The sequence below is a fragment of the Pseudophryne corroboree genome, chromosome 1, assembly GCF_028390025.1.
Source record: "Pseudophryne corroboree isolate aPseCor3 chromosome 1, aPseCor3.hap2, whole genome shotgun sequence".
Classification (NCBI taxonomy): domain Eukaryota; kingdom Metazoa; phylum Chordata; class Amphibia; order Anura; family Myobatrachidae; genus Pseudophryne; species Pseudophryne corroboree.
This window is the reverse complement of record NC_086444.1, coordinates 52662155-52734243: the sequence shown is the minus strand read 5'-3', so window position 1 is coordinate 52734243 and position 72089 is coordinate 52662155. Positions and strand designations below refer to the sequence as shown.

Here is a 72089-nt window from a genome sequence, read left to right as displayed (position 1 = left end):
TACTTTATTTTTATAAATGTCCTTGCAACTTAAGTGTGGCTCCTTCCCTTCTCCTTCTATAGTAAATACTGAGCAAAAATAATTAATTAGGTGATCTGCTATTGCCGAGTCTCCCTCCACCAAATTCTCACTCTCTGTCTTAAGTCTTATTATTCCCCCATTTGATTTTTTCCTTTCATTTATATACTTGAAAAAAGTTTTGCCCCCTTTATCTACTGACTGGGCCATTTTCTCCTCAGCTTCTGCCTTTGCATGTCTGATCACTTTCTTAGCATCCTTCCGTCTGTCAAGATACAGCTCTTTGTCGTTATAATTTTGAGTCTGTTTGTATTTCCTAAAAGCCATATTTTTTGCTTTCACACTAGTTGATACTTCTTTTGGGAACCAGTGGACCTGCAGGGGGTATATACTACTGTGCCAAGCGCAGCGAGCCAGGCTAGGAGACACGGTACACTTATACGGTGTCCATGTCGACCTATGTCGACATAAACACAAAGACCCAATAAAAAACATGTGTCGACTTTTTGACCAGTTGACATTTTAAATGATGGTATTTTGACCTTGGCTGCATTCTAAATGTCGGTATTTTGACCTTGCCAGGATTTTGACCGTCGGCCACTTGTCGGTATTTTGATTGTAGGTATTTCATACTAAACCCGTGCCATGCACCTATAGTCTAGGACACATACAACAAATAAATGGTGCATGACAAAGTGTTTTGCTAATGGGATGACCAAAGTAACATCTTAGTTCTGTTCTAATAAATAATCAATGAAGTGCTTGATATTACACATACAAATTAATATGTTTAGCCGTGATTAATAGATAACCAAGTTAATTAAAAGCCGTAGTTTGGATATAAAAGTCAGGCTGTCGACCAGTGTTTTATCCGGAACATTTCGTAGCCTCGGCGTCCTTCCGCCGAGATGTACGCGCATCCCCTAGACCATTGTTATTTATTTTCTGGAGTAGATAATCTTTTGTAATTCATAATTGATCACCTGGAAAACAACTTCATAGATCTGTCAATACTCAGCACAATTCTCCAATGCGTATAATTGTTTAGCACAATGGATAATCCATGCAATTCATAACTTAGCTAATTAAATACAGCTGTGTATTCAATGAGCGCTGCTTAGCAATTCAGACGGTAAGTCAGTCTACTTCAGGCCTCTAATTCTTCTAATGCACTGCTACCGGCTAGACAGACTAATTCATTGCTGGACTAGGGAACCCACAGCCGTGTGGTCGGCGGCAGCAGCCCTCAGGGAATGCCAGCAGTACTGCGGCAAGTCATGATGCCTTTCTGTAGGCTCTGAAGAAGAGAGTCCTCGGAATACAGAATAAAGCTGTGTAAGGGTTACGATTTCAAACGGGTGGTATTCATGTGACCGCCGGTCAGCTGACCGACAGTCACATGACCTCCTCGACCATCCCGACGGCTCGCTATACCGATGGTCGGCATCCCGACCAACAGAGACTATTTCCACTCGTGGGTGTCCACGACACCCATAGAGTGGGAATAGAACCCGTGGCGACCGCAGGGGCTTGCTGCACTCGCCCCTCCCCGCCGGGATCCCGGCGTCGGTATGCTGCCGGGATCCCGGCGTCGGTAAGCTGACTGGCGGTCTCCTTTCAAACATGTTCATGGCATTTATGTAAAGGTGTTTGTTGTATTGCCTTTGCAACTTCCGCTCGTATCAAGCAAGAAAAGCAACATAACAAGATGTAGGGAAGCCTCAGCGTCTGCAGAACTCATAGCCGTATCCTGCAACAGTCCCAACTTTTCACAGGTCCATCCTGCTGCCTCAGGGGGTGGAGTACAAAACTGAACGATGGTGTCTGCAGGGAGCAACGTTTCAGATCTATGGTGGGATGTAGTAACAGCAAAATCAAGTTCAATCACATTACTCATATGTATCAAGATCTGGAAAGCAAAACTTTCAGAAGCTTGTGCCGGGATTATGGCCTTCTTTCTGTATAAATCCCCGGATCCCTCCAAGTGTCCCCCGTGGCTATGGGCTTCTTACTGCATAGATCCCCAGTCCTCCAAGTGTCCCCCGTGGCTATGGGCTTCTTACTGCATCGATCCCCAGATCCTCCAAGTGCCCCCCGTGGCTGTGGGCTTCTTACTGCATTGATCCCCAGATCCTCCAAGTGTCCCACGTGGCTATGGGCTTCTTACTGCATAGATCCCCAGTCCTCCAAGTGTCCTCTGTGGCTATGGGCTTCATACTGCATAGATCCCCAGATACTCCAAGTGTCCCCCGTGGCTATGGGCTTCTTACTGCATAGATCCCCAGATCCTCCAAGTGTCCCCCGTGGCTATGAGCTTCTTACTGCATTGATCCCCAGATCCTCCAAGTGTCCCCCGTGGCTATGGGCTTCATACTGCATCGATCCTCAGATCCTCCAAGTGCCCCCCGTGGCTATGGGCTTCTTACTGCATAGATCCCCAGTCCTCCAAGTGTCCTCCGTGGCTATGGGCTTCATACTGCATAGATCCCCAGATACTCCAAGTGTCCCCCGTGGCTATGGGCTTCTTACTGCATCGATCCCCAGATCCTCCAAGTGTCCCCCGTGGCTATGAGCTTCTTACTGCATTGATCCCCAGATCCTCCAAGTGTCCCCCGTGGCTATGGGCTTCATACTGCATCGATCCCCAGATCCTCCATGTACCCCCCGTGGCTCTGGGCTTCTTACAGCATAGATCCCCAGATACTCCAAGTGCCCCCCGTGGCTATGGGCTTCTTTCCGCATAAATCCCCGGAACCCCCTAGTGCCCCCGTGGCTATGGGCTTCTTACAGCATAGATCCCCAGATCCTCCAAGTGTCTCCCGTGGCTATGGGCTTCTTACAGCATAGATCCCCAGATCCTCCAAGTGTCCCCCTAGAGGGGGAATATAATAGTGCGCCGAGCGCAGCGAGCCATGCGAGGGGATGCGGTACACTTATACGGTGTCCATGTCAACCTATGTCGACATACACACCCACAAAATTTGAAAAACTTGTGTCGACTGTTAGACTTGTTCACATTTTAAATGTCGGTATTTTGACCTTGTCGGTATTTTAAATGTCTGTATTTTGACCTTGTCGGGATTTTGACTGTAGGAATTTCATACTGATCCCATATAATAGGATTTTAATACCTACCGGTAAATCCTTTTCTCCTTGGCCGTAGAGGATGCTGGGGTCCACTTCAGTACCATGGGGTATAGACGATTCCGCAGGAGCCATGGGCACTTTAAGACTTTTCAAGGGTGTGAACTGGCTCCTCCCTCTATGCCCCTCCTCCAGACCTCAGTTATAGGAACTGTGCCCAGGGAGACGGACATTTCGAGGAAAGGATTTACTTTTATATTAATGGTGAGATTCATACCAGCTCACACCTCAACCATGCCGCACAACATGGCATTCAACATGACACACGCCAACAGGCATGAACCAATTACAGCAACATGCTGAAAACAAATGAAACACAACTTGTGTAACTATAAAGAACAAACTGCAGGTAAAGTACGCACTGGGTCGGGTGCCCAGCATCCTCTACGGACTAGGAGAAAAGGATTTACCGGTAGGTGTTAAAATCCTATTTTTTCATACATCCTAGAGGATGCTGGGGTCCACTTCAGTACCATGGGGTTATACCAAATCTCCAGTACGGGCGGGAGAGTGCGGATGACCCTGCAGTACCGATTGACCGAAGTTGAGGTCCTCATCGGCCAAGGTGTCAAACTTTTAAATTTAGCAAATGTGTTTGACCCTGACCAAGTAGCTGCTCTGCAAAGTTGTAAAGCCGAGACGCCCCAGGCAGCCACCCTGGATGAGCCCACTTTCCTAGTAGAATGGGCCTTCACCGACTTCGGTACCGGCAAGCCTGCCATAGAATGAGCATGTTGAATTGTCCCTCTGATCTAGCGCGCAATAGTCTGCTTAGAAGCAGGACACCCAACCTTGCTGGGAGCATACAGGACAAACAGAGCCTCTGTTTTCCGTAATCGAGCTGTTCTTGCGACATGAATCTTCAAAGCTCTAACCACATCTAGAGACTGCGACTCAGTGAAAGTGTCAGTAGCTACTGGCACCACAATAGGTTGGTTTATGCGGAAGGACGAAACCACCTTTGGAAGAAATTGTTGACAAGTTCTTAACTCTGCCCTATCTTCATGGAAGATCAGGTAAGGGCTCTTGTGAGACAAGGCCCCCAACTCAGACACTCGACTTGCGGATGCCAAGGCCAAAAGCATCACCACTTTCCAAGTGAGAAACTTCAATTCTATCTCCTGCAGAGGTTCAAACCAATCTGATTGAAGGAACTGCAACACCACATTAAGGTCCCATGGTGCCACTGGAGGCACAAATGGAGGCTGGATGTGCAGAACCCCTTTCACGAACGTCTGAACTTCTGGAAAGGAGGCCAATTGTTTTTGAAAGAAAACGGATAAGGCCAAAATCTGGACCTTGATTGACCCCAATCTAAGGACCGCATCCACACCAGCCTGCAGAAAATGGAGAAAACGTCCCAACTCAAACTCTTCCGTAGGAGCCTTCGTGGATTCACACCAAGACACATATTTTCTCCAAATACGGTGGTAATGTTTAGACGTTACTCCTTTCCTGGCCTAAATAATAGTAGGGATGACTTCCTTGGGAATACCCTTTCGGGCTAGTATCCAACGCTCAACAACCATGCCGTCAAACATAGCCGCGGTAAGTCTTGATACACACACGGCCCCTGCTGTAGTAGGTCCTCTCGAGGAGGAAGAGGCCGAGGATCTTCTATGAGCAACTCCTGAAGATCTGGATACCAAGCCCTCCTTGGCCAGTCTGGAGCAATGAAGATTGCTCAAACTCTTGTTCTTATTATTATTTTGAGAACTTTTGGAATCAGTGGAAGTGGAGGGAAAACATATACTGACCGAAACACCCACTGGGTCACCAGTGCATCCACTGCTATTGCTTGAGGTTCTATCGACCTGGAACAATATCTCTGAAGCTTCTTGTTTAGACGAGATGCCATCATGTCTACTTGAGGAACTCCCCAAAGACTTGTCACCTCTGCGAAGACTTCTTGGTGGAGGCCCCACTCTCCTGGATGGAGATTGTGTCTGCTGAGGAAGTCTGCTTCCCAGTTGTCCACTCCCGGAATGAAAATTGCTGACAGAGCTCTAACATGTCTTTCTGCCCAGAGGAGAATCGTTGTCACCTCTGCCATTGCCGCTCTGCTTTTCGTTCCGCCTTGCCTGTTTATGTACGCGACTGCTGTTACATTGTCCGATTGGATCTGCACGGGATCTTGAAGAAGATGTACCGCTTGTAGAAGGCCGTTGTAAATGGCTCTCAATTTTCAGAATGTTTATGTGAAGGCAGGCTTCCTGACTTGACCATTTTCCTTGGAAGCTTTCCACCTGTGTGACAGCTCCCCAGCCTCGGAGACTTGCATCCGTGGTTATTAGGACCCAGTCGTGAATCCCAAACCTGCGTCCCTCTAGTAGGTGAGAACTGTGTAGCCACCACAGGAGCGAAATCCTGGCTTTGGGGGACAGGATTATTTTCCGGTGCATGTGTAGGTGGGATCCAGACCACTTGTCCAACAGGTCCCACTGGAATACTCTGGCATAAAATCGGCCAAACTGTATGGCCTCGTAGGCTGCTACCATTTTCCCCAACAACCGAATGCATTGATGGATCGACACGCTTGTTGGTTTCAATATTTGTTTGACCATTTTCTGGATTTCCAGAGCCTTTTCCACTGGAAGAAATACTCTCCGTACTTCTGTGTCCAGAATCATCCCTAGAAAGGACAATCTTGTCATCGGTTCCAACTGCGACTTTGGAAAATTCATGATCCAACCGTGTTGTTGGAGTATTGACTGGGAGAGTGCGATGTTCTGCACCAACTGTTCCCTGGATCTCGCTTTTATCAGGAGATCGTCCAGATAAGGAATTATATTAATTCCTTTTTAACGAAGGAGGACCGTCATCTCCGCCATCACCTTGGTGAATACCCTCGGTGCCGTGGAGAGTCCGAACGGCAACGTCTGAAACTGGTAATGGCAATCCTGTACTGCGAATCTCAGATAAGCTTTGTGAGGATAAATGGGAACATGCAAGTAAGTATCTTTTATGTCTACTGACACCATGAAGTCCCCCTCTTCCAGACTGGAAATCACTACCCTCAGGGATTCCATCTTGAACTTGAACCTTTTCAGGTAGAGATTCAGATTTTTCAGGTTTAAAATCGGTCTGACTGAGCCGTCCGGCTTCGGAACTACGAAGAGGCTTGAATAAAAAACCTTCTCCTTACTGTGCCAAGGGTACCAGGACAATGACCTGATCCTGACATAATTTTTGAATTGCCGTTGTTGCTGCCTCTCTTTCTGGAAGAGAAGCTGGCAAGGTCGATTTGAAAAATCGGCATGAGGGGGACGTCTTGAAACTCTTGTTTGTACCCATGGGATACTATTTGTAAGACCCATTGGTCCAGGCCAGATTGAATCCAGATTTGGCTGAAAAGTTTCAGACGTGCTCTCACCCGAGCGGACTCCCGCAAGGGAGCCCCAGCGTTATGCTGCAGATTTGGCAGAAACAGGGGTGAACTTCTGCTCCTGCGATCCAGGAGACGCTGCGGATTTCTTTCCTTTTCCTCTTCCCCTACCTGCAAAAATAAGAATTTACTTACCGATAATTCTATTTCTCATAGTCCGTAGTGGATGCTGGGAACTCCGTAAGGACCATGGGGAATAGCGGCTCCGCAGGAGACTGGGCACAAAAGTAAAAGCTTTAGGACTACCTGGTGTGCACTGGCTCCTCCCCCTATGACCCTCCTCCAAGCCTCAGTTAGGATACTGTGCCCGGAAGGATTTTGAATCCCGGGTAAGACTCATACCAGCCACACCAATCACACCGTACAACCTGTGATCTGAACCCAGTTAACAGCATGATAACAGAGGAGCCTCTGAAAAGATGGCTCACAACAATAATAACCCGATTTTTGTAACAATAACTATGTACAAGTAATGCAGACAATCCGCACTTGGGATGGGCGCCCAGCATCCACTACGGACTATGAGAAATAGAATTATCGGTAAGTAAATTCTTATTTTCTCTGACGACCTAGTGGATGCTGGGAACTCCGTAAGGACCATGGGGATTATACCAAAGCTCCCAAACGGGCGGGAGAGTGCGGATGACTCTGCAGCACCGAATGAGAGAACTCCAGGTCCTCCTCAGCCAGGCTATCAAATTTGTAGAATTTAGCAAACGTGTTTGCCCCTGACCAAGTAGCTGCTCGGCAAAGTTGTAAAGCCGAGACCCCTCGGGCAGCCGCCCAAGATGAGCCCACTTTCCTTGTTGAATGGGCTTTTACAGATTTTGGCTGTGGCAGGCCTGCCACAGAATGTGCAAGCTGAATTGTACTACAAATCCAACGAGCAATAGTCTGCTTAGAAGCAGGAGCACCCAGCTTGTTGGGTGCATACAGGATAAACAGCGAGTCAGATTTTCTGACTCCAGCCGTCCTGGAAACCTATATTTTCAGGGCCCTGACTACGTCCAGCAACTTGGAGTCCTCCAAGTCCCTAGTAGCCGCAGGTACCACAATAGGCTGGTTCAAGTGAAACGCTGAAACCACCTTAGGGAGAAATTGAGGACGAGTCCTCAATTCTGCCCTGTCCGTATGAAAAATTAGGTAAGGGCTTTTATAGGATAAAGCAACCAATTCTGAGACACGCCTGGCTGACGCCAGGGCTAACAGCATTACCACTTTCCATGTGAGATATTTTAAGTCCACAGTGGTGAGTGGTTCAAACCAATGTGATTTTAGGAACCCCAAAACTACATTGAGATCCCAAGGTGCCACTGGAGGCACAAAAGGAGGCTGTATATGCAGTACCCCCTTGACAAACGTCTGAACTTCAGGAACTGAAGCCAGTTCTTTCTGGAGGAAAATTGACAGGGCCGAAATTTGAACCTTAATGGACCCTAGACAGTCCTGTTTGCAGGAAATGCAGGAAACGACCCAGTTGAAATTCCTCTGTAGGGGCCTTCCTGGCCTCACACCACGCAACATATTTACGCCAAATACGGTGATAATGTTGCACGGTTACATCCTTCCTGGCTTTGATCAGGGTAGGGATGACTTCATCCGGAATGCCTTGTTCCTTCAGGATCCGGCGTTCAACCGCCATGCCGTCAAACGCAGCCGCGGTAAGTCTTGGAACAGACAGGGTCCCTGCTGGAGCAGGTCCTTTCTTAGAGGTAGAGGCCACGGGTCCTCCGTGAGCATCTCTTGAAGTTCCGGGTACCAAGTCCTTCTTGGCCAATCCGGAGCCACGAGTATAGTCCTTACTCCTCTCCTTCTTATGATTTTCAGTACCTTGGGTATGAGAGGCAGAGGAGGGAACACATACACTGACTGGTACACCCACGGTGTTACCAGAGTGTCCACAGCTATTGCCTGAGGGTCCCTTGACCTGGCACAATATCTGTCTAGTTTTTTGTTGAGGCGGGACGCCATCATGAAATGACGTTTCCATGCTTGACCACAAGCCCTGGAAATTTTTTCCCTGTGTGACTGCTCCCCAGCCTCTCAGGCTGGCATCCGTGGTCACCAGGACCCAGTCCTGAATGCCGAATCTGCGGCCCTCTAGAAGATGAGCACTCTGCAACCACCACAGAAGAGACACCCTTGTCCTTGGAGACAGGGTTATCCGCTGATGCATCTGAAGATGCGATCCGGACCATTTGTCCAGCAGATCCCACTGAAAAGTTCTTGCGTGGAATCTGCCGAATGGAATAGCTTCGTAAGAAGCCACCATTTTTCCCAGGACCCTTGTGCATTGATGCACTGACACTTGGCCTGGTTTTAGGAGGTTCCTGACTAGCTCGGATAACTCCCTGGCTTTCTCCTCCGGGAGAAACAGCTTTTTCTGGACTGTGTCCAGAATCATCCCTAGGAACAGCAGACGTGTCGTCGGAATCAGCTGCGATTTTGGAATATTTAGAATCCACCCGTGCTGTCGTAGTACTACTTGAGATAGTGCTACTCCGACCTCTAACTGTTCCCTGGACCTTGCCCTTATCAGGAGATCGTCCAAGTAAGGGATAATTAAGACGCCTTTTCTTCGAAGAAGAATCATCATTTCGACCATTACCTTGGTAAAGACCCGGGGTGCCGTGGACAATCCAAACGGCAGCGTCTGAAACTGATAGTGACAGTTCTGTACCACAAACCTGAGGTACCCTTGGTGAGAAGGGCAAATTGGGACATGGAGGTAAGCATCCTTGATGTCCAGAGACACCATATAGTCCCCTTCTTCCAGGTTCGCTATCACTGCTCTGAGTGACTCCATCTTGAATTTGAACCTTTGTATGTAAGTGTTCAATGATTTCAGATTTAAAATAGGTCTCACCGAGCCGTCCGGCTTCGGTACCACAAACAGCGTGGAATAATACCCCTTTCCCTGTTGTAGGAGGGGTACCTTGATTATCACCTGCTGGGAATACAGCTTGTGAATGGCTTCCAATACCGCCTCCCTTTCGGAGGGAGACGTTGGTAAAGCAGACTTCAGGAACCGGCGAGGGGGAGACGTCTCGAATTCCAATTTGTACCCCTGAGATACTACCTGCAGGATCCAGGGGTCCACTTGCGAGTGAGCCCACTGCGCGCTGAAATTCTTGAGACGACCCCCCACCGTACCTGAGTCCGCTTGTAAGGCCCCAGCGTCATGCTGAGGACTTGGCAGAAGCGGGGGAGGGCTTCTGTTCCTGGGAAGAGGCTGCCTGCTGCAGTCTTTTTCCCCTTCCTCTGCCCCGGGGCAGATATGAGTGGCCTTTTGCCCGCTTGCCCTTATGGGGACGAAAGGACTGAGCCTGAAAAGACGGTGTCTTTTTCTGCTGAGAGGTGACCTGGGGTAAAAAGGTGGATTTCCCAGCCGTTGCCGTGGCCACCAGGTCCGATAGACCGACCCCAAATAACTCCTCCCCTTTATACGGCAATACTTCCATATGCCGTTTGGAATCCGCATCACCTGACCACTGTCGCGTCCATAACCCTCTTCTGGCAGAAATGGACAGCGCACTTACTCTTGATGCCAGAGTGCAAATATCCCTCTGTGCATCTCGCATATATAGAAATGCATCCTTTAAATGCTCTATAGTCAATAATATACTGTCCCTGTCCAGGGTATCAATATTTTCAGTCAGGGAATCCGACCAAGCCAGCCCCGCACTGCACATCCAGGCTGAGGCGATTGCTGGTCGCAGTATAACACCAGTATGTGTGTATATACTTTTTAGGATATTTTCCAGCTTCCTATCAGCTGGCTCTTTGAGGGCGGCCGTATCAGGAGACGGTAACGCCACTTGTTTTGATAAGCGTGTGAGCGCCTTATCTACCCTAGGGGGTGTTTCCCAACGCGCCCTAACCTCTGGCGGGAAAGGGTATAATGCCAATAATTTTTTAGAAATTAGCAGTTTTTTATCGGGGGAAACCCACGCATCATCACACACCTCATTTAATTCATCTGATTCAGGAAAAACTACGGGTAGTTTTTTCACACTCCACATAATACCCTTTTTTGTGGTACTTGTAGTATCAGAAATGTTCAAAGCCTCCTTCATTGCCGTGATCATGTAACGTGTGGCCCTACTGGAAAATACGTTTGTTTCCTCACCGTCGACACTGGAGTCAGTGTCCGTGTCTGTGTCGACCATCTGAGGTAACGGGCGCTTTAGAGCCCCTGACGGTGTTTGAGACGCCTGGACAGGTATTAACTGTTTTTCCGGCTGTCTCATGTCGTCAACAGTCTTTTGTAAAGTGCTGACGCTATCACGTAATTCCTTCCATAAGACCATCCAGTCAGGTGTCGACTCCCTAGGGGGTGACATCACTATTACAGGCAATTGCTCCGCCTCCATACCATTTTCCTCCTCATACATGTCGACACAACGTACCGACACACAGCACACACACAGGGAATGCTCTGATAGAGGACAGGACCCCACTAGCCCTTTGGGGAGACAGAGGGAGAGTTTGCCAGCACACACCAGAGCGCTATATATATACAGGGATAACCTTATATAAGTGTTTTTCCCTTATATAGCTGCTGTCTTTATTAATCTGCCAAATTAGTGCCCCCCCTCTCTTGTTTTACCCTGTTTCTGTAGTGCAGGACTGCAGGGGAGAGCCAGGGAGCTTCCCTCCAACGGAGCTGTGAGGGAAAATGGCGCTTGTGTGCTGAGGAGATAGGCTCCGCCCCCTTCTCGGCGGCCTTTCTCCCGCTTTTTTAAGGAAAAACTGGCAGGGGTTAAATGCATCCATATAGCCCAGGAGCTATATGTGATGTATTTTTAGCCATCTAAGGTGTTTTTATTGCGTCTCAGGGCGCCCCCCTCCAGCGCCCTGCACCCTCAGTGACCGGAGTGTGAAGTGTGCTGAGAGCAATGGCGCACAGCTGCGGTGCTGTGCGCTACCTTATTGAAGAAAGGACGTCTTCTGCCGCCGATTTCCCGGACCTCCTCTGTCTTCTGGCTCTGTAAGGGGGCCAGCGGCGCGGCTCTGGGACCCATCCATGGCTGGGCCTGTGATCGTCCCTCTGGAGCTAATGTCCAGTAGCCTAAGAAGCCCAATCCACTCTGCACGCAGGTGAGTTCGCTTCTTCTCCCCTTAGTCCCGCGGTGCAGTGAGCCTGTTGCCAGCAGGACTCACTGAAAATAAAAAACCTAATTTAAACTTTTACTCTAAGCAGCTCAGGAGAGCCACCTAGTATGCACCCTTCTCGTTCGGGCACAAAAATCTAACTGAGGCTTGGAGGAGGGTCATAGGGGGAGGAGCCAGTGCACACCAGGTAGTCCTAAAGCTTTTACTTTTGTGCCCAGTCTCCTGCGGAGCCGCTATTCCCCATGGTCCTTACGGAGTTCCCAGCATCCACTAGGACGTCAGAGAAAAAGGGGGAACCTTTGGCCTTTTTGTATTTGTTGGGCCGAAAGGACTGTATGTGAGAGTGATGTGTCTTTTTCGCCGGTGTAGGAGCATAAGGCAAGAATGTCGACTTACCTGCGGTAGCTGCCGAGACTAACGCATCCAGACCATCACCAAACAAGACCTCACCTTTATACGGTAGAGCCTCCATATTTCTTTTGGAATCTGCATCAGCATTCCACTGGCGAATCCACAACGCCCTCTGAGCCGAATCTGCCATGGTAGCGGTTCTTGATCCCAAGAAACCAATATATTTCATGGTTTCTTGTACGTAAGCAGCAGCGTCTTTGATATGACCTAACGTTAGGAGTATCTCATCTCCATCTATTGTGTCAATGTCTAATGACAAGTTGTCTGACCACTTTTCAATAGCACTACTCACCCACTCACAGACAATGGTAGGCCTGAGTAGTATCCCATTGGCCACATCAATAGATCACCTCACTCACTTGCTGTCTGTCATTCCAGGCGCAGGGAGAAACACCTTTTCTCTTTTATGACAGGGCCCTGTCTAAAATGCGGGGTGACTCCCACCTTTTTTGGAAAAAGGTAAGCTGCCTGAATTCCTTTTGGGAATCTGAAATTTATTTTCAGGTTAAATCAGACTCCCTCCAAGAGACTGTTCAACTCCTGAGGTGGAGGGAAAATTACATTACTTCTTTACTAAAGTAAACCCTCTCCTTGTTGTAAAAGAGGGGGTTTCGTAACTTCTAACACCTCCTTTATAGCTAAAACATGTTTTGAATGCTTTTTTGCTAACTTAGGACCTATTCCCCTGGAATCACTAGTGTCGACACAGGAATCACAGTCCGTGTCGGTATCAGTTTGTACTACTTGTGCAAATTTGTATGTGACCCAGAAAGGTCCCTCTGGATGAAAGGCAGAACTATAAAAAATCACATCTTCAACAGATTATTTGCATTTTCTGTATGAGATTCAGTCCAACCTCTTACTGATATGATTCACACTATCATGTAACCTTTCACCCAGTTAGGCTCTTGGTGTCATATTACACCTCTGTGTCCCTAACATGTCTCCACAGAGTTCCCTGCCACAGACATGTCACACACGTGCACAACCACACCACAGACACTCCGGGACTTATAGGGGACAGACCCACAGTAAAATCTGTCAGAGGGACACAGATAGGATTTGCCAGTTCACAACCCAGTGCCAGTAACACAATGTCTGTGAACACAAAATGCCCACTGACATGCAGCGCTTTTATAATGTTAATCACACAATTATATAGCACCAAATTCACTGTGGCCCCCCTGTTTTGCACTCTGATACTTGTTCAGTAGTGGAGGAGGACCAGCGTTGTCTCTGCAGCCTTAGGAGAGAGAGAAAATGGCGCTGAGCAGTGTGCTGGCTGACTGAGGAGGAAGCTCCACTCTTCAATGGTGTGTTTCTCCTCAGCTTTTATGAGGTAATTTTTTATACTGGCGGAGGTAGGACTGTGCCTCAGCAACTTATGCCCCTTATTTATGCCAGTTTCCATAGGTTTCATGCTGCCCAGGGCACCCCCCCCCCCCCCCCCCCCTGCGCCCTGCAGTGCCTGTGTATGTGTGGGCAACATGGCGCGCTGCGCTCCCGCCAGCCCCGCGGTACCTTTAGCCGTCACTTTCTTGATTGAAGATCTGTCTTCTAACACTCACCTGTCTTCTGGCTCTGTGAGGGGGGTGACGGCGTGCTGTGGGAGTGAGCATCTAGGCACGGCTAGCGTTCAGTTCCCTTCAGGAGCTAATGGTGTCCTGTCAGCCAGAAGCAGAGCCATGAAACTCTTTAGGAAGTTGGTTCCTACTTCTGCCCCCTCAGTCCCACAAAGGAGGGAGACTGTTGCCAGCAGTTCTCCCTGAAAATAAAAAACCTAACATAAGTCTTTTCAGAGAAACTCAGTAAAGCTCCTCTGGAGTGCATCCAGTCTGCCTGGGCACATTTCCTATAACTGAGGTCTGGAGGAGGGGCATAGAGGGAGGAGCCAGTTCACACCCTTGAAAAGTCTTAAAGTGCCCATGGCTCCTGCGGAACCGTCTATACCCCATGGTACTGAAGTGGACCCCAGCATCCTCTAGGACATATGAGAAATATATATAAACTGCACACACAGTGTGTATAAAAGATAATTAAATAATGCAGAGGTTGTTTGCACAAAACAGGGCTTTCTATATTAAGAACAATTGATTTATTGAAATGGTCAACACACTGTGCTCCTGCTGACCATTAGATAAATGAATTGTTCTGTATATAGAAAGTTCTGCCTCTGCTAGAAATCTATAAAAACAAAACAAAATAAGTTTCCAGGATTTTCCGTCTTTCCCGGGAGAAGCATTTTTACACTGCGCACCCCTTCCTTGCTGGAGAAAAAAAGGGTCTCTGATACAGAAGCGTGCATGCACTATGCCCATCCTCATCTGATTTGAGCCAAGGCCAATAGCTGCTACGCAGGACCCTGGATAGGTCCTGACTGTAACTGGAGACCCCTGTGTAATTCTCTCCTCATGCTGTAAAGCAGCCGTGGTACCAGTAGCCTTTATAATTTGGTCACGGGGAAATTGAGGCATTTTCTACTCTGTATTGAATAAAAATGATCTTTATTCATTGAGACGTGATGGATGACCTCTATGTGTAATGTATTACATGGAATGTTCTGTACATATGTTTCCAGAAGCGGTGGTGGAGTATTTAGCGCACATGGGGGCTAAAGCAGACAAGTGCGCAAACTCAATGGTTTATGTACATCTCCGATGTTTGCTGAACTGCGGCTGTGCGGGACCAACACGATCCAGTCTACGTTCAACGCTACGTCACTCCCTTTAGGTGGATCCCTAATTTAAATGGACTCCCGGGATCCTACGCTCTGCAAGGGAATATTTCCCAAAAGCTTAGAAATATATTTGAATCCACATTAGTACCATGGGGGGGTCCACTAGGAGCCATTGGCACTTTAAGAGTTTGAGAGTGAGGGCTAGCTCCTCCCTCTATGCCCCTCGTACCAGACTCAGTCTAGAAACTGTGCCCAAGGAGACGGACATCTTTGAGAGAAGGATTGTACACAGATAGTGGCGAGATTCATACCAGCTCACACATACAAGGCAAACCAAGCTAACTAGCTTGAAACTCAACAACCGCTGAAACATTACTTACCAAGTAACAATGCAGTACTCAACTAAAAACAAAGCAGTAATGAACCAGAGAACCACTGCAGGAAAACGAAGCGCTGGGTGGGCGCCCAGCAGCCTCTACGGACTACGAGAAAAGGATTTACCAGTAGGTAATTAAAATCTAATTGTCTCTTACGTCCTAGAGGATGCTGGGGTCCACATTAGTACCATGGAGATGTACAAAAGCTCACAGAACGGGAGGGAGAGCGCAGAGGCTCCTGCAGAAATGATTGACCAAACTTTAGGTCCTCAGAGGCCAAAGTATCAAACTTCTAGAACTTTGCAAACGTGTTCGACCCAGACCATGTAGCCGCTCGGCAGAGTTGTAAAGCAGAGACACCCCGGGCAGCCGTCCAGGAAGAACCCACCTTACGAGTAGAGTGGGCCTTAACAGACGTAGGACACGGCAAGCCTGCCGTAGAATCCGCATGCTGGATAGTGAACCTTCAGCGAGAGATCGTCTGTTTAGAAGCAGGACACCCAATTTTCTTGGGATCATACAGGACAAATAGAGAGTCCGATTTCCTGTGACGAGCAGTCCTCCGCGCATAGATATTTAGAGCCCTTATAACATCTAAGGACTTTGATGAGATTGAGGAGTCAGTCGCAACTGGCACCACAATCAGTAGGTTGATATGAAATGCAGACACAACCTTCGGAAGGAACTGCTGACGTGTCCAGAGCTCAGCTCTATCTTCATGGAAGATCAAGTAGGGGCTTTTACAGGACAAAGCCCCCAACTCCGACACACGTCTAGCAGAAGCTAAGGCCAACAAAGTGACAGCCTTCCACGTGAGAAACTTGACCTCAACGTCCTGTAGAGGCTCAAACCAGTCCGACTGGAGGAACTGCAACACCACGTTAAGATCCCAGGGAGCCGTAGGTGGTAAAAAGGGAGGTTGAATGTGCAGAACTCCCTTCAAAAAAGTCTGAAGCTCAGGGAGGGCAGCCCAGTGGCGTAACTACTGCCCCCGCAGTCCTCGCGGTGGCTTGGGGGTGAGAGGCTGCGGGGGCGCCGCCACTGATTTAGAGCAGATTGACATGCGGACGAGCGTCCGCATGTCAATCTGCTGTCTCCTCTCCCTCCCTGCTGTAACGGGACACGGAGGGCACAGCGCGCCGCACGCGCCTCTCCAGTGTCCATCCTGCGTCTCCGTCCGTCTGGTCTAATAATGGAAGTGCCGTTCGTGAGCTCTGATTGGCTCATGAACCGGCACTTCCTTTATTAGACCAGAGAGACGGATATGCAGGAGGGACATGAGAGAGGTGCGCGCTGTGCCCTTCTTGTCCCTCCTTCACAGCAGCGAGGGGGGGGGGGGGGCACTGAGGGGGCATGTATGGCACAGGGGGCATATATGGCACTGAGGGCATATATGGCACTGAGGGGTCATGTATGGCACAGGGGCATACATGGCACTGAGGGGGCATGTATGGCACTGAGGGGGCATGTATTGCACAGGGGACACTGAGGGGGCATATATGGCACTGAGGGGGCATGTATGGCACAGGGGGGCATATATGGCACTGAGGGGGCATGTATGGCACAGGGGGCACTGAGGGGGCATATATGGCACTGAGGGGGCATGTATGGCACAGGGGGCACTGAGGGGGCATATATGGCACTGAGGGGGCATGTATGGCACAGGGGCACTGAGAGGGCATATATGGCACTGAGGGGGCATGTATGGCACAGGGGCACTGAGGGGGCATATATGGCACTGAGGGGGCATGTATGGCACGGGGCACTGAGGGGGCATATATGGCACTGGGGGGGCACTGAGGGGGTATATATGGCACTGGGGGGGAGTGTGGGGGCATATATGGCACTGAGGGGGCATATATGGCACTGGGGGGGGTACTGAGGGGGATATATGGCACTGCATGTGTACCTGGCACATGGGGGGCTATATTTGGCACTGGGGGCACCTGGCACTGTGGGGGGATATCTGGCACTGGGGGCATATGTGGCACTGGGGGAGGGGGGGGGGCTATATTTGGCACTGGGGGCATGTGAGTACCTGGCACCGTGGGGGAATATCTGGCACTGGGGGCATATGTGGCACTGGGGGGGGGCTATATTTGGCACTGGGGGCATGTGAGTACCTGGCACCGTGGGGGAATATGTGGCACTGGGGACATATGTGGCACTGGGAGCACAGCCCTAGCAACAAGCACTACCCCCTAGCAACGAGCATGACACCCAGTGCATGAAACACCTGGCAACGAGCATGACACCCTGAGCATGAAAACCCCTGGCACCGTGCATGGAACCAAGAGCATGAAACCCCTGGCAACGAGCAGGTAATTTAAAAGTAATTAGAAGCCTTACTGTAGGACTTAATGTGTAATGGGCATTACGGTGTGTGGCATAATGTATCACGGACATTGCGGTGTGTGTCATAATGTGTCACAGGCATTACAGTGTGTGGCATACTATATCACGTGCATTGTGGTATGTGGTATAATGTCTCAAGGGCATTGCAGTGTGGCATAATGTATATAACAGGCATTGCGGTATGTGTCACAGGTATTATGGTGTATGGTATACTATATCACGGGCATTGTGATATGTGGTATAATGTCTCAGGGTCATTGCAGTGTGTGGCATAATGTATCACGGACATTGCTGTATGTGTCATAATGTGTCGGGCATTACTGTGTGTTGTATACTATATCACGGGCATTGTGGTATGTTGTATAATGTCTCAGGGTCATTGCAGTGTGTGTCATAATGTGTCACAGGCAGGGCCGTCTTAACAGCAGTGTGGGCCCCTGGGCACAGCAATACACTGGGGCCCCTACTCATCCTCCAGCGGTAGGGGTGGGGGTGCTATCAGCGGCAGCTTTGATGTCCTGCGGGTGGTAGGGGGTGTTCTATCTTCCGCTCAGCATGTAGGACCTGGAGCAGTAATTTCTGCTAATTACTCCTTTACTGAACAGATAGGGCGGGAGGGAGAACACTAAACTGTAGAAGGAGGCATTGGGCTGAATGAAGGGGCCCCGGTACATGACTTCCAGGGTGGTATGGGGTGTTTAACACATAAGGGAGGGGTAGATAGTGGAGTGGGCTTAATTTTCATAATTTTCTGGTGAGAGAGTAGCTTACTTGACTGCAGATATCTCAAGTTCCTTAGCTTTGAATGGGATAAAAAAAAACTAGAGTCCCACCTGTTAGGAGGTACTGGGAGTTGGGTATCACAGTTCAGGAACCAGAGCAATCCACCAACAAATATATAAAACTGCATATTAGGCATGTGGAGCTGGAGCAGGGACCTGCTGCTGGAAGGCTGATATCTCTGGTTCTGGGCATAGTAGAGACAAGCTGCAAGTGTCCACAGAGAGTGGAGAGTCACAGATTTTGAAATGTACCCTCAGAAAAACTCTAAGTCATACAGAGCCCGAGATATCTGGCTGGGAAGAGCAATTAACAGGCTCGGATGGGGACCACTGCTTTGAAGTTCGATATCTCTGGTTCCCCAGGGCCGATTTTCAAAAATCTAGTACCCCTGGAAAGAGGGGACTCTCAGCTATCAGCCTAGGGCCCTTATACTCCTGGGGCCCTTGGGCAAGAGCCCATTGAGCCCATACGAAAAGACGGCCCTGGTCACAGGCATTGTATGTGCTATAATGTATCAGGGGCATTGCAGTGTGTAGCATAATGTATAACGGGCTTTGCGATTCCTGTCGTCATGTGTCACAGGCATTACGGTGTGTGGCATAATGTGTCACAGGCATTACGGTGTGTGGCATAATGTGTCACAGGCATTACGGTGTGTGGCATAATGTGTCGGGGGCATTATGGTGTGTGCATATTGTGTCATGTGCATTATTGTGCGTGGAATAATGTCTAAGGGCCATTGCAGTATGTGGCATAATGTATACTGGGCATTACTATAAGGAGGAAAAAAATGACAAATAATGTAAGGGGCATGAATCAGGATTATTTTTCTTTCAAGTGGTGGCTAACGTCTGGGCGTGCAGGTTGCAAAACTGGGGTATAAGGAAGTCCCTTTCATGGTGCCAATTATGATGGATGGGGGATTGGGGTGGGGGGGCGCCGAAGTATTTTTTGGCTTGGGGGAGAAAAACTTCTAGTTACGCCACTGGGGCAGCCAATTGTTTTTGGAAGAAAATGGATAAGGCCGAAATCTGGACCTTTACGGATCCCAACCTCAGGCCCATATCCACACCTGCTTGCAGGAAGAGGAGAAACCGTCCCAGTTGAAACTCCACCATAGGAAACTTCTTGGACTCACACCAAGATACATATTTTTTCCAAATACGATGGTAATGTTTAGATGTTACACCTTTCCTAGCCTGTATCAGGGTAGGAATAACCTTGTTCGGAATGCCCTTCCGAGCTAATGTCTGGCGTTCAACCTCCATGCCATCAAACATAGCCGCGGTAAGTCATGATAGGCGAACGGTCCCTGCTGCAGCAGGCCCGCCCGAAGAGGAAGAGGCCTTGGCTCTTTCAGCAGTAGATCCGCGTACCAAGACCTTCTTGGCCAATCTGGAGCAATAAGGATCGCTTGAATCGCTTGAATAATGCCTATACTGGGGAATGCACACTTCAGCTCTCTGAATAAGTCAGTTGCTGGTACCCGTGACAGCAGTGGCGGAACTAGCAAGCGGTGGGCCCAGGTGCGACAAAATGCATTGCCCCCCCCCCCCCCCCCCCCGTCTGCCGCTATGTTTTACACATAGCGGCAGACAGCGTGCCCTTGTTACACATTACGGCAGGCAGATTCCCCCTTTTTACACGTTGCGGCAGGCAGTCCCAACCAAGAAAGAAAGAGACCTAAAGAGAGAAAGAAAGAGACATAAAGAGAGAAAGAAAGAGACAGAGAGAAAGAAAGAGACAGAGAGAAAGAAAGAGACAGAGAGGGAGAGACAGACAGAGAGAGAGACAGACAGAGAGAGAGACACAGACAGACAGAAAGAAAGAGACAAAGAGAGAAAGAAAGAGGAGAAAGAAAGAGAGAAAGAAAGAGAGAAAGAAAGAGAGAAAGAAAGAGAGAAAGAAAGAGAGAAAGAAAGAGAGAAAGAAAGAGAGAAAGAAAGAGAGAAAGAAAGAGAAAAAGAAAGAAAGAAAGAAAGAAAGAAAGAAAGAAAGAAAGAAAGAAAGAAAGAAAGAAAGAAAGAAAGAAAGAAAGAAAGAAAGAAAGTAGAATCATACTTACCCTCTCCGCTGGCTCAGGCTCCTCGGCAGCTTGACGATTCCCGGGCAGTAGACGAGGTGGAGGAGGGAGCCGCAGCAGCGCTGTGTTATTGGTGGAGGCGCTGCTGCTGCTGCCCCCCTGCTTCACTATAGGCTGTTCTCGGAAGACAGCCTATAGTGAAGCAGAGGGGCAGCAGCAGCAGCGCCTCCACCAGTAACAAAGCGCTGCTGCGGCTCCCTCCTTCACCTCCGTCCTCCTCCTTCCCCCGTCCGTGCCGCTGCTCTTCTCCTCTCTGGGCGGCTGTGCGCTGCGGGCAGCGGTTGCCCGCAGCGCACAGTGGCATGTAATGAGTCAGTTTGACTCATTACATGCTTGGGCCCCTGGACAGAGGCGGGCCCCAGTGCAACGCACTGCTTGCCCTGCCGGTAGTTCTGCCTCTGCGTGACAGGGACATCATAAAACGAACATGGGTGGAAAACTGCAGGGTTGTGGCTGGAGAAAATCCTAGCCAGGTAGTCCTTGAGGCCAGTGTTGAGATGCCACCTGTCAGTTGCTGGTAAAAGGGCTTCAAACACAAAGACGAGTGCTCCTGATGGTGGACAAGCTACCCAGGTAATAGGCCAGGGGGTGTTTACTGTTAGGGGCCCTGGACCTTAGGGTCTGCTTAAGAATTGTGTTTACTGTATTTGAAGACTCTGTGAACATTGTTTGACTGTAAAGAACCGGTTATGTGAATCCTGCAATTGCCTGTAAACTGCCTATGGGGAGAATAAAACTTATATTGTTTTTTTCTCTGGACTATGGGATTCCTGAATAATGGAAGCTGACATGGTGGGTATAGTTTACATTCAGTTGGTGAACAACTGTGGGCTTAATTCAGACCTGATCGTAGCAGCAAATTTGTTAGCAGATGGGCAAAACCATGTGCACTGCAGGTGGGGCAGATGCAACATGTGCAGAGAGAGTTAGATTTGGGTGGGGTGTGTTAAAACTGAAATCTAAATTGCGGTGTAAAAATAAAGCAACCAGTATTTACCTTACACAGAAACAAAATAACCCACCCAAATCTAACTCTCTCTGCACATGTTACACCTGCCCCCCCTGCAGTGCACATGGTTTTGTCCATCTGCTAACAAATTTGCTGCTGCGATCAGGTCTGAATTAGGCCCTATGTACAGTTTACTCAGTCAACTAGTAAAAGTTAGGCACGTATGTGCTGATCCATACTCTATTGTGGAACTTAGAGGCCTATTTATCGTCCCTTTATGGGCCCATTAAGTGGGGCTTCCTAGTATTCAGCAAACTCTGAAAACTTTAGATGGCCCCAGTTCTCAGAGCCCCGCTACTTCCTATGGGAAAGACGTCCAGGGTTACAAAGATGGATCCTAATGGTCATATGCCAGAACGGGTGTGGATCATAGGGTCGACCACACTTAGGTCGACCACTATTGGTCGACAGTAAGTAGGTCGACAGGGTTTCTTGGTCAACAGGGTCTCTAGGACGACATGACAGAAGGTTGACATGAGTTTTTTTAATTTATTTTTTGTGTCATTTTCGTGGTATAGTGACCGGGAACCCCAATTAGTGCACAGTGTCCCCTCGCATGGCTCGCTTCGGGCAAGGTTACCGTTCCCAATTGTACTCCACGTGGATTGGAAAGTATGAAAAAGTTACAAATATGAAAAAAATAAGATTTTACTCACCGGTAAATTTATTTCTCGTAGTCCGTAGTGGATGCTGGGGACTCTGTAAGGACCATGGGGCTCCGCAGGAGACTGGGCACTCTAAGAAAGAATTAGGACTACTGGTGTGCACTGGCTCCTCCCTCTATGCCCCTCCTCCAGACCTCCGTCAAGGAAACTGTGCCCGGAAGAGCTGACATTACAAGGAAAGGATTTTGGAATCCAGGGTAAGACTCATACCAGCCACACCAATCACACCGTATAACTTGTGAAAACATACCCAGTTAACAGTATGAACAACAACAGAGCATCAACAAACGGATGCCAACATAACATAACCCTTAATTAAGCAATAACAATATACAAGTATTGCAGAAGAAGTCCGCACTTGGGACGGGCGCCCAGCATCCACTACGGACTACGAGAAATAGATTTACCGGTGAGTAAAATCTTATTTTCTCTAACGTCCTAGTGGATGCTGGGGACTCCGTAAGGACCATGGGGATTATACCAAAGCTCCCAAACGGGCGGGAGAGTGCGGATGACTCTGCAGCACCGAATGGGCAAACACAAGGTCCTCCTCAGCCAGGGTATCAAACTTGTAGAATTTTGCAAAAATGTTTGAACCCGACCAAGTAGCTGCTCGGCAAAACTGTAATGCCGAGACCCCTCGGGCAGCCGCCCAAGAAGAGCCCACCTCCCTTGTGGAATGGGCTTTTACCGATTTTGGATGCGGCAATCCAGCCGCAGAATGAGCCTGCTGAATCGTGTTACAGATCCAGCGAGCAATAGTTTGCTTTGAAGCAGGAGCACCCAACTTGTTGGATGCATACAGGATAAACAGCAAGTCAGTTTTCCTGACTCTAGCCGTTCTGGCAACGTAAATCATCAAAGCCCTGACTACATCTAGCAACCTGGAATCCTCCAAGTCACGAGTAGCCGCAGGCACCACAATAGGTTGGTTCAAATGAAAAGATGACACCACCTTTGGCCGAAATTGCGTACGAGTCCGTAATCCTGCCCTGTCCATATGGAAAACCAGATAGGGGCTTTTACATGACAAAGCCGCCAATTCTGACACACGCCTAGCCGAAGCTAAGGCCAATAGCATGACCACTTTCCACGTGAGATATTTTAACTCCACGGTCTTAAGTGGCTCAAACCAGTGAGATTTCAGGAAACTCAACACCACATTAAGATCCCAAGGTGCCACTGGTGGCACAAAAGGGGGCTGAGTATGCAGCACTCCCTATACAACGTCTGGACTTCAGGAAGAGAAGTCAGTTCTTTTTGAAAGAAAATGGATAGGGCCGAAACCTGGACCCTAATGGAACCCAATTTCAGGCCCAATGTCACTCCCGACTGTAGGAAGTGAAGGAAACGGCCCAGCTGGAATTCCTCCGTAGAGGCATTCCTGGCCTCACACCAAGCAACATTTTTTCTGCCATATACTGTGAAAATGTTTAGCCGTCACCTCCTTCCTAGCCTTTATCCGTGTAGGAATAACCTCATCCGGAATGCCTTTTTCTGCCAGGATCCGGCGTTCAACCGCCATGCCAACAAACGCAGCCGCGGTAAGTCTTGGAACAGACAGGGCCCCTGCTGCAACAAGTCCTGTCTGAGAGGCAGAGGCCATGGGTCCTCTGTGAGCATTTATTGCAGATCTGGATACCAAGTCCTTCTTGGCCAATCCGGAACAATGAGTATTGTTCTCACTCCTCCTTTTCCTATGATTCTCATCACCTTGGGTATGAGAGGAAGAGGAGGAAACACATAAACCGACTGGAACATCCACGGTGTCACCAGTGCGTCTACAACTATCGCCTGAGGGTCTCTTGACCTGGAGCAATACCTCTATAGCTTTTTGTTGAGGCGGGATGCCATCATGTCCACCTGTGGCAGTTCCCACCGACCTACAATCTGCGCGAAGACTTCTTGATGAAGTCCCCACTCTCCCGTGTGGAGGTCGTGCCTGCTGAGGAAGTCTGCTTCCCAGTTGTCCACTCCCGGAATGAACACTGCTGACAGTGCTCGTACGTGATTCTCCGCCCATCGAAGAATTCCGGTGGCTTCCGCCATTGCCACCCTGCTCCTTGTGCCGCCTTGGCGGTTTACATGAGCCACTGCGGTGATGTTGTCTGATTGAATCAGCACCAATTGGTTGCGAAGCAGGGTCTCCGCTTGACTTAGGGCGTTGTATATGGCCCTTAATTTCAGGATATTGATGTGAAGGCAAGTCTCCTGACTTGACCACAGCCCTTGAAAATTTCTTCCCTATGTGACTGCCCCCCACCCTCGGAGGCTTGCATCCGTGGTCACCAGGACCCAGTCCTGAATGACGAATATGCGACCTTCGAGAAGGTGAGCACTCTGCAGCCACCACAGGAGAGACACCCTGGCCCAGGGGGATAGGGTGATTAACCAATGCATCTGAAGATGTGATCCGGACCCCTTGTCCAGTAAGTCCCATTGGAAGGTCCTCTCATGGAACCTGCCGAAGGGAATGGCCTCGTATGATGCCACCATCCTTCCCAGGACTCGAGTGCAGTGATGCACTGACACCTGTTTTGGTTTTAATAGATTCCTGACCAGTGTCACGAGCTCCTGAGCTCTCTCTATCGGGAGATAAACCCTTTTCTGGTCTGTGTCTAGGATCATGCCTAGGAGAGGCAGATGAGCTGTAGGAACCAACTGCGACTTTGGAATATATAGAATCCAGCCGTGTTGCCGTTACACTTCCAGAGAAAGTGATACGCTGTTCAGCCACTGCTCTCTTGATCTCGCTTTTATGAGGAGATCGTCCAAGTACGTGATAATAGTGACACCTTGCTTCCGCAGGAGTACCATCATTTCCGCCATTACCTTGGTGAATATTCTCAGGGCCGTGGAGAGACCAAACGGCAACGTCTGAAATTGGTAATGACAATCCCGTACCGCAATTCTGAGGTACGCCTGATGGGGTGGATAAATGGGGACATGAAGGTATGCCTCCTTTATGTCCCGAGTCACGATAAAATCTCCCCCTTTCAGTCTTGTAACGACCGCTCTTAGAGATTCCATGTTGAACTTGAACCTTTTCAGGTATATATTCAGGGATTTTAAATTCAATATGGGTCTGACCGAACCGTCTGGTTTCGGGACTACCACATGGTCGAATAATAACCCCCTCCTTGTCGAAGGAGGGGAACCTTGACCACCACCTGTTGAAGATACAATTTGTGAATTGCAGTTAACCCTGTTTCCCTCTCGTGGGGGGAAGCCGGCAGGGCCGTCAGTGAGGAGGCATCTTCTTCAAGGTCTCAATGAAGCCCTGGACTATACCTGTCTGGATTAATTTAGGATGAACATACCTGTATGTGCATGTACCTGTATATTTGTATGTATGTCCTCCTATGTAGTAATGGCCTTCTATGTCATTTAAATCAGTCCAATTTAGTAAGATCTTTTTTTGGAGGTTTTTTTCAGTCCTCATATTCCTATATCCTGTGCAGATAGGTAAAGGTCCATTATTGTAAGAGAGAAAGTTATTTTCTGATTCCATATCTAATAGTTACTAATATTCTATAGGTATAATGAGTGCGGATTTGGTTTTTCTGCTCTCTATTGTTCGTTATTATGATATAATAATTATAGATCCTCTTCATTGTTACAGACATTACTAATATTTCATATTTATATGGTTTCTTATTTGTTAGTATATTTTATTTTATCTTTAATCTACATGTATACAAGAATCATTTATTAAATTTAATTTTAATTACATTAGCTTAGTGTTATTGATTCCAACCTAAAAGTGACATGAAAGTAATGTGCACATGTATATATATACATGTAGATTAATTTAGTGTGTACATACATGTGCACACTTGGTTGAAGGTTAATCTGGTGGAATCATGTAGTATTTGGTATATCAATTATTTAGGCTGTCGGTACCACCTCAGATTCTGTATATCGGCTGCTCAGACAAAGCCACATGATAAAGTAATTAAGATCTCATTAGCAAAGAAAGTTTATTATAAAAACAACAAGTAAATAAAAATATAGTTCCTATTTGGGTAATAATAGATGTTAGTAACCTGATTAACACCTACATCAGTTGTTAGGACAATTCGAGAATGTTTGTAGCATAAATAATATACATTAATTCTGAATTACCTTTGTTTCAATATAGAGAGGGTTAAAGCGTGAACAGCTTCTCCTCTCTGTTTTGTATTATCTGCTTCAATTAAGGTTGGATTAGTTTAAAAATGTAAAGTCAGCTTTTATTACTTTATAGTGCTTTTTATTTCTTCAATTGAAGATATACTATTATTGACTCAATGTCTTCTTGACTTTTTATTCTTATAGTGAAGAAATCTTGTTCTTAATTGTGTTTAATCTATTTGTGATACTAAGAATATGCTTCATTTCAGTTTGAATACTAATTGACACATCAGATTCAGTTTGTGCAATCAGCTAGGTATAAATGATGCAGCTCTCAGTAGGAAGGTATTCGTCTTGAGGAAGTCTCCGTTGCTAGGAGACGAAACGCGTTGACGCCCCTTTCTACAAGTTCACTTCAGTGGACACTTGTTACTTCACAGATTGGCTCCCTATTATCCCGGTTTTGGCACTCCGTCCTTTGTCCACACTGCAGCCAATTGATCTTCAGGAACCATACCTCCGCTGTGAGGTAAATGCACCCCAGCTATTTAAGGCACCTATACACCTGAATACCGCCGCGGCTAGCCGAGGAGACGAACGGATCTCCGCCGTGAGGTCATTACAGCACTGGCCATCAGCGGCTTTGCCGTTCTATATTGCCATCGCCAGCTTAACAGATCACGTTCTTTGCTGGGAGGTTCTCATTATATTACCATCTTGTGGTCAATTGACGGCTGCTCTGACGGAGGTTTTGACACACCAGCGAGTTTGCTTTTCAACTACCACTGAGGCATCAACCAAAATTTCTATATCTACCTCGTGCAAATGCATACAGGACCCTGTAGTAAATTCCAGGAACCAGCACGGGGGTAATCATCTTTGCTTGTTTGCCTCTAACAATTTTATATCAGTTATTGTGGAGCCTTCTGTGGACATTTCATATGATATCACACTGGGACGCCAGTGTTAGAATCAATTGACACTCCATATGTAGAGAGCTTCTCTCTCAAGATAATACTTTTGCACTTTAGATACATTGTATGCTGTTCTAAACAGCACGTTTATAAATAGAGATACAGTGTTTCTGTTTACATACGTAAGAGGTAGAAACCTCAGATTTTTTAAATTATTACTTATATTTACGGTTTGTCTTATGTGTCTGTGTTTACTATTAATTGTCTGATAAAATAATTTTGTTTCAAAAAGTCAAGCTTCATTGAGTCAATTATTCTCCCTGCTAGACTGCATTTAAGTGATCAATTAATTAATTCTATAAGTGATTTCTGGAGCGCAGAGCATTTTTTCTTTGTTTATCTTCTCAAAGTCCAGCTTGTATCCCTGAGACACAATATCTATTGCCCAGGGATCTAACAGGGAGTGAACCCACTTGTTGCTGAACTTACGAAAGCGTGCCCCCACCGGGTCTAGCTCCGCCTGTGGAGCCCCAGCGACATGCGGTGGATTTTCATAGAGGCCGGGGAGGACTTCTGTTCCTGGGAACTAGCTGTGTTGTGCAGCTTCTTTCCTCTGGCAAAAAAGGACGCACCTCGGACTTTCTTGTTTCTTTGTTCGAAAAGCTGCATTTGATAATGACGTGCTTTCCTAGGCTGTGCAGGAATATAAGACAAAACATCAGAATTACCAGCTATAGCCGTGGAGACCAGGGCCCTCATTCCGAGTTGTTCGCTCGGTAAAAATCTTCGCATCGCAGCGATTTTCCACTTAATGCGCATGCGTAATGTCCGCGCTGCGACTGCGCCAAGTAAATTTGCTATGCACTTAGTAATTTTACTCACGGCTTTTTCATCGTTCTGGCGATTGTAATGTGATTGACAGGAAATGGGTGTTACTGGGCGGAAACACGGCGTTTTATGGGCGTGTGGATAAAAACGCTACAGTTTCCGGAAAAAACGCGGGAGTGGCTGGAGAAACGGAGGAGTGTCTGGGCGAACGCTGGGTGTGTTTGTGACGTCAAACCAGGAACGACAAGCACTGAACTGATCGCAGATGCCGAGTAAGTCTGAAGCTACTCAGAAACTGCTACGAGGTGTGTAATCGCAATATTGCGATTACTTCGTTCGCAATTTTAAGATGCTAAGATTCACTCCCAGTAGGCGGCGGCTTAGCGTGAGCAACTCTGCTAAAATCGCCTTGCGAGCGAACAACTCGGAATGACCTCCCAGGTCCGAGAACCCTTCTCCACACAATCCTCAGCCTTCCATATGCCACTTAAGTCGGTATCATCTGTCCATTGCATATTCTACAGGACACGTCAAGCAGAAATCGACATAGCTTTGACTCTAGGACCCAGTATACTCATGTCTCTTTGGGCATGTTTGATTATATATATCTCTTAAGACAGCATCTTTAATATATATACATATCTCTCTCTCTCTCTATATATATATATATATATATACATACATACTAGGGTCTCAATTTCTGCTGATAAGGTACCTGTCCACGCCGCCACAGCGCTATAAACCCATGCCGACACAATCGCCGGTCTGAGTAGTGTACCAGAATGTGCACGCTATCTGCAGGCTCCCTGAGAATAGCTAAAGCTACCCTCTGGGCAAACGTGACACCCTAGGGGAAGATTCCCATCACATCCTGGCCCTAGTGGGGAAAGGATACTGCCTGAGAATTATTTGTGGGAAGCTGCAGTCTCTTGTCTGGAGATTCCCGCTCTTTTTCCTCATGAGAGGAGGGAAATTTACCTCAGCTTTCTTCCCCTTAAACATGTGTACCCTTGTGTCAGGGACAAATGAGTCATCAGTGATATGCAAATCATCTTTTATTACAATAATCATATATTGAATACCTTTCTGCCATTTTGGTTGTAACTTTGCATTATTGTAGTCGACACTGGAGTCAAACTCTGTGTCGATATCAGTGTTTATTATTTTGGATAGTGAGCATTGTGAGACTGAAGGTCTCTGCGCCATAGGGACAGACATGGGTAGATTTCCTGTCTGTTCTCTAATCTTTTGTGCAATAAATTCACCTTAGCACTTACACATATCCAAACAGGTGTCGGCGTTGTCGACGGAGACACCCTCTCACACACATATTAGCTCCATCTCCTCCTTAGGGGAGCCTTTTACCTCAGACATGTCGACACACACGTACCGACACACCACACACACAGGGGATGCTCTATATGAAGACAGTTCCCCCACAAGGCCCTTTGGAGAGACAGAGAGTATGCCAGCACACACCCCAGCGCTATATGACCCAGGAATCACACAGTAACTTAGTGTTAACCCAGTAGCTGCTGTATATATTGTTTTTACGCCAAATTTATGTGCCCCCCCTCTCTTTTTCCCCCTCTTCTATCGTGCTTCTGCAGGGTAGAGCCTGGGGAGCTTCCTCTCAGCGGAGCTGTGGAGAGAAAATGGCGCTGGTGAGTGCTGAGGAAGAAGCCCCGCCCCCTCAGCGGCGGGCTTCTGTACCGGGATTTTGTGAAAAAATAATGGCGGTGGCTCATGCATATATACAGTGCCCAGCTGTATATATGCCCTATTTTGCCAGGAGGTACTCAACTGCTGCCCAGCCCCCCCCCCCCCCCCCCCCCCTGCGCCCTACAGTGACCGGAGTATGTGGGTTAGTGTGGGAGCAATGGCGCACAGCTGCAGTGCTGTGCGCTACCTCATGTGAAGACAGGAGTCTTCTGCCGCCGATTTTGACGTCTTCTTGCTTCACCCGCCGGCTTCTGTCTTCTGGCTCTGCGAGGGGGACGGCGGCGCGGCTCCGGGAACGGACGACCAAGGTTAAGATCCTGTGTTCGATCCCTCTGGAGCTAATGGTGTCCAGTAGCCTAAGAAGCGCAACCTAGCCGCAGTTAGTAGGTTTGCTTCTCTCCCCTCAGTCCCACGTAGCAGAGAGTCTGTTGCCAGCAGAAGCTCTCTGAAAATAAAAAAACCTAACTAAAATACTTTCTTATTAGCAAGCTCAGGAGAGCTCACTAAAATGCACCCAGCTCCGTCCGGGCACAGATTCTAACTGAGGTCTGGAGGAGGGGCATAGAGGGAGGAGCCAGTGCACACCAGTAGTCCTAATTCTTTCTTAGAGTGCCCAGTCTCCTGCGGAGCCTGTCTATTCCCCATGGTCCTTACGGAGTCCCCAGCATCCACTAGGACGTTAGAGAAAAAAACAAATTGTGAAAAACTCATGTCGACGTTCTGTCATGTTGTATACAGATGGGGGTGTGGTCTGCGCTCCCTCCAATTGGAGTTTGTCTTTGTGGGATAAGTTATACCAGTGCAGCCCAGGTGCCTCAGAGGAATTCTTTTCAAGGGTTCCTCGTTATGGCAATAGCAAATACAGAAAAAAAACAAGGACCTGTGGCGCTACTTGATATCTAAGAATTCAATAATACATAAAAATTTTATAATCTGTTTATTGTGAACATAGTACTAAGACAAAACAAAAATCAGTGTTAAATAAGCATTTAAAATGAGAGACAGCAATACTTCTATACCAGGGTTGTGGCTTAATAAGCACCCCACAGCACCTGTCTATAATTATTAAAATTCACTGCTCACACACTTTCTTGTTCCACGTTAATTTATAAAGCATCCGAGTCTCAGTGATGCTGTTAGTATAAAGGGGTAGTGGTTATTATAATTGATGTATATGTCTCAAGTTCATAAAGCCATAGTAAATAATGTAACAGTATTCTGATAAAACAATTGATAGGGTGTATATAAGTAACTTGATATAATAGTTAAAAAACACTTAGTAAAAACACTTAATAAATTCTCCCATTGAGGAAGAGGGCCCTGTGTGCTGAGTCCAAATGAGAGAGCGCGCTCTCTCTCCTTTCTGCGGCAAAAAAAGGAGGATTTCTTTATGTGGGTCCGGGTATTGTCAAGTGAGTTTCTTTGGGTCCGATGTTTGTAAAAAAGTCTCTCACTTACGTGTCTTCGTCCCGCTCGGGACTCCTGATGTTTTCACTCGGCTTCAGAATGCCACAAAGTCCCTGACGAAGCCCGGCATTCTGAAGCCGAGTGAAACGCGTTGAACACACCCCCTCACATCCGCCCCCAACCCGGACTTCCAGATCCCATGGCAAGCGCTGGCCGCAAGCACAGAGAGGACCGAGGAAGAAGCACTGCAGGCGCCTGCAGCAACATCGCGACCGCGGGGAGAGACTGACACCGCCCAAGGTGAAAACATTAGGAGTCCCGAGCGGGATGAAGACACGTAAATGAGAGACTTTTTACAAATATCGGACCCAAAGAAACTCACTTTGACAATACCCGGACCCACATAAAGAAATCCTTTTTTGCCGCAGAAAGGAGAGAGAGCGCGCTCTCTCATTTGGACTCAGCACACAGGGCCCTCTTCCTCAATGGGAGAATTTATTAAGTGTTTTTACTAAGTGTTTTTTAACTGTATTATATCAAGTTACTTATATACACCCTATCAATTGTTTTATCAGAATACGGTTACATTTATTTACTATGGCTTTATGAACTTGAGACATATACATCAATTATAATAACCACCACCCCTTTATACTAACAGCATCACTGAGACTCGGATGCTTTATTAATTAACATGGAACAAGAAAGTGTGTGAGCAGTGAATTTTAATAATTATAGACAGGTGCTGTGGGTGCTTATTAAGCCACAACCCTGGTATAGAAGTATTGCTGTCTCATTTTAAATGCTTATTTAACACTGATTTTTGTTTTGTCTTAGTACTATGTTCACAATAAACAGATTATAAAAATTTTATGTATTATTGAATTCTTAGATATCAAGTAGCGCCACAGGTCCTTGTTTTTTTCTGTTCTGTCATGTTGACCTAGTACATGTCGACCTAGAGACCATGTCGGCCTAGCAACACTGTCGACCTAGTTACTGCCAACCAATAGTGGTCGACCTAACTGTGTTATCAACCTAGAGACCGGATACCTCAATATCTGTCCCCGCTCAGCCCCGCCAGATAAGAACCACTTGGCCCATCTAGTCTGCCCCTTTATCATCGTTTAGGTGATCTCAACCCCTTTTTGAACCTTAGTTCTTTGTAAGGATATTCATATGCCTATCATGTGGGTTATGTTTAAAAAAAGCAATGGGTCAAAGTATTCATGTTTATGGTAAAGGGTGGGATTCTGAGGTCCACCAAATTATGAATGCAGGTGCATCTCGCAACGTTTAACAAACTGCACACCAGGCTGCATATGCAATTTACAGGTGGTTCTGTCTCACCCACATCTTGTTCACCAGCATAGGACAGATGTACAGCCTCAGCTTTCCTGGCGACTACGCCAACATACAAATAGGCAGCCCTTGACCTCCATAATTCTTTTTCAAGGTATTCTCTATTGGCAACATCTTGACAGATTGAATACAGTTACTTTCACATTTCAAAACTGTTTCATGAACATGTCATCAAAGCATCCGTCAGACTTGAATAAGTAACTACTGAGTGCTTTCCAGCCAGGGTGTTCAATCAGATTGTATTTAATAAATGTATCAATTTACAATACAACAATAGTTCAAATATGATGCATTGTTCTGTGTAATGGATTACGCTGCTTCCGCCGGCCTGTTTTGCATATGATGCGATTAAGACATAAGTTACAATGAAGCAGAATACATTAATTATAAGCCAATCCACTGTATGAATTCAATAAAGTAGTTGTCGGACTACGTATCCCAGCAATGAATCAGTTGCTTGAGCTAGACTAAAATATATTACTTATATGGTTTAATGTGGAAGGGTTATTGAGTGAGGAATTACGTATTCACCAAACATTTTTTATTGTAGGTGGATTACAGATGTTTTGTCCGGTATAACGGTCGCATTGGTGGAGGACTGCCAGCAGAAGCAGTAAGGCAACAGTTGGGGCAGCACTAAAAGTGGGGAGGGCGGTTTAGGTCACAGTATAAAGTATTATTCCGGAGGAAGACTTGGTTGCTGGATTATTACCTCTACATTCTTTCCCATAACTTCTAAGGGGTAGATTTAGTATCTGCCGACGATCGACAGTTTTGACCGATGGATTTCAAAGGGCAATGGTAATTAGTGCTAAATAAACCCGATTTAGCATTAATTATTATAGACCTTTGAAATCCATCGATCAAACGACGGACAGTAAAGCTACCCCTAAATATGTAAACGCATGATATAAACGTCAGAGCCATATAGTTACATTTCCAGCCATCCTCTATATCACCACTTGTAACCAAATATATTAAAAAAAAAAAACTTTCCCTAACGAGTCGTTACCCTTCTCACAAGGAGAGGAGACAAGACAGGTGAAGTTATGGTGGGTAGCACCAACACTTATGGCAGCATAGTAGTTTTTTTTAAGAAGAAAAACCTGAAAGCAACCACAGTGACGCATAAAAAAAAAATACAAAAAAAAAATACAAAAAAAAATAAAAAGCACAATGCATGAATTATATAGATTGGAAATAAAAACAAAACTAAATATAAAAAAAAAACCCTGCAATTGCAAATAGTAAATCCTCTCTCTGCAGAGCGTCCATACGTCTTGCTCACAGGTCTTGACTTGTAAAGAACGCCTTAGCTTCTCCGCAGACGGGATTAACGCACATCTGGCACCGTAGAGTTAACTGTTTGGAACAGATCTCGTTGGACTTCATATGGGACAGGACTAAGTCAGCAAGGGCCTGTAGGAGACCATAGAGAGGGGAGTGGGGGGGGGGGGGGGGGGGGGGAAATAAAATGATGAATTGAACAAAAGAAAGCCAATAAATAAACAAGCAGACATTGTTGCACATGAAAAAGATCTTGGTGACGACCAAACACACAGCGAAACTAAGGCAACCTTCTAACTTTTCCCTCATTGATTCCGCCGTGCTGTTTTCCCATTCTCAATCCCAAACACCGCTGGGAAGAGAGTGCGCACAAAGGGAACCTCGTGACTCTCGTACACCGGCTGCATCTTCCAATTCTTCAGGGTGTATACAGCCGCCATGCAAATCTGTGTTTATCCTAGCTAGACGTCTCTCCACTTAAAAAGAATGGATTTTTGCATTGTAGCAGCGGCCAGAAGTAAGAACCAATAATCACCAGCCTGCAGTCAATAGCATTAAACCTAGTTTAACAATACTGATACCTTGGAGAACAATGGATTTCCGTTAAGCGACTCAGATCTTCTGATGTTCTCAACACCGCACTGAGAGAGAGAGAGAGAGAGAGAGAGAGAGAGAGAGAGAGAGAGAGAGAGAGAGAGAGAGAGAGTGAAATGACTCTTCCAGCAATCGTTTCATATACCGCTGAGTACTTATTAAATGGATTTATTATGTAAAATGTTACAACAATGCAAAGGAAATGTATATCTAATTTTCAAACATAATCAATTTCCCCCGGCCGATTGATGGGAGTTTACTTTCTATTTCACAACACAGACTTGTTGGAAACTTTCGGGGGGGGGGGGGGGGGGGGGGGGAAGGGGGTGATGAAATCAGATCTTACAGTCTAGCTATGGCATTAAGGACTTTCTCAGAGGGATGGGGGAAAGGTGATAACCAAATTAAGAGGACAGGAGACAGGTGCTCTTGAAATCATCTTAAAAAAGCCCCAATTTTCAGTATATGATTCTTAAGGTGGGTACACACTAACAGATATATCTGCAGATCAATTGATCTGCAGATATATCTATGGACGGATCAGGCAGTGTGTTCAGCATACACACTGCCCGATTCGTCGGGGACTGACATCATGAACTGGGCGGGCGTGTACACACGCCCGCCCAGTTCACCTGTCAATCACCGCCGGCCGCCGCAGCATGTGTACGGGAGATCGGCCGATCGCCCCGTACACACACAGCGACGCGCCAATATATCGGTAGATATATTGGCCGTCGGCTGTGCTGCGCGGCCGACACAATACGTCTGTGAACGACGGAGTTCACAGACGTATCGGCCGTACACACTGGCCGACGGTCCCGCGATATATCGGCCGTTCAGGAGAACGGCCGATATATCGACCAGTGTGTACGGGCCTTTACTGTGACACAAACTGGGACACTTCTATAATGCAACACCGGCAGACATAATAGAGTACATTACCGAAACAGCTACACTGAACCGCTATGGAATCGCTGGAGACATTGGGGGTAATTCAGACCTGATCACTGCTGCAAATTTGTTAGCAGTTGGACAAAACAATGACCCTCATTCCAAGTTGTTCGCTCGCTAGCTGCTTTTAGCAGCATTACACACGCTAGGCCGCCGCCCTCTGGGAGTATATCTTAGCTTAGCAGAATAGCGAATGAAAGATTAGCAGAACTGCTACTAAATATTTTCTTGCAGTTTCTGAGTAGCTCCAGACCTACTCACAGATTGCGATCAGCTCAGTCCGTTTAGTTCCTGGTTTGACGTCACAAACACGCCCTGCGTTCGGCCAGCCACTCCCACGTTTCTCCAGACACTCCCGCGTTTTTCCCTGACACGCCTGCGTTTTTTAGCACACTCCCGGAAAACGCTCAGTTACCACCCAGAAACGCCCCTTTCTTGTCAATCATTCAGCGATCAGCAGAGCGACTGAAAAGCGCCGCAGGATCCACAGCAAAACTGATAAGTTTTTAGTTAAATAACTAAGCGCATGCGCCCTGCGTACCTTGCACATGTGCATTTAGCAACAAATCACAGCATAGCAAAAATCGGCAACGAGCGAACAACTCGGAATGACCCCACATGTGCACTACAGGAGGGGCAGATGTAACATGTGCAGAGAGAGTTAGATTTAGGTGGGGTGAGTTCAATCTGCAAACTAAATTGCAGTGTAAAAATAAAGCAGCCAGTATTTACCCTGCACAGAAACAATATAACCCAATCAAATCTAACTCTCTCTGCACATGTTACATCTACTCCCCCCCCCCTTCCCCTGCAGTGAACATGGGGGGTCATTCTGAGCTGATGGTAGCCCTGCAAAATTTTGCAGGGCTACGATCATGTCCATAGACATGCGGGGGGACGCCCAGTGCAGGGCTATCCCGTCCCGCATGTCAGTGCCGGCCTACCCGCCCTCCCCACAGAAGTGCAAAAGCATCGCACAGCAGCGATGCTGTTGCACTTTAGGAGTAGCTCCCGGCCAGTGCAGCTTTAGCGTGCTTGCAGGGAGCTACTCGTCGCTCCCCGGCACGCAACGGCTGCGGCCCGCCTCCCCGCAGAGTTCAGCCACGCTTGCGTCGGCCGGGCCGCGCCCACGAAACGGCAGCCAAATGCCGCCATTCCACACCCATCCCCCCCGCCCATCGACCGCCTCTGCCTGTCAATCAGGCAGAGGGGATCGTAGCGCAGCGACGGCCAAAGCATGCACCGGCGCACTGCGGCGCCGGCGCATGCGTAATTCTGACCCGATTGCACCACTGCGATAAACTGCAGCGTGCGATCGGGTCAGAATGACCCCCGTGGTTTTGCCCAACTGCTAAGAAATTTGCTGCTGCTATCAGGTCTGAATTAGGCCCATTATTACAACTTCACAGAAATCAGTGTGGCAGGTTCCCCCGATTAGAGGACCAGGCTGCTATGTAAGGATGTGAATCCCCTTTGACCCCATAAGCTCAGATCTGAAACCCACGCAGATAAATAGGGGCGCTGTATACAGATAGTCAACTCTGTTTGGTCATCTGTGCAAATACACATCTGATATTTACTTATTAGTGTAGGGGAGAAATCTCCAGCAGCACGTCATAGGGGGGTGATTCAGATCTGATAGCTGGGCTGCTAATTTTGCTGTCCTGCGTTCAGATAGTCGCCGCCCCCAGGAGGATTGTATATTTGCCGTGCAAGTATGCGATCCCATGTGTACGCAGAGCTGCTAAAATCCACTGAGTGCAGTCTCTGCGCAGCCCAGGACTTACTCCTACAGTGCGATGTGAAGAGGCTGATCGGGGCCGGAGCTGACGTCACACACCCTCCCTGAAACCGCTCGGGAACGCCTGCGTTTTTCCAAACACTCCCTGCAAAAGCTCAGTTACCACCCACAAACGGCCTCCTCCTGTCAATCACCTAGCGAACGCCCGTGCGATCGGATTTTTCGCACCATCCCGTCGCTGGCCAGCGATGCCCTTTGTTGCTGTCCGTCGCGCGTGCGCAGTTAGTGCCTGATCGCCCGCTGTGCGAAAACGCACAGCAGCGATCAGATCTGAATCCCCCCCATAGTCACAAGAGATCAGTACATTGATGCAATTCATGAAAATTGACCGGTCAGAAGAGTACGTCGCCGGGGTGCTTATCCAAAGGTTAGGTGCCCAATGATGGCGCTGGGACTGACGTTACCTCGTTGGCAAGATGCTGGGCGTATTCTATATCCAACTCGTAGAGGGTCTCGATATGATCACTAGTGAAGGCAATGGGAACCAGTAGAATATTCTTCTTCCCTCTCTCGCAGAGACCCTTAATTGTTTCGTCAGTTTGGGGACCCAACCAAGCCATGGGCCCCACCTGAAAGGCAGAGGCAAAAGGGAGTATGACGGCACAAAAGGCAAAGTGAAAATGGACGGGTGCAACGTGGACCCCTAACTGCGATAACGGTGATGTGCTGTGAGTGTGACGTGAGACTAGTCACCCGGGGTCATTCACTAAGGTGTGAAAGTGGAGAGCAGATGGCGTATTGGGGGTAGCCTGCTCCTGGTTTTATGGTCAGCGCTCAGATCTACACGTCTAGATGGCAACTGTTCCCTCCTTCTGCTGGAAGAAGCGGCGTGCACTCTTGTTTCTAGCGGCTGATTCTGGGTATATGGTGGCTTGCGGGCATTTAGAACGCTGCTCCAGCAAACCGACAACTGTGAAACGCTACTTCACGCATTTGATGCTTCCCCGCAATACAACCGTCAGCTTCACGCTTAACCACCATGGTCACAATTGTAGTGCCGGCATGCGTGCAGTGCTTGAAGTAGCATTTCACCGTTGTATAGTGCTGGTCGGTATTTTGAATGTCCACAAGACGTATGTATCCCCTGATTCGGAGTCGGGAATGAAGCAAAAAAAAAAGCACCTTTGCACCTTGGCAGAACCATGTTGCACTGTAGGGAGTCAAATACATTGATTATGTTTGCATGCAGGGTGAATACTGTCTGTTTTGCATGTAGCCGACACATGCTGGGCAGCTTTATTTTTACACTGCAATTTACAGTGTACAATTTCAGTTTGAAGATGCCTCTCTCTCATCTAAATCTCTCTGCAGCATGGTACTGCCCAGGTGCACAGTTACTCACTTTGGCCCAGATTTATCAAGCCTTGGAGAGTGATACATTGCACAGTGATAAAGTGCCAAACAATCAGCTCCCAACTGTCATTTTTAAACACAGGGGTCTATTTACTAAGCATTGGAAAGAGATAAAGTGGATGGAGATAAAATACAAGCCAATCAGCTCCTAACTGTCAATTTCAAACTCAGCCTGTAACATGACAGTTAGGAGCTGATTGGCTGGTACTTTATCTCTGTGCAATTTATCACTCTCTAAGTATTGATACATCTGGGCTTATGTATCAAGCCCTGAAGAGAGAAATAGTAGCAAACAATCAGATCCTGTCACTTTTCAAGGACAGTCTGTAAAATGACAGTTGGGAGCTGATTGGTTGGTTCATCTCTCTCCAAGCTTTGATAAAATCACCCCCAAATTGAGACACTGTAGCAGCAGTCCAATAATTATGGAGATGTCATAGAAAGTATCTGCAGTCTCCAAGCTGGTAACTGTTGGTATGGATGGCCAGATCAATCATCCGGCTGTAAAAAAAAAAAAAAGATTACTGTGACATGGTACGATGGCCTTTATTTTTGATAGGGCGTATTCCTACCACCACTTCCCCGTCTTTGCTTTCCCAGCACTATATGGTCATACAGTATACAAAAGAGTTTTCAGATCAAACAATTCCATCACTATCCTAGTGGAAGAGGAAGAGGTAGAATGGAAGGGCACCTGCTGGTCACTTGTGGTATTGCAGAACACCAGTCATGTCCGCTTGTTTGGATTTAAAGCCAGCAACTTATCTTCGCTACAGAATATCTGCTGATACTGTTCATTAATAGGAGCACATTCCACATATGAAACATGTGGCCAAACTTCTCCAGCACATTATCAGGCGCAGACGTTACGTGAGGAGCACAGATATGCCATTGCGTTCTACAGCAAATACATTCCTTACTAGATATGTGTATGTATGGGGAAATAAAGAAATAATTAGGGTCGTAGGGTCTTAGTGATAAACGCAATAAGACACTCCGGATGAATAACACCCTCTGTGAAAGCGTTCAGCTTTGAGGAATAGAATCTCATGTGACTCAAAAGCTGGAAAACCACAAGAGTAACAGAAATGTACAAAGACATTATATACATATATAGTGTTCACGCTAGCCTTCTTTCACGGGGCGCTGCGCCCTGCCCCTTTTCTGAGTGGCAGAATGCGCCCTGCCCGTTTGTGCACGCCCTGCTGATTACTAAAGGACTGCCTACTCACCGCCGCGCCAAGCGCGCTGTCACTGCCCCCTGCCGCGATGTCGCTCCTCCTCGCCGCTCTGTCCCACCGCGCTGTCACGCCTCTGCGTCGAGCTGTCACTGCCCCGCCGCGCTGTCACTCCCCCCTGCCGCGATGTCACTCCCCCCTGCAGCTGCCTTAGGCTTGTTGCGCTGATGCGCTGAAGGCAACACTGTAGGCTGCAGGGGATCTGGCGAGATGAGGAGGGCTGGGTTTGTATCTCCCGCCGAGGCAAACCCAGCCCTCCCTCCTCTGTGTACATGACCCTATAAAAGAGGACGCCGGGTAGGATCAGTGTGGTGGCCATTTTCAGCCAGCTCCGCGGTGTGTGAGGGGGAATCAGCGCGATCAACTCCCGCAGCATCAGCCCCCAGTAAGTAAAATTGGCACAAAAAAAGCGGAGATCAAAAATGTGCCCTACCTGGTGCAGTGTGTCTCAGTGCTCTCTACCTGGTGCAGTGTGTCTCAATGCTCTCTACCTGGTGCAGTGTGTCTCAGTGCTCTCTACCTGGTGCAGTGTGTCTCAGTGCTCTCTACCTGGTGCACTGTGTCTCAGTGCTCTCTACCTGGTGCACTGTGTCTCAGTGCTCTCTACCTGGTGCACTGTGTCTCAGTGCTCTCTACCTGGCGCACTGTGTCTCAGTGCTCTCTACCTGGCGCACTGTGTCTCAGTGCTCTCTACCTGGCGCAGTGTGTCTCAGTGCTCTCTACCTGGTGCAGTGTGCCTCAGTGCTCTCTACCTGGTGCAGTGTGCCTCAGTGCTCTCTACCTGGTGCAGTGTGCCTCAGTGCTCTCTACCTGGTGCAGTGTGCCTCAGTGCTCTCTACCTGGTGCAGTGTGCCTCAGTGCTCTCTACCTGGTGCAGTGTGCCTCAGTGCTCTCTACCTGGTGCAGTGTGCCTCAGTGCTCTCTACCTGGTGCAGTGTGCCTCAGTGCTCTCTACCTGGTGCAGTGTGCCTCAGTGCTCTCTACCTGGTGCAGTGTGCCTCAGTGCTCTCTACCTGGTGAAGTGTGCCTCAGTGCTCTCTACCTGGTACAATGTGTCTCAGTGCTCTCTACCTGGTGCACTGTGTCTCAGTGCTCTCTACCTGGCGCAGTGTCTCAGTGCTCTCTACCTGGCGCAGTGTGTCTCAGTGCTCTCTACCTGGCGCAGTGTCCCTCAGTGCTCTCTACCTGGTGCAGTGTCTCTCAGTGCTCTCTACCTGGTGCAGTGTCTCTCAGTGCTCTCTACCTGGTGCAGTGTCTCTCAGTGCTCTCTACCTGGCACAGTGTGTCTCAGTGCTCTCTACCTGGCGCAGTGTGTCTCAGTGCTCTCCACCTGGCGCAGTGTGTCTCAGTGCTCTCTACCTGGCGCAGTGTGCCTCAGTGCTCTCTACCTGGCGCAGTGTGCCTCAGTGCTCTCTACCTGGCGCAGTGTGCCTCAGTGCTCTCTACCTGGAACAGTGTGCCTCAGTGCTCTCTACCTGGAACAGTGTGCCTCAGTACTTTCTACCTGGCGCAGTGTGCCTCAGTGCTCTCTACCTGGCGCAGTGTGCCTCAGTGCTCTCTACCTGGCGCAGTGTGCCTCAGTACTTTCTACCTGGCGCAGTGTGCCTCAGTGCTCTCTACCTGACGCAGTGTGCCTCAGTGCTCTCTACCTGGCGCAGTGTGCCTCAGTGCTCTCTACCTGGTGCAATGTGTAGAACGTGCTCTGCCTGGCGCAAAGTGTAGAACGTGCTCTACCTGTCGCAGTGTGTATAGAATGTTCTACCTGGTGCAATGTGTATTAGCTGCACTACTGTGTGGTGTAATGTGAATTGCCACTATTATGTGGCCACGCCCCTTCCCCACGAAACAACGCCCTACATTTTTGCTGCGCACCTTCGGCGCGCACTTGCCATGCTTTAACATGTAGGAATGGGAGGACCAAGCATTATAGTATGTACCTAATTTTGCCCTTCTAACTTAAAAATGTGCCCTCCCAAATGAAAAATGTGCCCTCCCCGTGATCAACACCCTGCCCTAAAAAAATCCTGGAGTGAACACTATATATATTATGGTGGATGGCAGTGGCAACGGGGTGATCTGTGCTTGGATGCAGAAGTCTTTGACGGTCATTAAATGACCGAGGTCGACAACGGATAAGTTTGACTTTCTATCATATATTTCTAAAGTGCTGCATTGATGTTGAAAATCTCTTGGATTGGAGAGAAGTGTTATTTGCTTAAGAATTTATGGATATATAAGCATTTTTCCTTCACCATTGCCATTTGATATGGTTTTTTAAAAAAGTGTCTCTTTTGGAAATAATAAACTTTCATATACTAATTAAGAAGTTTGAGTGCCCTTTAACTATAAAATTTAAATATCCTGTACCTGTGAAGGAACGGACTGAAGGGAGCGCCATATGAGAATTGCTGGAGAGTGTGCATTTGTTCAAAGTCATATATATATATATATATATATATATATATATACACACACACACACACACACACACAACATCTTATGAGAGGAGGGGGCCTGTGTACAGTCTCCAGGGATTAGCATCCAAAGTATTCTAACACGCGAATGGCTGTAGGTTGTACTGGACCTGCCCACTTCCTCGTCATTGGATCCCTCAAATAGTGGATTGAAAGTATAATAGTAATTAAAAAAACCTGTAAGTCACACTTTATAATTTACCCGGATTCACTGCACCAAGATAACCGCAGTCCCCCCACTCCCAAACCGCACACCCCTCCGAACCCTTCCGAACCAGCACAGCAAAATGTGGCTTGGTCTCATCAGAGAGAATGTGGAGGAAAACATTTAACTCATAACAAACTTTCATCCTCTGAACCAGGAAAGCGAATAAAAAAATAAGAATTTACTGACCGGTAATTCTATTTCTCGTAGTCCGTAGTGGATGCTGGGAACTCCGTAAGGACCATGGGGAATAGACGGGCTCCGCAGAAGACTGGGCACTCTAAAAGAAAGATTAGGTACTATCTGGTGTGCACTGGCTCCTCCCTCTATGCCCCTCCTCCAGACCTCAGTTAGGGAAACTGTGCCCGGAAGAGCTGACACAATAAGGAAAGGATTTGGAAATCCGGGTAAGACTCATACCAGCCACACCAATCACACCGTACAACTCGTGATACTATACCCAGTTAACAGTATGAATAACAACTGAGCCTCACGAACAGATGGCTCATAACAATAACCCTTTAGTTAGGCAATAACTATATACAAGTATTGCAGACAATCCGCACTTGGGATGGGCGCCCAGCATCCACTACGGACTACGAGAAATAGAATTACCGGTGAGTAAATTCTTATTTTCTCTGACGTCCTAGTGGATGCTGGGAACTCCGTAAGGACCATGGGGATTATACCAAAGCTCCCAAACGGGCGGGAGAGTGCGAATGACTCTGCAGCACCGAATGAGCAAACTCAAGGTCCTCCTCAGCCAGGGTATCAAACTTGTAGAATTTTGCAAACGTGTTTGATCCCGACCAAGTAGCAGCTCGGCAAAGTTGTAAAGCCGAGACCCCTCGGGCAGCCGCCCAAGAAGAGCCCCCTTCCTCGTGGAATGGGCCTTTACTGATTTAGCATGCGGCAGTCCAGCCGCAGAATGTGCAAGTTGAATCGTGGAGCAGATCCAGCGAGCAATAGTCTGCTTAGAAGCAGGAGCACCCAGCTTGTTGGGTGCATGCAGGATAAACAGCGAGTCAGTTTTTCTGACTCTAGCCGTCCTGGAAACATAGATTTTCAGGGCCCGGACTACGTCCAGCAACTTGGAGGCCTCCAAGTCCCGAGTAGCCGCAGGCACCACAATAGGTTGGTTCAAATGAAACGCTGATACCACCTTAGGGAGGAATTGGGGACGCGTCCTCAATTCTGCTCTGTCCATATGGAAGATCAGATAGGGGCTTTTACAGGACAAAGCCGCCAATTCTGACACCCGCCTAGCCGAAGCCAAGGCCAAAAGCATGACCACTTTCCACATGAGATATTTTAATTCCACGGTCTGAAGTGGCTCAAACCAATGTGATTTTAGGAAATCCAACACAACGTTGAGATCCCAAGGTGCCACTGGGGGCACAAAAGGGGGCTGAATATGCAGCACTCCCTTAACAAATGTCTGAACTTCAGGCAGTGAAACCAGTTCTTTTTGAAAGAAAATAGACAGGGCCGAAATCTGGACTTTAATGGAACCCAATTTTAGGCCCATAGTCACTCCTGACTGTAGGAAGTGCAGAAAACGACCCAGCTGAAATTCTTCTGTGGGGGCCTTCATAGCCTCACACCAAGCAACATATTTTCGCCATATGCGGTGATAATGCTTTGCTGTCACATCTTTCCTAGCTTTTATCAGCGTAGGAATGACTTCAACCGGAATGCCCTTTTCCATCAGGATCCGGCGTTCAACCGCCATGCCGTCAAACGCAGCCGCGGTAAGTCTTGGAACAGACAGGGCCCCTGCTGTAGCAGGTCCTGTCTGAGAGGCAGAGGCCAAGGCTCCTCTGAGATCATTTCTTGCAGTTCCGGGTACCAAGTCCTTCTTGGCCAATCCGGAACGATGAGTATAGTTCTCACTCCTCTCTTTCTTATTATCCTCAGCACCTTTGGTATGAGAGGAGGAGAAGGGAACACATAAACCGACTGGTACACCCACGGTGTCACTAGAGCGTCCACAGCTATCGCCTGAGGGACCCTTGACCTGGTGCAATATCTTTTTAGCTTTATATTTAGGCGGGACGCCATCATGTCCACCTGTGGCCTTTCCCAACTGTTTACAATCAGTTGGAAGACTTCTGGATGAAGTCCCCACTCTCCCGGGTGGAGGTCGTGCCTGCTGAGGAAGTCTGCTTCCCAGTTGTCCACTCCCGGAATGAACACTGCTGACAGTGCTATCACGTGATTTTCCGCCCATCGGACAATCCTTGTGGCTTCTGCCATCGCCATCCTGCTTCTTGTGCCGCCCTGTCGATTTACATGGGCGACCGCCGTGATGTTGTCTGACTGAATCAGCACCGGCTGGTTTTGAAGCAGGGGTCTTGTGTAGGGAAGCCTCCTGACTCGACCATTGTCCCTGGAAGTTTCTTCCCTGAGTGACTGCCCCCCAACCTCGGAGGCTTGCATCCGTGGTCACCAGGACCCAGTCCTGTATGCCGAATCTGCGGCCCTCTAGAAGATGAGCACTCTGCAGCTACCACAGCAGAGACACCCTGGCCCTCGGGGACAGGGTGATCAGCCGATGCATCTGAAGATGCGATCCGGACCACTTGTCTAACAGATCCCACTGAAAGATCCTTGCATGGAACCTGCCGAATGGAATTGCCTCGTAAGAAGCTACCATCTTTCCCAGGACTCGCGTGCAGTGATGCACCGACACCTGTTTTGGTTTCAGGAGGTCTCTGACCAGAGATGACAACTCCTTGGCCTTCTCCTCCGGGAGAAACACCTTCTTCTGTTCTGTGTCCAGAACCATACCCAGGAACAGCAGACGCGTCGTAGGAACCAGCTGCGACTTTGGAATATTCAGAATCCAGCCGTGCTGTTGAAGCACTTCCTGAGATAGTGCTACTCCGACCAACAACTGCTCCCTGGACCTCGCCTTTATAAGGAGATCGTCCAAGTATGGGATAATTATAACTCCCTTCTTTCGAAGGAGTATCATCATTTCGGCCATTACCTTGGTAAATACCCTCGGTGCCGTGGACAGACCACACGGCAACGTCTGGAATTGGTAATGGCAATCTTGTACCACAAAACGGAGGTACACCTGGTGAGGAGGGTAAATGGGGACATGCAGGTACGCATCCTTGATGTCCAGTGATACCATGTAATCCCCTTCTTCCAGGCTTGCAATAACCGCTCTGAGCGATTCCATTTTGAACTTGAACCTTCTTATATAAGTGTTCAAGGATTTTAAATTTAGAATGGGTCTCACCGAACCGTCTGGTTTCGGTACCACAAACATTGTGGAATAGTAACCCCATCCCTGTTGAAGGAGGGGAACTTTTATTATCACCTGCTGGAGGAACAGCTTGTGAATTGCCGCCAGCACTACCTCCCTGTCCAGGGGAGTAGCTGGCAAGGCTGATTTGAGGTAACGGCGAGGGGGAGACGTCTCGAATTCCAGCTTGTATCCCTGAGGTTGTAGAACCCAGGGATCCACCAGTGAGCGAACCCACCGGTCGCTGAAGTTCCGGAGACGGGCCCCCACCAGTGGAGCCCCAGCGTCATGCGGTGGATTTAGTGGAAGCAGGGGAGGATTTCTGTTCTTGGGAACTGGCTGTATGGTGCAGCTTTTTCCCTCTACCCCTGCCTCTCGGCAGAAAGGACGCGCCTTTAACCCGCTTGCCTTTCTGGGGCCGAAAGGACTGTACTTGATAATACGGTGCTTTCTTTGGCTGTGAGGGAACCTGGGGTAAAAATGTCGACTTCCCAGCTGTCGCTGTGGAAACGAGGTCCGAGAGACCATCCCCAAACAATTCCTCACCCTTGTAAGGCAAAACCTCCATGTGCCTTTTAGAATCCGCTTCACCTGTCCACTGCCGAGTCAATAATACTCTCCTGGCAGAATTGGACATTGCATTTATTCTAGATGCCAGCCGGCAAATATCCCTCTGTGCATCTCTCATGTATAAGACGACGTCTTTAATGTGCTCTATGGTTAGCAATATAGTGTCCCTGTCAAGAATCAATATTATCAGACAGGGAATCAGACCACGCTGCTGCAGCACTGCACATCCATGCTGAAGCAATAGCAGGTCTTAGTATAGTACCTGAGTGTGTATACACAGACTTCAGGAGAGCCTCCTGCTTTCTATCCGCAGGCTCCTTTAATGCGGCCGTATCCTGAGACGGTAGTGCCACCTTTTTTGACAAGCGTGTGAGCGGTTTATCCACCTTCGGGGATGTCTCCCAACGTACCCTGTCCTCTGGCGGGAAAGGGTACGCCATTAGTAACTTTTTTTATCAGGGGATGCCCACGCTTCTTCACACACTTCATTTAGCTCATCTGAAGGGGGAAAAAACCACTGGTTGCTTTTTCTCCCCAAACATAATACCCTTTTTAGTGGTACCTGGGTTAATGTCAGAAATGTGCAACACATTTTTCAGTGCCGTAATCATGCAACGGATAGCCTTAGTGGAATGTACATTTGTCTCGTCGTCGTCGACACTGGAGTCAGACTCCGTGTCGACATCTGTGTCTGCCATCTGAGGTAGCGGGCGTTTTTGAGCCCCTGATGGCCTTTGAGACGCCTGGGCAGGCACAGGCTGAGAAGCCGGCTGTCCCACAGCTGTTATCATCAAACCTTTTATGTAAGGAGTTGACACTGTCGGATAATACCTTCCACATATCCATCCACACTGGTGTCGACCCCGCAGGGGGTGACATCACATTTATCGGCACCTGCTCCGCCTCCACATAAGCCTCCTCATCAAACATGTCGACACAGCCGTACCGACACACCGCACACACACACGGAATGCTCTGACTGAGGACAGGACCCCACAAAGTCCTTTGGGGAGACAGAGAGAGAGTATGCCAGCACACACCACAGCGCTATATAATTAGGGATTTACACTATTACAGAAAGTGATTTTTCCCTATAGCTGCTTAACATGTATAGTTTGCGCCTAAATTTAGTGCCCCCCCTCTCTTTTTAACCCTTTGAGCCTGGAAACTGCAGGGGAGAGCCTGGGGAGCTGTCTTCCAGCGGAACTGTGAAGAGAAAATGGCGCCAGTGTGCTGAGGGAGATAGCCCCGCCCCCTTCTCGGCGGGCTTATCCTGCTCTTTTATTAATATTATGGCAGGGGATTTTTACACATATATAGTTTATTAGACTATATTATGTGTTTTTTTGCCATGTTAAGGTACTCTAATTGCAGCCCAGGGCGCCCCCCCCCCCCCAGCGCCCTGCACCCATCAGTGACCGGAGTATGTGGTGTGCATGGGGAGCAATGGCGCACAGCTGCAGTGCTGTGCGCTACCTTAATGAAGACCGGAGTCTTCAGCCGCCGATTTTCTCCTCGGAATCTTCCGTCTTCTGGCTCTGCAAGGGGGACGGCGGCGCGGCTCCGGGACCGGACGACCGAGGCTGGGCCTGTGTTCGATCCCTCTGGAGCTGATGGTGTCCAGTAGCCTAGAAGCCCAAGCTAGCTGCAAGCAGGTAGGTTCGCTTCTCTCCCCTAAGTCCCTCGTAGCAGTGAGTCTGTTGCCAGCAGATCTCACTGAAAATAAAAAACCTAATAAATACTTTCTTTACTAGGAGCGCAGGAGAGCCCCTAGAGTGCAACCAGCTCGAGCCGGGCACAGATTCTAACTGAGGTCTGGAGGAGGGGCATAGAGGGAGGAACCAGTGCACACCAGATAGTACCTAATCTTTCTTTTAGAGTGCCCAGTCTCCTGCGGAGCCCGTCTATTCCCCATGGTCCTTACGGAGTTCCCAGCATCCACTAGGACGTCAGAGAAACACAAAGGTTCCTATATGTTCCCAGTTCATGTTTGTCCTATTAAACAGTTAATATGCCGGCGGTCAGGATCCGGAGGTCAGCATAGCGACCCTGGGATTCCGGCCACCAGAATGGCAAGCGTAACGGAGCCTCTTGCCAGCTCGCCACAGCTTCTAGCCCCTGTTATCCGGCATTCTGGCTGGCGGCATTGTCAGCGGTCGGGATTCCAGCGTGGGGATCCTGACCGCCAGCATATCAACTGCATAACATTTTAATAGTACCTTGTATTTATTGCAGTAAGTGTGTTAAAGCAAAGTGGCGCTGCGGCTCACACTCACTCGGGTCGGGCGATCCACGTACCTTGGATTGCCAGACAAGTCTATAGGGGTTTGAGAAATTCAGTTTCTCCATGACTTTTTGCACCGTGGCTCCGACCTCCTGTGGATATGGATCTCCGCGGTTTACCACCTGTAACACAGAATGATAAAGTAACGGAACTGTAGGCGGTGAAGTGATCCATTCTCCCTGACAGAGCACAGGACACTGAGCCATCAGTAGCTGCACACAGACGCCAGGCACCAATGCTGCTGTAATGTTGGTGACTGATAATACTTCTGTTTTACAGTAACCACAGACACAGGACACAGTGATGTCATCCCATAGCCCAGGCACCACCCCACTAACACAGTGATGTCATCCCATAGTACAGGCACCACCCCCACTAACACAGTGATGTCATCCCATAGCCCAGGCACCACCCCACTAACACAGTGATGTCATCCCATAGTACAGGCACCACCCCCACTAACAGTGATGTCATCCCATAGCCCAGGCACCACCCCCACTAACACAGTGATGTCATCCCATAGCCCAGGCACCACCCCCACTAACACAGTGACCTCATCCCACAGTGCAGGCACCACCCCACTAACACAGTGATGTCATCCCATAGCCCAGGCACCACCCCACTAACACAGTGATGTCATCCCATAGTACAGGGACCACCCCCACTAACAGTGATGTCATCCCATAGTACAGGCACCACCCCCACTAACAGTGATGTCATCCCATAGCCGACCTCATCCCACAGTGCAGGCACCACCCCCACTAACACAGTGATGTCATCCCATAGCCCAGGCACCCCCCCCCCCCACTAACACAGTGACGTCATCCCACAGTGCAGGCACCACCCCCACTAACACAGTGACGTCATCCCACAGTGCAGGCACCACCCCCACTAACACAGTGACGTCATCCCATAGTGCAGGCACCCACCTCACTAACACAGTGATGTCATCCTATAGCCCAGGCACCACCCCCACTAACACAGTGATGTCATCCCGTAGCCCAGGCACCACCCCCACTAACACAGTGATATCATCCCATAGCACAGGTACCACCCCCGCTAACACAGTGATGTCATCCCGTAGCGCATGCACCACCCCCACTAACACAGTGATGTCATCCCAAAGCCCAGGTACCACCCCCACTAACAGTGATATCATCCCATAGCGCAGGCACCACCCCCTCTAACACAGTGATGTCATCCCAAAGCCCAGGTACCACCCCCACAAACACAGTGATGTCATTCCGTAGCGCATGTACCACCCCCACTAACACAGTGATGTCATCCCGTAGCGCATGTACCACCCCCACTAACACAGTGATGTCAACCCAAAGCCCAGTACCACCCCCACTAACACAGTGATGTCATCCCATAGCACAGGTACCACCCCCACTAACACAGTGATGTCATCCCACAGGGCAGGCACCACCCCCACAAACACAGTGATGTCATCCCATAGCGCAGGCACCCGCCCCACTAACACAGTGATGTCATCCCATAGCGCAGGCACCCGCCCCACTAACACAGTGATGTCATCCCATAGTGCAGGCACCCGCCCCACTAACACAGTGATGTCATCCCATAGCGCAGGCACCCACCCCACTAACACAATGATGTCATCCTATAGCCCAGGCACCACCCCCACTAACACAGTGATGTCATCCCATAGCCCAGGTACCACCCCCACTAACGCAGTGATGTCATCCCACAGTGCAGGCACCACCCCCACTAACACAGGGACGTCATCCCACAGTGCAGGCACCACCCCCACTAACACAGTGACGTCATCCCATAGTGCAGGCACCCACCCCACTAACACAGTGATGTCATCCTATAGCCCAGGCACCACCCCCACTAATACAGTGATGTCATCCCGTAGCCCAGGTACCACCCCCACTAACACAGTGATGTCATCCCGTAGCCCAGGTACCACCCCCACTAACACAGTGATGTCATCCCGTAGCCCAGGTACCACCCCCACTAACACAGTGATGTCATCCCATAGCACAGGTACCACCCCCACTAACACAGTGATGTCATCCCATAGCGCAGGCACCCGCCCCACTAACAGTGATGTCATCCCATAGCGCAGGCACCCGCCCCACTAACACAGTGATATCATCCCATAGCGCAGGCACCCGCCTCACTAACACAGTGATGTCATCCCATAGCACAGACACCCGCCCCACTAACACAGTGATGTCATCCTATAGCACAGACACCCGCCCCACTAACACAGTGATGTCATCCCATAGTGCAGGCACCCGCCCCACTAACACAGTGATGTCATCCTATAGCACAGACACCCGCCCCACTAACACAGTGATGTCATCCCATAGTGCAGGCACCCGCCCCACTAACAGTGATGTCATCCCATAGCACAGGCACCACCCCCACTAACACAGTGATGTCATCCCATAGCACAGGCACCACCCCCACTAACACAAAGATGTATTTCCCCTTACATAAAGACATAAATAATCTTATAAAAAAACAATTCAGTAACAGCTGCAGGGGTCCATGTGCAAGAATATACATTCTAGTTATGTGAAGAAGAAACTCCCATTTCATTTAGATTTAGGAATCGCTAGGAGCACGCTGGTATAGTGAGAATATACAGCAACTTAGATAGAAAGATCCATGTTACATATTTATATACAGTCTGCACCAGCCTCACTTTTTCTTGAAACCGTATAATATATAAAAACTCCACATTTCCATTGTGACAGGTTCACTGAAAGATGAAAATAAATACATAACACCACCACAAGGTGGCGATATGATCCCATTATACATAACGGAAAGGTTAATAGTCTGTGCTCTTGTTTAGTTTTTATGGAACTATGCTATCATCCTATATAATAAAAAGCTAACGCTGCTCCTCTCTATGGGGGGGAAATTCAAGTGTTTTGCGCCCCGGCGCCCACTAGACTGCGCCCGACAGAGCAAATAAAGTGTTGCCGCGTTCGGGCTGGTAACTAGTCTTCTATATTCTAGTAAACATTTTCAGTAGAAGTTACTACTTACCGCCATGGGCAAAGAATGGGCAGAGAACAGGATGACCACGTCGCCTCTCTTCTCTACTGGAAACATACTCAGCTCTTTCTGTATGTGGTCCGCAAAGCACTGAAATCCAACAAAAGCATCATGTATAATATTAATATAATCTGAGAGCGGATTGCTGGGTGATCCCAAGGCAGGACCCATTAAGATAAACAGCAGAATATGTATGAAGTGTGACCCTCGATCAGGGTCCTTATTACCTGGATAAGGAGAGGGTGCGTTGGCCATCTGTCAATAACGCTCCACTTCATGTTGGGCTTAGCGCCTTTGGATTTATAGTATCGGTAAATCGCATTCAGACTGCTTCCTGACCAGAGACAAACAGGAGCATTCATTTAAAGAAGCGATCAGGACACCCCTCAACCCTCCCCACCACTCTGTTATATTAAGACCACAGCTTAACAGCAAGCTGGTTGCAAGCCATGGGATCCCGTTGAAAAGAGCAAATGGCTAACAAGCCCATTCTGTCATAGGTTTGATTCCACAATGGGTGTGGAGTCTGTATGTTCTCACCATGTTTGTCTATGTTACAGGGAAGATTAAGTGTAAGCTCCACAGGGATAGACACTGATGTGAATAATTAAATATTCTCCATAAAGCGTTGCCCAGTAGGTGTGCGCTATATAAATAACGTTGTTTTTTTTTAATATACTGTAGATAATGGTGTATGATAATAAGACACCAGTCCTACACTTCCTGCAGACATCACAGTGAACAATAGTTTATGATTTCAGTCCTAAGGGGAGATGTATCAAAGCTTTGAGAAATACAGAGTAGGGAAGTTGCCTATAGCAACCAAGTCCCTAGTCTTGGCATCTGGCACTCACCGGTGGTGGAACAGCTATACTGAGGGTACTGTGTGAAGGCGATTGCTCTCTCTACGCCGTCACTTTCCATTTCGCTGATCGCCGTCTCTGTCAGCGGATGGACGTACCGGAAACCAATGTAATATTTATGAGGCGCTGTCGGAAGATGGAAATAATGTAAATCAGAATATAAATAAGAAAAAGTGCTCCATAGATGGATTAGAATAAAAACCACACACAAAGATTTTGCTGCAGAGCGCCTTTAACTACACATTTAATATAGTTCCTATTATCCTATAAAGATATAAACTATTAGTACAGTAACTGATCTAAGAGGCGGATTCAGTCTTCCAATATCCTATAGGACAGCAGAATGCGGGATTAAGCAAGTAACAGATAAGAGAGGTCCTTTACATGGACCGCTGTAGTAATGACCCACTAATGTATAACTTAGTATGCAGTGAAAACCTGACACGTGTGGAGGAGGTGTATCAAGCCTTGGAGAGAGATAAAGACAAGCAGTTGAGCAAAGCAGCCAATCAGCTGTGATTTATCTAGCACAGTATCTGAAAATACAGATGCTGATTGGTTGCTTTAAGCAACTTCTACGCTCTCTGTCCAAGGCTTGATACATCTCCCCTAATGTCCTACATCAGCAGAAATAGAAGGCTCTACGGAACTACTTCAGGTTACACAGTTTGTGGTCTCTTATCTAATCCTTACAGATGTATCTGCTGCGGGTCCTCCCTAATTCTGTATATAACCCTCCCTAACCTACTGTATCTCCCTGCCCAGCTTTACCAATGACTGGGGATGGACTTCTGCTGACTGCAGACAGTTATGTAGTACTATGACAAAGACATGAATACTGTAACTGCATATACAATTATGCAATGCTCAGCACAGGTCAAGGCCACCCAGCATGTGAAGCGCAGCCCTGCAATGTGATCACATTTCTCACTGGAGAAGCCTTTTTTCCCTTAGGAGGGATGTCTCAAAAGCCATGCTGTCAAAGACAGGTGAGGCAGGTCTGGATGGAGGCAGGGCCCCTAAGAGGGGTTCACTACGATATGCCGGCGGTCGGGCTCCCGGCGACCAGCATACCGGCGCCGGGAGCCCGACCGCCGGCTTACCTACAGTGTGGCGAGCGAAATGGGCCCCTTGCGGGCTCGCTGCGCTCGCCACGCTACGCGCGCCACACTATTTTATTCTCCCTCCAGGGGGGTCGTGGACCCCCACGAGGGAGAATAAGTGTCGGTATGCCGGCTGTCGGGCTCCCGGCGCCGGTATGCTGGTCGCCGGGAGCCCGACCGCCGGCATACTGAAGACCACCCCCCCCCTAAGAGAGCAGGTCTGGACGAAGAGGCAGAGGGAAGGGCTCGGCTATGGAGAGAACTTGCAGAGCTGTGTACCATTGGCATCTGGGCCATGCTTGAGCAACCAGTATGATCGTGCCGCCGTCCTCCTTGAATTTGGGTAGTACTCTGGGAAGGAGAGACACTGGAGGGAAGAGATAAGTTCGATGAAAAGGTCCTCGTAGCTCGCTTCGTGATTTCTTGTCCTGGCCCCATACACTGGAAACTTGTGGTTGTGTCTGGAGGCCATGAGATTCACGTCTGGAAGAGCCCATTTGTGCACCAGACATCTGGGTGTAGAGACCACTCTCCGGCGTGACCATCCCGACGACTGAGAAAGTCTGCTTCCCAGTTGAGGACTCCGGGAATGAATATTGCGAAGATGGCTGGAAGGTGGAGTTCTGCCCAGGCGAGAATCCGAGTTACCTCCTGCATCGCTGCCACACTGCGAGTGCCACCCTGTCGATTTATATAAACCATTGCAGTGGCGTTATCTGATTGGATTTGAACCAGAGATCCCAAAAACAGGTCCTGAGCCATTTGAAGGGCACGGTAAACTGACCATAGTTCCAGGACATTGATCAGGAAATCCCTTACCATCAGAGACCAGCAACCCTGAAAGGAGTGAATGCCCATGACAGCTCCACACCCTTGGAGGCTGGTGTCCATGGTGAAGAGTGTCCAGTGTGGAATCCCCTTGTCCAGGTTGGACGTGTGTAGCCACCATGAGAAGGACGTCCGAATAGCCTGTGGCAGTATCATAGTCTGGCATTTGATCTGCGTTGGTAGACCATTCCATTTGGTGAGCATCAGGGGCTGTAGAGGTCTGGAGTGAAATTGGGCGTATTCCACCATGTCGAAGACTGATACCATGGAGTCCAGTGTCTGCATTGCCGAATGGACCAAGACCCGCGGACTGTGAAGTAGGCTGCGGATGCGCAGCTGCAATGCTGCAATCTTGTATGAAGGAAGTAAGATGTGTTGTACGCTGGTGTCCAGTAGTCCTCCGAGATGGGATAAGCGAGGATTTGGCCCAGTTGATTAGCCATCCATGGCTCTGGAGAAATGACAGTCAACCATAGGTGACAGTTCAGCACCTCTGGAAACTGCACCAGAAGAAGGAGGTCATCCAAGTAAGGTAGTATTCAAAATTCCCTGCCATCAGAGAGTGGCTTCCATCACCACCATGAGCTTGGTGAACACCCGGGGAGCTGTGGACAGTCTAAAGGGGAGGGCCTGGAATTGGAAATACTGACATACCTATAGCTGATATAGGTGTATACAGGGAGACCATATAATCCTCAGGTCGCATAGCCAGGACAATGGATCGCAGAGTCTCCATACGGAACTTGGGGACCTTGAGGTACTTGTTCAGCAACTTCAGATTCAGAATGGGACAGTATGACCCATTTGGGTTCTGAACCAAAAACAGTGTAGAATAGAACCCCTGACCCTGTTAAGATCGTGGAACAGAGATAATGACCCTGACTGCAGTAAGGAGTGACTGACTCCTTTCAGTGCCTGCGCTTTGCCAGGATCTGTTGACGGAGTGGTAGGAAAGTATTGTCTGGGAGAATGCTTCAGAAAGGAAAGAGCGTACCTGTGAGACCACTTCTTGGACCCAGGCGTCAGTTGTGACTTGACGCCATGTTTGGGTGAACTGAAGAAGTCGGCCTCCCACCCTGGTGTCCCCCAGGGGGAGGCCCATCCCGTCAGGCTGAGGGTTTATCCTCTGGCTTGCTAGTTGGACGTCTAGCAGCCCAAGCCTGCTTGGCTTTGGATTTGGAGGTCTTGACAGTGTGACACAATTATGGAAAGGTCTGACCTCTGGCCTTGCTCTGTGGACAAAAGGACGAAGTCCGAGGCCGCACTGAGGAAGCTGAAGGTAGTTAAGCCGTCTTAGAGGTTATTGACAATCTTGTCCAGTTACGGTCCAAACAGGAAATCCCCATGTACGGTAGGGTTTCCAGGGCCTTCTTGGTGTCCGAATCTGCCTTCCATGAGTGGAGCCACACAATGGGGTGAGCTGCAAAGGAAACAGCGGAAGCCTTAGAGGATAACAGAACACTATCCAGACCCGCTTCACCAATGTAATAAGCCGTGTCTCTGATATTAGCAATTAGAGACAATTGTTACTTAGTAGGATCAGACGTGAAACTATGTTCAAGGTTATCGGCCCAAGTCTTCATGGCTTTAGACACCCAGACTGTAGCCGGTCTGGCTGTTGCTCCTGTAAGGTAGTACAGAGATTTGGGATAGACATCCAGTTGTCTATCCCGTAGTTCCTTAAGATAGGAAGCAGTCGGGATAGGAAGGAAGGATGGAACTTTTACTTAAATGTGTCACATGAACATCCACCGTAGGTGGATTCACCCATTTTGCACAATCTTATGTAACGGTTAAAGGAAGCTGAGCGTTTTAGGAACCGTAAAATTTCTTAGTAGGCGTTTTCCATGCCTCGTTCCTAGATTCTGAGAAGTGGTCCGAGTGTAGAAACTCAGCTACTACAACCTTCTGCCATTTGTGCAGAGGATCCTTAGTTGTAGGGGCGGGTTCAGAATCTTCTAGTTGAAGAAAGAATTTGACCACCCCAATTAATGCAGCCACATTAAATTTTGGTTGGACCTCCTCATCCCGAGAGGGATTCTGCATCTAAACTCTCAGCTTGATGAGCAGTAACTGATGATTCTTCAGAATCAGAGAGAGGGGAGTAGACTGCGAGGAAGGCATAGTATGCTTAGTGGCATTGGGTGCAGGCAGTGTGCCCTGACTCTGCACCATGTTGTGAAATGCAGCAGAGGAAGCAGCCTAGCTCTGTATAGAGTTAGAGAATGAGTCCAACCACGGAGAAGGGACGGGTGGGGCTGCAATGGTCTGATAAACAGGCTGTAACGGCTGCAGTGGTTGTGGTATATCCATATTGGGAGCCACAGGTGGGGAAGCAATATGGTCAGCAACGTAGTAAAGGATGCCCATGGAGGCTCCTGCGCAGGGACTCGAGGGGCTGAGGTGCTGGGAGGCACGACACAAGCTGTGCACTGACCATCCTGTGAGAAATCCTGAGGTAAAACCTCCATGTTACGGGTATTACATGCTACCAGAAGTAGGTGTCCCTGTCTGTTTAGCTTTGCTTTTGTTAGCCATAACGGCAAGAAGTGTACACACACAATATGGTAATGTGCAATACAATACAAATACAATATACAGTAAAGTGTGGCAGAATCAACCCAATACACACCAGTATTGTTCATTCTAGCACCCTGCACCTTTCAAAATCCATGCAGTTCTCCTTTCCTGCCTGGGGTGTCGCTCTCTGCTCTGGTGCTTCTCAGAACAGTCTGGTTTGTATATCAGCACTGAAATACAGACCAGAGTGTGCTGAGAAGCACCAGAGGAGAGAGCGACACCCCAGGCAGGAAAGAGGAACTGCACGTTTTGAAAGGTGCAGGGTGCTAGAATGAACACTACACCAGTAGCAAGGGTCACTTAGAGAGAGAAAAAGGTACAGGGAAAGCAATTATAATGTACAGTGAAACACAAGATTCAGGCGAGTGGCCACAGGATTGTACAATAACTGTACACTGCACCTTTCACGTCCTGTAACGACGCGCTGCTATAAAGGGCACAGAGATATATATGTATTATACATATTGTACACGGTACCTGTGGCCGGGGACAGTTCGTCCAGAGCTCTCACCATGCCTTCTCCTTGCTGAGCTGTCCATTTCTTTATAGGGGATCCTCCACCAATTTTTCTGTATTGTTCTTGAATTTTTGGGGTGCGACGTTTGGCAATGAAAGGCCCAAGTTTGCTACGGATAAACGTATTTCAGTGATCCACAACACAGTCATTGTATTTCCATAGAGGACAAATAACAAATATACGGCATAATAAACCATATAATGTTCCTATTTATGACACGCAGGATAAATGGTTGCTATGGGCAACATCCCATCTTAAATAGAACTCCCATTTTAGTAAATTTACCCCACAGTATAATACACTTACATTTACACAAGCTGCCGTCAATGTCGTCACTGACACCGCCCAGACTGTCACCGACGGCAACAGCATGCCGGCATCACGTTACCAACAAGGTTTAAATTGCTACTTAAAGCAAGTGTTGGCAGTGAAACTTTAAACCTGCTGCTAAAGCCAAATTGCTGAATCTCTGCCGTCTGATAAACCTGGTCCCATCGATCCCAGTGGGACACATTTAATACCTTTGTTTATTAAACAAACTTTGGGTTCTATGTACTAAGCCTTGGATGGAGATAAAGTGGGCGTAGATAAAGTACCAGCCAATCAGCTCCTAACTGTAATTTTTTAAACCCAGCCTGTGACATGGCAGTTAGGAGCTGATTGGCTGGCACTTTATCTCCATTCAAGGATTAGTAAATAGACCTCTTTGTGCCTACAGTTCATACACCTGTTGGTACTTCCAGCGATACCAGCCATTAGTTGTGGTATTAGGGTACGTCAGTCACTTTATTTGCCCCCAGATCTGAAGTGTGAACAAATGGAGTATCCCCAATATGAATTCACACCCTACAGATGATATTTCCTGCAATACGCCCAAAGGAACATCCGCCATTATCAGAGCTTCTTACCTTTGTGCCGGGAGAGTCATGAGATCTTTGTCCAAAAATAGACGGAGGAGAAAATCGTGGACGTCATCTAGAGTCTCAGGACCCCCCATGTTCAGCATAAGGATCCCAGTTTTGGGTTTCCTGGGTAAGAGTAATGGTACAGCATACAGAGGATGCCACAGAAAAGAGCATTCTGCAAATAATCAACTTGGACAAAGTTGATAAAGTACCAACCAATCAGCTCCTAACTGTCAATTTTCAAACACAGAATAACGTCATTTAGGAGCTGATTGGCTGGTACTTTATCTCTCTACAAGGTTTGATACAACTCTCCCACAGTTTGATTACAATATTGAACAAGATGAATAATTTTATACGGAATAAAGAATTTTCCTTTAGGATATATGTACAATATAGCTGACTGCATGGGGGTAGTATTTATGTATGATTGTTGTAGTATTGGGGTGATTTCTACCCGGGACCCCTTAAATATTAATAACAACCCATGGGTTCAAACGTACTAAGCAGTTAGCAGTAATTTCTCATTGCCAGAGTTTCTATCATGTGATTGAAAAAAACTTAAATAACTTTCGGTTTAGGCTAAAGCACATGGTTAAACCAGATAGCAAACATTTACCGTATTTTTCGGACCATAAGACGCACTTTTTCTCCCCAAAAATGTGTGGGAAAAAGTATGTGCGTCTTATGGAGCGAATAAGACGTGTTTGCGGGTAGCGCCGGCGGGTAGCGGCGGGTCCTGGATGCTGCTGCGCCGTCATCAGCAGAGCGCCTGCATCTCAGAGCCCATCTCAGCAGCAGAGCCGGCATCATGCGACGCCCCCGCTCCCCCCCCCCCCACCTCCTCCCTCCTCAGGAGTGCACCGCGGGCAGCGTAAGCTGAGAGCCTGGACGCAGGGAACCACTGGTAGTGTGTGTGTGTGTGTGTGTGTGTGTGTGTGTGTGTGTGTGTGTGTGTGTGTGTGTGTGTGTGTATGTGTGTGTATGCTGGCTCTGATGTGTGTGTGTCTCTGTATGCTGGCTCTGACAGAAGGCTGCACTGTACAGAATCCTTGTAGGAGTCTGAGAAATCACACAGAAATATCTCTTAGAGGCTGGTGAAAACTAGGGAGGCAGCGCAAGGATGATAAAGCAGAAATGGTTCAGATTATTTTTTTTCCAGTTTTCCTACTCTAAAAACTAGGTGCGTCTTATGGTCAGGTGCGTCTTATGGTCCGAAAAATACGGGTAGTTTTATCACATACATTACTCACCAGCTTCACCAACCCAGCAATCCTCTGGGAAAGAGGGGTACACAAATACACTACCTTGGCCCCTGCACCTAAGAAGGCTTGGTCCAGTTTGGAAAAGCACTACACCCCTCCATTAGGTACAAAGGGGGAGGGGAATCAAATATAGAAGATGCTCTTGTGGTCTGCACACACTTATGCAATGGTGCATACTGGCACTTGTAGTGCCACAAGAGCGGCCACTACGTGTTCAAACTCAAATAAAAAAAATATTGCTCTCAGTAGGTACATAAAAACACATACAGAAGCTATAGCATTCATTTTACAGACCCCGTTAGAGGTACAATTAAATGTAGAGTACCCTTGTATATATAAACAATTGTTGCTGAATTTATAATTAAAATATTCCCCCAATAGTAACTTACGTGCAATCGTCATGTTTCCAATATATTCCATGTGATATAATTAAAATAATTAAAAGCACAACTGAAATGACAAACCGCACACAAGCGCTTCCTGTTCAGTCATTCATGGATAAGCGACGGCTCCTGATTGGCTGCCAGGCCAGTAAGTACAAGGGACGGACTTTATGACGGCAGCAAGAATAGTTTCATACAAGCGGGCGCTACACATAATTATATAACTAATGGAGATGCTTTATATTATTTATGTAACTTTTTTGGGGGGGTTTTAGCATGGGGGCCAACCCTTACAGCACTACCAGTTTGCACAGACAGTCTCCCCATACATGCATATAGATGAGTACCTCTTATCGGGGTGAGTCTGAGCTTTCACATCACTGCGCTGTGTTGCGGCACTTGCTGCCGTCGAGTGACGACAAAGCTTCATGGAAGATGCCACCGTCTCTGTCTTCAGTGCTGCGAAAATAAAAGTAATTATCCCAAATGGAAAATCCGAAGACGTCTTCTGTGTTCTGTGTGTATGGTAGTAACACGATAGAGCCCGTTATTACAGGCTAGTTCCTGATTAGGATATTTGTTTGCTATTAGCAATCACTTGGAAAAATCTCTATATAAAACTCTAATACACTGTATACAGGACTTCTGCAATGGGGACAATGAACAAAGCAGCACACTGGCCACCGTGCCCACTTTCTCTGGCATCTCCCAGCGGGGCTAGGTAACAGAAATGTGCCACTATGCTGCAAACTAAAGACTAACCTGCAGATCTTACCAGTGTATATTTGCTGACACTATGGGGCAGATGTATTGAGCCTGGAGAAGTGATAAAGCAGTGATAAGTGGAAGGGGATAACGCACCAGCCAATCAGCTCCTAACTGTAAATTTACATATTGGAGCTGATTGGCTGGTATGTTATCACCTTGCACTTATCACTGCTTTATCACTTCTCCAGGCTTAATACAGGTGCCCCATTGAGGTCTAGATTTTCCGCTTGTGAACGGTTTTACACTTACAGTATTCAAAAACTGCCGACCTCCCGGCTAGCTAAGAAGCGGAGAATTCGGTTCCATGAAATAAACTGTGGTCATTAAAATCATCGTCACCCGTGGCCTGAGAAAACAGACTGTAAGCTCAGTTTCCAATGTGTGGTATAGAATAGCTACAGGAATTAGACAGTCATCAGGGCAATCCTATATGGTTGACATACATTAGGTTGACTGGGGTCAATATGGAAATGGTCGACAGAATTGTTTATAGTTTTTTGGGTTTCCATGTTTCATCATATGTGACCACAATTATTGCAAACGTATACCCTTGCGGGCTCGCTACAGTCGCCATGCTTCGGGAAAGGTGCTACGTTCGGCGCAGGTTACTACTACCATTCGTAGTTCACGTGGATGATAAATCAAGCAAAAGTTGAAAAAATACGCGGCAGGATGTAATGTCAAAACCATACTTTGTAAGTGATTGCCCCTTTAAAAAAAAAATCCAAGATCAACCCGTATACCGCACCTCCGGTGATCTTGGACTTCCTTACATACCGCCCTAGAAAACTCAGAAAATGTGTGTCGACAATATGTGTGGGGCCCTTTTGAACCTGTCAACATTAAGCACGGTCTACCTTTTACATGTTAAACTTTTTTACCACGTCAACCATATGTCGACCTACTGACTGTCTGTCTAGAACACTGTGTGTCATTGGTATCCGTTTCCAATACATATAAAAGGGACAAGACATAAAAAAAAAAAAGGAAAAATTAGGAGATGAGAGCAACGATAGACAGACAACTCTCCAACGGGCGTCCGGCATAGGTGCGGGCAGATGCGAGCGTTACCTGCCGCCTCATGGCTGCTTGCGGGTTGATCAGTTTTGTAATTAAGGGGTACATTTACTAAGCAGTGGTAAGAACGGAGAAGTGAGACAGTGGAGAAATTTCCCCATCAACCAATCAGCAGCTCTGTATCATTTTATAGCATGCAAATTATAGATGTTACTTCAGTGCTGATTGGTTGCCATGGGCACTTCTCCATTGGCTCACTTCTCCACACTTATCACTGCTTAGTAAATGTACCCCTAAATAGCTCTGGGCACTGAACCTACCAGGATAGACTGTGCTACACAACTCCCGGGTAACGGAATCTGCCCTCATGGGAAACTTGTGGCCCATGCAGTCTATTGGGTTGCCAAAATCCCCCCCAAAAAAGTAACAAAAACAACAAAGTGGATGGAGATAAAGTACCAGCCAATCAGCTCCTGTCATTTTCTCAAACACAGCCTAAAACATGGCAGTTAGGAGCTGATTGGTTTGTACTTTATCACTCTCCAAGGCTTAGTATAGACCCCACTGTAATTTACAAGCATACGCCTGCCCTTCCGGAATGTCTAGGAGTCCTCTGGGGCTCCTGAGAAAGTAGGCCGCCCTCTTGGATCCGCTTAGCTTTCTGACATCATCATGCTAATCCTCTACTGGGCAGGGGTGCGCTAGGCATCACTGAGCAGGGCCTGATAATGCGAGTCCCCACCCCCTGCGCTACAAGATGATGAGAACTGGGTCACTGAGCAGCAGGGGGCGGAGCCAGGACGATGCAAATCGGATCATCAAACTTCCTGCACTTTCCACTTTTAGGCCCAAAAATATGGCCAAAATAGAACCTACAGTATTTACTATGTATTTATTCGCCACACTTTCTAGGGTCCTAGATCCTCGTATCCCCTTCCCCAGATGTATTTCCTACTTGTAGATATTTGTCTTCTCCCCTCCAGGGTATCACAGAGAGAAGGGTCCTTGTAGGAGGTGTGGGTGCCGCTGCCCTGTGGCTCACATCCTGGTCTCCCGCCATTAAGAGAGGGGACACAATAGCACTTTAAAAAGCCCCCAGACCGCTCATCACTTCACTGGGGAAGAGAGACGGATCTGGGAGGCTGGACTACTGTCCCAGAAGTCCAAGAGGGCTCCCCGATATTCTGCACTTTTACCGGGGAGAGAGACATAAGCAATTAATTGGCTTGTGGACGGTGTACAAAACAAATATTTCAATTTAAGGGGTATGGGTCATTGGGCCGACCCAACTTAGGTCGACAGTCATTAGGTCAACATTGGCATTAAGTCAACATGCATTAGGTCGACTGTACTAGGTCGAAAGGTAAAAAGGTCGACATGAGTTTTTGGACTGTTTTTGGTGTTGTTTTCTCCGTAAAGTGACGGAGAACCCCAATTAGTGCACCGTGTCCCCTCGCATGGCTCTCGCTTCGGGCAAGGTTACCGTTCCAATCGTAGTCCACGTGGATCGTTAAGTATGAAAAAAATACTAAAAAAAAATAAGATTTTACTCACCGGTAAATCTATTTCTCGTAGTCCGTAGTGGATGCTGGGAACTCCGTAAGGACCATGGGGAATAGACGGCTCCGCAGGAGACTGGGCACATCTAAAGAAAGATTTAGGACTATCTGGTGTGCACTGGCTCCTCCCCCTATGACCCTCCTCCAAGCCTCAGTTAGGACACTGTGCCCGGAAGAGCTGACACAATAAGGAAGGATTTTGAATCCCGGGTAAGACTCATACCAGCCACACCAATCACACCATATAACTCATGATAGGAACCCCGGTTAACAGTATGATAACAAATGGAACCTCTGAATAGATGGCTCGCAATAACAACCCGATTTTTGTAACAATAACTTTGTACAAGTATTGCAGACAATCCGCACTAGGGATGGGCGCCCAGCATCCACTACGGACTACGAGAAATGGATTTACCGGTGAGTAAAATCTTATTTTCTCTGACGTCCTAGTGGATGCTGGGAACTCCGTAAGGACCATGGGGATTATACCAAAGCTCCCAAACGGGCGGGAGAGTGCGGATGACTCTGCAGCACCGAATGAGAGAACTCAAGGTCCTCCACAGCCAGGGTATCAATTTTGTAGAATTTTGCAAACGTGTTTGCCCCTGACCAACTAGCAGCTCGGCCAAGTTGTAAAGCCGAGACCCCTCGGGCAGCCGCCCAAGATGAGCCCCCTTCCTAGTGGAATGGGCTTTTACAGATTTAGGCTGCGGTAGTCCACCGCAGAATGCGCAAGCTGAATAGTGCTACAAATCCAGCGCGCTATAGTCTGCTTTGAAGCAGGAGCACCCAACTTGTTGGGTGCATCCAGGATAAACAGCGAGTCAGTTTTCCTGACTCCAGCCGTCCTGGAAATATAAATTTTCAGGGCCCTGACTACGTCCAGTATCTTGGAATCCTCCAAGTCCCTAGTAGCCGCAGGCACCACAATAGGTTGGTTCAAGTGAAAGACTGATACCACCTTCGGGAGAAAGTGAGGACGAGTCCTCAACTCTGCCCTATCCATATGGAAAGTCAGGTAAGGGCTTTTTCATGACAAAGCTGCCAATTCTGACACATGCCTGGCCGAAGCCAGAGCCAACACATGACCACTTTTCATGTGAGATATTTCAAATCCACGGTTTTAAGTGGCTCAAACCAATGTGATTCCAGGAACTCCAAAACCACATTGAGATCCCAAGGTGCCACTGGGGCACAAAAAAGGGGCTGAATATGCAGCACTCCCTTACAACGTTTGAACTTCAGGCTGACATCCTTCCTGGCTTTGATCAGGATAAGAATGACTTCCTCCGGAATACCTTTTTCACTCAGGATCCGGCGTTCAACCGCCATGCCGTCAACGCAGCCGCGGTAAGTCTTTTAACAGACAGGGTCCCTGCTGCAGCAGATCCTGTCTGAGTGGCAGAGGCCATGGGTCCTCTGAGATCATCTCTTGAAGTTCCTGGTACCAAGCCCTTCTTGGCCAATCCGGAACAATGAGTATAGTTCTTACTCCTCTTTTTCTTATTATCCTCAGTACCTTGGGTATGAGAGGGAGAGGAGGGAACACATAAACCGACTGGTACACCCGTGGTGTCACTAGAGCGTCCACAGCGATCGCCTGAGGTTCTCTTGACCTGGCGCAATATCTTTTTTTTTTATTGAGGCGGGACGCCATCATGTCCACCTGTGGTCTTTACCAACGGTTTACCAGCATTTGGAAGACTTCTGGATGAAGTCCCTATTCTCCCGGGTGGAGTCTGCTGCGGAAGTCTGCTTCCCAGTTGTCCACTCCCGGAATGAACACTGCTGCCAGTGCTACCCCATGATTTTCCGCCCAACGGGGAATCCTTGTGGCTTCTGCCATTGCCCACCTGCTTCTTGTGCCGCCCTGCCTGTTTACATGGGCGAGCACCGTGATGTTGTCTGATTGGATCAGTACGGCTGGTTTTGAAGCAGGGGCCTTGTTTGGGTTAGGGCCTTGTAAATGGCTCTTAGCTCCAGAAAATTTATGTGAAGTGAAATCTCCTGTTTTGACCACAGTCCTTGGAATTTCACTCCCTGTGTGACTGCACCCCAGCCCCGAAGGCTGGCATCCGTGGTCACCAGGACCCAGTCCTGTATTCCGAATCTGCGGCTCTCTAGTAGATGAGCCCTCTGCAGCCACCACCGCAGCGACACCCTGGTTCTTGCCGACCGGGTTATCCGCTGCTGTATCTGGAGATGGGACCCGGACCATTTGTCCAACAGGTCCCACTGGAAATTCCTTGCGTGGAACTTTCCTAATGGAATTGCTTCGTACGAAGCTACCATTTTTCCCAGGACTCGTGTGCATTGATGTACCGACACCTGTCCCGGTCTTAGGAGGTTTCTGACTAGAGATGACAACTCCTCGGCTTTTTCCATTGGAAGAAACACTTTTTTCTGGTCTGTTTCCAGAATCATTCCCAGGAACAGAAGACGTGTCGTCGGGACCAGCTGTGACTTTGGAATTGAGAATCCAGCCCTGCTGTTGCAGCACTTCCCGAGAAAGTGCTACCCCCTTACCAACTGTTCCTTGGAGCTCGCCTTTATCAGGAGATCGTCCAAGTACGGGATAATTAAACTCCCTTCTTGCGAAGGAGTATCATCATTTCGGTCATTACCCTGGTAAAGACCCTCGGTGCCGTGGATAATCCAAACGGCAGCGTCTGGAACTGATAGTGACAGTCCTGTACCACAACCTTGAGGTACTCCTGGTGAGGAGGGCAAATGGGGACATGCAGGTAAGTATCCTTGATGTCCAGAGAGACCCTGTAATCCCCCTCGTCCAGGTTCGCAATAATCGCCCTGAGCGATTCCATCTTGAACTCGAATCTTTTGTTATATGTGTTCAAGGATTTTAAATTTAAGATGGGTCTCACCGAACCGTCCGGTTTCGGTACCACAAACATTGTGGAAAAGTAACCCTTTTCCTGTTGAAGGAGGGGTACCTTGATAATCACTTGCTGTGAATACCGTTTTTGGATAGCCACCAACACTGCCTCCCTGGCAGAGGGAGTTGCCGGTAAGGCAGATTTTAGGAAACGGCGGAGGGGGGACGTCTCGAATTTCAGCCTGTACCCCTGAGACACTGTTTGAAGAACCCAGGGATCCACCTGTGAGAGAGCCCACTGTGCGCTGAATCTCTGAGAGGGGCCCCCACCGTACCCGGGTCCGCCTGAGCAGTCCCAGCGTCATGCTGTGGACTTACCGGACGCAGGGGAGGACTTCTGCTCTTGGGAACTAGCTGTGTGCTGCAGCTTTTTCCCTCTACCTTTTCCTCTTGGCAGAAAAGATGAGCCTCTAGTCCTCTACTTTTCTGGGGCCGAAGGGACTGTACCTGATACTACAGTGCTTACTTTTGCTGTGGGGTAGCTTGTGGCAAAAGTTTTGATTTCCCAGCCGTAGCTGTGGAAACGAGGTCTGAAAGACCATCCCCAAACAGTTCCACCCCCTTATAGGGCAAACTGCCATGTGCCGTTTTGAATTGGCATCGCCCGACCATTGCCGAGTCCATAACCCCCGTCTGGCAGCAATGGTTTTACATATCGCGTATTAGTGATGCCAGTCGGCAAATATCCCTCTGTGCATCACGCATGTATAAGACAGCGTCTTTTATATGCTCTATTTTCAGCAAAATATTGTCCCTATCTATAGTATAAATATTATCCGACAGGGAATCTGACCACACAGCTGCCGCACTGCACATCCATGCCGAGGCAATAGCAGGTCTCAATATAATGCCCGTGTGTGTGTATATAGCTTTAAGGGTAGTTTTCTGCTTTCTATCAGCAGGTACTTCAGGGCGGCCGTATCCAGAGACGGTAGTGCCACCTTTTTTAATAAGCGTGTAACCGCTTTATCTACCCTAGGGGGTATTTCCCAACGTGACCTATCCTCTGGCGGAAAAGGGTACGCTGCTTAGAAATTATCAATTTCTTATCGGGGGAAGTCCACGCTTCCTCACACACCTCATTTAATTCCTCAGATGCAGGAAAAACTACTGGTAGTTTTCTGTCACCAAACATAATACACTTTTTTGTGGTACCTGGGGTATTATCAGAAATGTGTAATACATTTTCCATTGCCTCAATCATGTAACGGGTGGCCCTATTGGAAGGTACACTAGTCTCATCGCCGTCGACACTGGAGTCGGTATCCGTGTCAACATCTGTGTCTGCCATCTGAGGTAGCGGGCGTTTTAGAGCCCCTGATGACATTTGAGACGCTTGGACAGGCACAAGCTGAGCAGCCGGCTGTCCTATGTCGTCAAACCTTTTATGTAAGGAGTTGACACTGTCACGTAATTCCTTCCATAAGTCCATCCACAGCGGTGTCGACCCCGCAAGGGGGTGACATCCCATTCACAGGCATTTGCTCCGCCTCCACATCATTATCCTCATCATACATGTCGACACAGCAGTACCGACACACAGCACACACACAGGGAATGCTCTGACAGAGGACAGGACCCCACAAAGCCCTTTGGGGAGACAGAGGGAGAGTATGCCAGCACACACCAGAGCGCTATATATCACAGGGATATCACTATACAGAGTGTTTTTCCCTTATAGCTGCATAATATATTTATACTGCGCCTAATTTGTGCCCCCCCTCTCTTTTTAACCCTTTTCTGTAGTGCAAGACTGCAGGGGAGAGCCAGGGAGCGATCCCTCCAGCGGGGCTGTGAGGGAAAATGGCGCCAGTGTGCTGAGGGAGATGGCTCCGCCCCTTTTTCGGCGGGCTTTCTCCCGCTATTGTAAAAGTTCTGGCAGGGGTTAATAAACACCTATATAGCCCCTGGGGCTATATATGGTGTCAGTTCGCCAGCCAAGGTGTTAATATTGCTGCTCAGGGCGCCCCCCCCCAGCGCCCCCCCCCAGCGCCCTGCACCCATCAGTGACCGCAGTGTGTGGTGTGCATGAGGAACAATGGCGCACAGCTGCAGTGCTGTGCGCTACCTTGGAGAAGACAGAAGTCTTCAGCCGCCGATTTTCCGGACCACCTTCTTGCTTCTGGCTCTGTAAGGGGGACGGCGGCGCGGCTCCGGGAACGGACAACGAGGTCGGGTCCTGTGTTCGATCCCTCTGGAGCTAATGGTGTCCAGTAGCCTAAGAAGCCCAAGCTACCACCACTTAGGTAGGTTCGCTTCTTCTCCCCTTAGTCCCTCGGTGCAGTGAGCCTGTTGCCAGCAGGTCTCACTGAAAATAAAAAACCTAACATATACTTTCTTCCTAGGAGCTCAGGAGAGCCCCTAGTGTGCATCCAGCTCAGCCGGGCACAGAAATCTAACTGAGGCTTGGAGGAGGGTCATAGGGGGAGGAGCCAGTGCACACCAGATAGTCCTAAATCTTTCTTTAGATGTGCCCAGTCTCCTGCGGAGCCGTCTATTCCCCATGGTCCTTACGGAGTTCCCAGCATCCACTAGGACGTCAGAGAAAAAATGTTTTAAGTGAAAAACTCATGTCGACCTTTTGACCTGTCGACCTAACGTCCATGTCGCTCTAATGTTAATGTCGACCTTCAGTGGTCGACCTAAGTTGTGTCGACCTAATGGCCGTATCCCCAATTTAAGACAGGAAATTTCACCCAAACTGAATGGTCTTTAAGAGTGAACTTTATTTAATGGGAGTTCACCACTGACTACTACCAGATGCATTCAAGTATCCAGCCATATCTCTAGTCACACATGTGCAGCATACAGACACCTGCACCCACAGCAAGATAAGGGACAGAGGGGTACATTTACTAAGCAGTGATAAGAGCGGGGAAGTGAGCCAGTGGAGATATTTCCCCATCAACCACTCAGCAGCTCTGTATCATTTTATAGTATGAAAATTATAGCTGTTACTTCAGTGCTGATTGGTTGCCATGGGCAATTTCTCCACTGGCTCACTTCTCCACTCTTATCACTGCTTAGTAAATGTACCCCTCGAGAGCAGTTGGTCACAATGGAGAGAGAAAATATATATATATATATATATATATATATATATATATATATATATATATATATATATACACACACACACACTTTTTTTTCTTATTATTATTTTATTTGTAATTTTTACTCTACTTAAATAGTAATGAAGACGACTGGCCCGGACCACCCCTTGCTTCCCCTGCAGGCACCCAGGTCACATGATGAGAGCATTACGCAAGGCGCCTGTGTACATTGTGTAACAGCAGCAGCTCTCCTATACCCGGCTATTCATACACACGGTGCCAGCTGGTGATGTCACCACCCTGGTGAGAGGCACAGCATAACCGTTAACCATAACAACCGCAGCAGCTGGCGAGCGGTGACAGCTGCCAGACAGCGCCCCCTGCAGGCTGTACAGAAGTACTCGTGGCAGATCACGTGTGCTGTCACAGTAACACAGTTTACACAACTGCACAGTCGGCAGCCTGGTGTGATCCCAGCAGTGTCTACACGCAGATTACCGCGATATGCAAATAGTATTGTGTGCAGGGGTGAAGGGGGCACCATCACTCTGCAACGTGTGCATGCAGGAGGGCTATGATTAGATATATGCAGCCAGGGGTATGAGCATACATGCAGCAGGGCTGTGATCAGATAGATGCAGCCAGGGGTATGAGCATATATGCAGCATGGCTGTGATCAGATAGATGCAGCCAGGGGTATGAGCATATATGCAGCCAGGGGTATGAGCATATATGCAGCCAGGGGAATGAGCATATATGCAGCCAGGGGTATGAGCATATATGCAGCCAGGGGTATGAGCATATATGCAGCCAGGGGTATGAGCATATATGCAGCCAGGGGTATGGGCATATATGCAGCCAGGGGTATGGGCATATATGCAGCCAGGGGTATGGGCATATATGCAGCCAGGGGTATGGGCATATATGCAGCCAGGGGTATGGGCATATATGCAGCCAGGGGTATGAACATATATGCAGCATGGCTGTGATCAGATAGATGCAGCCAGGGGTATGAGCATATATGCAGCCAGGGGAATGAGCATATATGCAGCCAGGGGAATGAGCATATATGCAGCCAGGGGAATGAGCATATATGCAGCCAGGGGAATGAGCATATATGCAGCCAGGGGAATGAGCATATATGCAGCCAGGGGAATGAGCATATATGCAACCAGGGGTATGGGCATATATGCAACCAGGGGAATGAGCAAATATGCAGCCAGGGGAATGAGCATACATGCAACCAGGGGAATGAGCATACATGCAACCAGGGGAATGAGCATACATGCAACCAGGGGAATGAGCATACATGCAACCAGGGGTATGGGCATATATGCAGCCAGGGGTATGAGCATATATGCAGCCAGGGGTATGAGCATATATGCAGCCAGGGGTATGAGCATATATGCAACCAGGGGAATGAGCATATATGCAACCAGGGGTATGGGCATATATGCAACATACTTGCCTACCTGACCCTCTCCATGAGGGAGAAAATGCTCTGTTCCTGGACTTTCCTGGTAATGTATGATTGCCATCACCTGTGGTGAGCTATTTAATTGATAAGAAAGGTGTTTCACCACAGGTGATGGCATTCATACATTACCAGGAAAATCCAGGAACAGAGCATTTTCTCCCTCATGGAGAGGGTCAGGTAGGCAAGTATGATATGCAACCAGGGTTATGGGCATATATGCAACCAGGGGTATGATCAGATAGATGCAGCCAGGGGTATGAGCATATATGCAACCAGGGGTATGAACACATATGCAACCAGGGGTATGAACACATATGCAGCATGGCTGTGATCAGATATATACAGCCAGGGGCATGGGCATATATGCAGCCAGGGGTATGGGTATACATACAGCCAGGGCTATGAACATACATGCAGCTGGGGTATGTATATCTGGTCTGGGGTATGGGCATACATGCAGCTGGGGTGCAGAATGTGCAGGATCCCAGCGCAGCAGATGAGGAAGGAGACTGTCAGCTCTCAGGGTCAGGCAGAGGGGATGCAGAGGGAGAATACAGCTAGCCCCAGCCCCGCCACTCACAGAGAGTGAGCCCGCCCTGTGTGACCAGGAAGCAGACCGTGCACTTACTGTGAGCCAGCAGCAGCCGGTGTGCAGACCTCAGGGCAGCCATGTTTGGGAGGTTTGGCAGCAGCAGCAGCAGCATTCCCTTAGAGCCTGGGCACAGTGTAACACAAGCCCAGCACACACACACCCCTCAGTGGGCAGCTCACATACGTGGGGGACTGGCTGAGAGCTGGGAGCCTCCCACCCAGGACACAGATCCACCCCACTCCTGGCTGCACCCTCTGACACTGCTACTTCTGTGACTCTGCTGCTGCTGCTGTAGCTTGTACACAAAGTTATATTAAGTGAAATGAATATGATGTTTGCTAGAGGACAGTGGTTTCCCACCTCCACCAAGGGACCCTGTGGCAGCCCATATGTGTATTATTTACCCCCAACATGATTTGCAGACCAGCACATTACTAGTGTCCATTTAGATCCTAATAAATGCCCCCCCAAATGCTCAGTTCTCTCTCCCGCTAAGCTTGTTTGGTGTTTTGTGCTGTAAATGCAAATGTAAGCACTATGGGGGTTATTCAGTAGCAGCTGTAAAAACCTTTCACAATGCGATCGCATTGGGTTTGACTGGCGGCGAGCTTTCGGGGGCGGCGTTGGTGGAGAGTGGTGCGTGAAACGCAGGCTTGTCATGACTGTTTTGGGGGCAGCTGGATGACGTCGCCTGCGATTCCTGGGTGGAAAAACATGGCGCTGCTGCGCCTGAATAAGCAGCCTGGCTACTTATACAGGGGGGCTACCTCTATTTCATGACTTCTATGTTGCGATCGCATTTGAAATGCGATAGCAATGCAGGGCGGCACCACACATGCTGGGCAGCCACCAGCAAAACTGCTACT

At 48.3% G+C, this 72089-nt stretch overlaps 1 protein-coding gene across 2 annotated transcripts; it reads right to left on the bottom strand.

Annotated features, from left to right (window-relative positions):
* Positions 1-32588: 32588 nt before the first annotated feature.
* FECH (ferrochelatase) lies at positions 32589-71431 on the bottom strand. Of its 2 annotated transcripts, none has more exons than XM_063959641.1 (11): positions 71260-71431; positions 60209-60320; positions 58217-58336; positions 57269-57417; positions 52272-52406; positions 51645-51751; positions 51409-51507; positions 48396-48503; positions 37406-37570; positions 34237-34296; positions 32589-33787 (listed from the first exon to the last, which is right to left on the bottom strand). In XM_063959641.1, exons 1-11 carry the CDS (start codon positions 71333-71335, stop codon positions 33653-33655), a joined length of 1266 nt encoding a protein of 421 aa, XP_063815711.1. In that variant the 5' UTR covers positions 71336-71431; the 3' UTR covers positions 32589-33652. The 2 variants fall into 2 exon arrangements, with proteins under 2 accessions (XP_063815711.1, XP_063815720.1); XM_063959650.1 differs by lacking the exon at positions 71260-71431 and adding an exon at positions 69285-69486.
* Between the last annotated feature and the right edge of the window lie 658 nt (positions 71432-72089).

Excerpts from the sequence above, each read along its gene's own strand:
- FECH (XM_063959641.1), bottom strand. The coding sequence starts at position 71,335 with ATGCTGCTGCTGCTGCTGCCAAACCTCCCAAACATGGCTGCCCTGAGG. Across the intron at positions 48,504-51,408 it reads CCCATTCTTTGCCCATGGCG|GTGGTAAACCGCGGAGATCC; the intron begins GTAAGTAGTAAC and ends TCTGTGTTACAG. Across the intron at positions 34,297-37,405 it reads CCCAGCATCTTGCCAACGAG|TGCGGTGTTGAGAACATCAG; the intron begins GTAACGTCAGTC and ends TCTCTCTCTCAG.